At 45.6% G+C, this 65,504-nt stretch overlaps 1 protein-coding gene across 1 annotated transcript; it reads left to right on the top strand.

The window, feature by feature from the left end:
• Nucleotides 1–5,119: 5,119 nt before the first annotated feature.
• Nucleotides 5,120–40,629, top strand: fam78ab (family with sequence similarity 78 member Ab). Its single transcript, XM_068012145.1, has 2 exons — nt 5,120–6,491; nt 35,738–40,629. Exons 1-2 carry the CDS (start codon nt 6,166–6,168, stop codon nt 36,261–36,263), a joined length of 852 nt encoding a protein of 283 aa, XP_067868246.1. The 5' UTR covers nt 5,120–6,165; the 3' UTR covers nt 36,264–40,629.
• The last annotated feature ends 24,875 nt before the right edge of the window (nt 40,630–65,504 follow it).

Raw genomic sequence — 65,504 nt, 5'->3', positions numbered from 1 at the left:
TTATTTACAGGGGGTCCCGGGGGAGAGTGTGTCAATATTTACAGGAGACCGGGGGAGAGAGTGTTAATATTTCCAGGGGGACCCAGGGAGAGTGTTAATATTTACAGGGGGTCCCAGGGAGAGAGTGTGTTATTATTTACAGGGGGTCCCGGGGGAGAGTGTGTCAATATTTACAGGAGTCCCGGGGGAGAGTGTGTTAATATTTACAGGAGACCGGGGGAGAGAGTGTTAATATTTCCAGGGGGACCCAGGGAGAGTGTTAATATTTACAGGGGGTCCCAGGGAGAGAGTGTGTTATTATTTACAGGGGGTCCCGGGGGAGAGTGTGTCAATATTTACAGGAGTCCCGGGGAGAGAGTGTGTCAATATTTACAGGGGGTCCCGGGGAGACAGTGTTAATATTTACAGGGGGACCGGGGAGAGAATGTGTTAATATTTACAGGGGGTCCCGGGGAGAGAGTGTGTCAATATTTCCAGGGGGACCCAGGGAGAGTGTGTTAATATTTACAGGGGGTCCAGGGGAGAGAGTGTGTCAATATTTCCAGGGGGACCCAGGGAGAGTGTGTTAATATTTACAGGCGATCCCGGGGAGAGAGTGTTAATATTTACAAGGGGTCCCGGGGAGGGTGTGTTAATATTTACAGCCGATCCCGGGGAGAGTGTGTTAATATTTACAAGGGGTCCCGGGGAGGGTGTGTTAATATTTACAGCCGATCCCGGGGAGAGAGTGTTAATATTTACAAGGGGTCCCGGGGAGGGTGTGTTAATATTTACAGCCGATCCCGGGGAGAGTGTGTTAATATTTACAAGGGGTCCCGGGGAGGGTGTGTTAATATTTACAGCCGATCCCGGGGAGAGAGTGTTAATATTTACAAGGGGTCCCGGGGAGGGTGTGTTAATATTTACAGCCGATCCCGGGGAGAGTGTGTTAATATTTACAGCCGATCCCGGGGAGAGTGTGTTAATATTTACAGCCGATCCCGGGGAGAGTGTGTTAATATTTACAGGGGGTCCCGGGGAGGGTGTGTTAATATTTACAGGGGGACCCGGGGGAGAGTGTTAATATTTACAGCCGATCCCGGGGAGAGTGTGTTAATATTTACAGGGGGTCCCGGGGAGGGTGTGTTAATATTTACAGGGGGACCCGGGGGAGAGTGTTAATATTTACAGCCGATCCCGGGGAGAGTGTGTTAATATTTACAGGGGGTCCCGGGGAGGGTGTGTTAATATTTACAGGGGGTCCAGGGGAGAGAGTGTGTCAATATTTCCAGGGGTACCCAGGGAGAGTGTGTTAATATTTACAGCCGATCCCGGGGAGAGTGTGTTAATATTTCCAGGGGGACCCGGGGGAGAGTGTGTTAATATTTACAGGAGTCCCGGGGAGTGAGTGTGTTAATATTTACAGAGGGTCCCGGGGAGAGAGTGTTAATATTTACAGGGGGTCCCGGGGGAGAGTGTGCTAATATTTACAGAGGGTCCCGGGGAGAGAGTGTTAATATTTACAGGGGGTCCCGGGGGAGAGTCTGTTAATATTTACAGCCGATCCCGGGGAGAGAGTGTTAATATTTACAGGGGGTCCCGGGGAGAGTGTGTTAATATTTACAGGGGGTCCCGGGGAGAGAGTGTTAATATTTACAGGGGGTCCCGAGGGAGAGTCTGTTAATATTTACAGCCGATCCCGGGGAGAGAGTGTTAATATTTACAAGGGGTCCCGGGGGAGAGTGTGCTAATATTTACAGGGGGTCCCGGGGGAGAGAGTGTTAATATTTACAGGGGGTCCCGGGGGAGAGAGTGTTAATATTTACAGGGGGTCCCAGGGAGAGAGTGTGTTAATATTTACAGGGGGTCCCGGGGGAGAGAGTGTTAATATTTACAGGGGGTCCCAGGGAGAGAGTGTGTTAATATTTACAGGGGGTCCCGGGGGAGAGTGTGTTAATATTTCCAGGGGGACCCGGGGGAGAGTGTGCTAATATTTACAGGGGGTCCCGGGGGAGAGAGTGTTAATATTTACAGGGGGTCCCAGGGAGAGAGTGTGTTAATATTTACAGGGGGTCCCGGGTAAGAGTGTGTTAATATTTACAGGAGTCCCGGGGGAGAGTGTGTCAATATTTACAGGGGGACCCAGGGAGAGTGTTAATATTTACAGGAGTCCCGGGGGAGAGTGTGTTAATATTTACAGGGGGTCCCAGGGAGAGTGTTAATATTTACAGAGGGTCCCGGGGAGAGTGTGTCAATATTTACAGGGGGTCCCGGGTAAGAGTGTGTTAATATTTACAGGAGTCCCGGGGGAGAGTGTGTCAATATTTACAGGGGGTCCCGGGGAGACAGTGTTAATATTTACAGGCGGTCCCAGGGAGAGTGTGTTATTATTTACAGTGAGTCCCGGGGTAGAGTGTGTCAATATTTACAGGAGTCCCGGGGAGAGAGTGTGTTAATATTTATAGGGGGTCCCGGGGGAGAGTGTTATTATTTACAGGAGTCCCGGGGAGAGAGTGTGTTAATATTTATAGGGGGTTCCGGGGGAGAGTGTGTTAATATTTATAGGGGGTCCCGGGTAAGGGTGTGTTAATATTTACAGGAGTCCCGGGGGAGAGTGTGTTAATATTTATAGGGGGTCCCGGGGGAGAGTGTGTGAATATTTACAGGAGTCCCGGGGAGTGAGTGTGTTAATATTTATAGGGGGTCCCGGGGGAGAGTGTGTTAATATTTACAGGAGTCCCGGGGAGTGAGTGTGTTAATATTTACAGGAGTCCCGGGGAGAGAGTGTGTTAATATTTATAGGGGGTCCCGGGGGAGAGTGTGTTAATATTTATAGGGGGTCCCGGGTAAGGGTGTGTTAATATTTACAGGAGTCCCGGGGGAGAGTGTGTTAATATTTATAGGGGGTCCAGGGGGAGAGTGTGTTAATATTTACAGGAGTCCCGGGGAGTGAGTGTGTTAATATTTATAGGGGGTCCCAGGGGAGAGTGTGTTAATATTTACAGGAGTCCCGGGGAGTGAGTGTGTTAATATTTATAGGGGGTCCCGGGGGAGAGTGTGTGAATATTTACAGGAGTACCGGGGAGTGAGTGTATTAATATTTATAGGGGGTCCCAGGGGAGAGTGTGTTAATATTTACAGGAGTCCCGGGGAGTGAGTGTGTTAATATTTATAGGGGGTCCCGGGGGAGAGTGTGTTAATATTTACAGGGGGTCCCGGGGAGAGTGTGTTAATATTTACAGAGGGTCCCGGGGAGAGAGTGTTAATATTTACAGAGGGTCCCGGGGAGAGAGTGTTAATATTTACAGAGGGTCCCGGGGGAGAGAGTGTTAATATTTACAGGAGTCCCGGGGAGTGAGTGTGTTAATATTTATAGGCGGTCCCAGGGGAGAGTGTGTTAATATTTACAGGGGGTCCCGGGGAGAGTGTGTTAATATTTACAGAGGGTCCCGGGGAGAGTGTGTTAATATTTACAGAGGGTCCCGGGGAGAGAGTGTTAATATTTACAGGAGTCCCGGGGAGTGAGTGTGTTAATATTTATAGGGGGTCCCGGGGAGAGTGTGCTAATATTTACAGAGGGTCCCGGGGAGAGTGTGTTAATATTTACAGAGGGTCCCGGGGAGAGAGTGTTAATATTTACAGGAGTCCCGGGGAGTGTGTGTTAATATTTATAGGGGGTCCCGGGGGAGAGTGTGTTAATATTTATAGGGGGTCCCGGGGGAGAGTGTGTTAATATTTACAGAGGGTCCCGGGGAGAGAGTGTTAATATTTACAGGAGTCCCGGGGAGTGAGTGTGTTAATATTTACAGAGGGTCCCGGGGAGAGTGTGTTAATATTTACAGGGGGTCCCGGGGAGAGTGTGTTAATATTTACAGGGGGTCCCGGGGAGAGAGTGTTAATATTTACAGGAGTCCCGGGGAGTGAGTGTGTTAATATTTACAGAGGGTTCGGGGAGAGTGTGTTAATATTTACAGGGGGTCCCGGGGAGAGCGTGTTAATATTTACAGGGGGTCCCGGGGAGAGAGTGTTAATATTTACAGGGGGTCCCGGGGAGAGTGTGTTAATATTTACAGAGGGTCCCGGGGAGAGTGTGTTAATATTTACAGGGGGTCCCGGGGGAGTGTGTGTTAATATTTACAGAGGGACCCAGGGAGAGAGTGTGTTAATATTTACAGGGGGTCCCGGGGAGTGAGTGTGTTAATATTTACAGGGGGTCCCGGGGGAGAGTGTGTTAATATTTACAGGGGGTCCCGGGGGAGAGTGTGTTAATATTTACAGGGGGTCCCGGGGGAGAGTGTGTTAATATTTACAGGGGGTCCCGGGGAGAGAGTGTGTTAATATTTACAGAGGGTCTCGGGGAGAGAGTGTGTTAATATTTACAGGGGGTCCCGGGGAGAGAGTGTGTTAATATTTACAGGGGGTCCCGGGGAGAGAGTGTGTTAATATTTACAGGGGGTCCCGGGGAGAGAGTGTGTTAATATTTACAGAGGGTCTCGGGGAGAGAGTGTGTTAATATTTACAGGGGGTCCCGGAGAGAGAGTGTGTTAATATTTACAGGGGGTCCCGGGGAGAGAGTGTGTTAATATTTACAGGGGGTCCCGGGGAGAGAGTGTTAATATTTACAGGGGGTCCCGGGGAGAGAGTGTGTTAATATTTACAGGGGGTCCCGGGGAGAGTGTGTTAATATTTACAGGGGGTCCCGGGGAGAGAGTGTTAATATTTACAGGGGGTCCCGGGGAGAGTGTGTTAATATTTACAGGGGGTCCCGGGGAGAGAGTGTTAATATTTACAGGGGGTCCCGGGGAGAGTGTGTTAATATTTACAGGGGGTCCCGGGGAGAGAGTGTGTTAATATTTACAGGGGGTCCCGGGGAGAGAGTGTGTTAATATTTACAGGGGGTCCCGGGGAGAGTGTGTTAATATTTACAGGGGGTCCCGGGGAGAGAGTGTTAATATTTACAGGGGGTCCCGGGGAGAGAGTGTTAATATTTACAGGGGGTCCCGGGGAATGCCGCCTTTGCAAGGTTCCTGTCAATGATTTGAAACCTGGCGCCAGACTGGAAGTAAAAAAACAGTTTGAAAAGCACCGGATTGCGGAGAGTGGAAGGATTTGAGACGCAGCAGTTTTGATTCTCAATCCTACAGTGCTGAATCACAAGGAGTGAGCGGGACGTCAGGAGGTGAGAAACACTGAACGAAAGAGAAGGGAGTCGTGGGGAAGAGATTAAAACTACAACTCCCACAATGCGTGAAGATGATAAAGCCCGGAAACTGCCCTGAATGAAAGATAAAAGGGTCTTTGCAGTGAGAGAGATTCAACTTCAAATCACCTTCAAGCGAGACATTCCAAGTGTCGGAGGTCAGTTCATTCCATGTCAGACACGAACAGCTCTGGAGGTGCAAGTGGAGGAAATATCTACATGAATGTTTTTTTTTAAAGAGTCGGGGTGGATTGCAAACTGTCCTCAGCCCGGTGGAGCTCAGGGACTTTATGCTTTTCTGTTTGCAGTGACACAACCGCAACGCTGTGTTGTTATGAGGCGAATAATGTCCAGTATTGTGAGCGACAGTGGGGAGCTGCTGGCTGACCCATGACTGGAGACAGCAGCCCGCAGAGGGGGTGGGAGCAAAGAGACAGAGGAAGACACCAACATCCTCCAGACTGTTCGTGACAGCCCCAAGGCTCAGACACACTCAGAGTTTGTGCAACCTCCTTTCCACTCGCTGGAAGCACCAGCAGGAACAGACAAAGCTGCAATAACCCGTTTCATCCTCAAACCCTCAGCATCTCTCTGGGACATGGCCCAGAGCAGGAAAGCCAGAGCCCAGGCTGCAACCCGACAACTGGGCAGCGACTACAGGGCTTTGAAGCCTTGGTGCCGGGAACAGAAGAATTAATTTGCTCCTCACTTTGGGATTTAACAAGGGGGAGAGAGAGAGTGGGATTCGGTTCGACTCTCCCACCCCCTTCCCCCTTTCAAAATTCAAGGAACTTTACAACAAAAAAACAAGATTTTTCATCTCTATTTCAGCGTGTGTTTTAAAAGCAGAAGCCCCCCCCCCCCCCCCAGGACTGTGGGAAGAGGATTTATTCGAGGAGATTTCCCCCCCAGCCTGCAGTAAGGTGTTGAATGAATGGCTACAGTGAAGTAGTCACTGAGACCCAGTCCTCTCAGTGCTCAGCCCCATGTTTCGCCTGGTCACCTGGGGTTTCTTGTCTCTGTCTCTCTTCGTCCTTCTACACAGTGCTATGGGTTGTATCAACAGCCTGGTCTGCAAGCCCAGGGTCTGCCGTGAATCCATCTGCCTGCAAGAGGTCTTGGCCAGTATTGATGACACCCCCACTATCATTGACGAGACTTCAGACATCGTGCTGCGTTACCGGACCCCTTACTTCCGAGCCTCTGCACGGGTCTGTGTGCCCCCCATTCTCAAGGCGGAAACCTGGGTGGTGGGCTGGATTCAAGCCTGCAACTACATGGAGTTTTACAACACGTACGGCGAACTGGGCATGTGAGTATGCGTGTTATTAGAGGGGAGGAAGCTCAGTCTCTGCCAGAGACTGGCTCAGGGCACCTGGGCATGAGTGGGTGTCAACATGTGTACGGCAGTGTGTGTGTATTTGTGTCAGAGTGTCTGTGTGTGTCAGTCACTTCATTGTGTGTGTATGTGCGTGCAAGAGTGTGTTTGTGTGTATATGGCTGAATGTGTGTCTGTGTGAGAGTGTGTGTGTGTATGGATGTGTGTGTGAGTGAGTGTGTGCATGTGTGTGTTAGATTGTGTGTGTGTGTAAGTCAGTGCATGTGTGTCTGAGTGAGTGTGAGAGTGTGTCTGAATGTGCGTGTGTGTGAGAGAGAGTGTGTGTGTGGGAAAGAGAGAGAGTGTGTGTGTGTGTGAGAAAGAGAGTGTGTGTGTGTGTGAGAGAGTGTGTGTGTGTGAGAGAGTGTGTGTGTGAGAAAGAGAGAGAGAGAGTGAGTGTGTGTGTGTGTGTGTGGGTAAGTCAGTGCATGTGTGTCTGAGTGAGTGTGAGAGTGTGTCTGAATGTGCGTGTGTGTGTGTGAGAGAGAGAGAGTGTGTGTGTGTGAGAAAGAGAGAGTGTGCGTGTGTGAGAGAGAGAGAGAGAGAGAGAGAGTGTGTCTGCGGGTGGGAGAGTAATGAAGGGGGACAATTGGCAGGGAGTTCAGCCAATGTCAGTGACTAGCACAGGAGACCAGGCTGTGCTTTGAAATGCCAGCAGCTGCCACCCTCCACTGTTAACTGGGCATCAAAGGGTAGGATTTAACTTCAATGAAATGCATCTCAATGGCCAGACATAGAGCCGAACCCCGTCACAGTAACTGTGTTTGAACCTGCTGCCTGGACTATTTAACGTACTCTGGGCAGAATGAGGTTGCTGAGTTTGCAGGTATGGCCCTGCTCTCCTCATGCTATTCAATCGCTCCAGTACTTGTGTCAGGGCGTAAAGGATAGTTGGTTGGAATGTGTCTAATTTCATTGCTTCTCAAACATATATCAACCCATCTTTCCATCCACGGACTCATGTTCCTTTTACTCTGAATGATTTATGAGTACATAAGGTATAATTAATGAAAGAATTCAGGCAAAGAGTGACTCTCAAAGTCCATCCCTGCTTAATGATCATGTAGAATGATGCACTGACTGGATTATATTACACCTTCCTATATAGAGCATACCTGGTGTCAGAATATATTTTAAGGTAGATTTTTACTGCATTATATATAGCCTTTTGTTACCTGTATAATCATCATGATAATACACAGGGACAATACAAACCCTGAGTAATGCATCTGAACTTCAGTCACAACTGTATAAACAATGTATTACATACAGTCACAATACAATTCTGGTATTAGGTTTGCTAGATACAGTCACAGTGCTGTTCTTGTATATGTACATAGTCTTACATAATATCTACAGCGGAGAAACAGGACATACGAATTAGGAGCAGGAGTAGGCCACTTGACCCCTCGAGCCTGCTCCATCATTCAATAAGTTCATGGCTGAACTGATCACTCCACAGTGCCGCAGTGGTTAGCACCGCAGCCTCACAGCTCCAGTGACCCGGGTTCAATTCTGGGTACTGCCTGTGTGGAGTTTGCAAGTTCTCCCTGTGTCTGCGTGGGTTTCCTCCGGGTGCTCCGGTTTCCTCCCACATGCCAAAAGACTTGCAGGTTGATAGGTAAATTGGCCATTATAAATTGCCCCTAGTATAGGTAGGTGGTAGGGAAATATAGGGACAGGTGGGGATGTGGTACGAATATGGAATTAGTGTAGGATTAGTGTAAATGGGTGGTTGATGGTCGGCACAGACTCGGTGGGCTGAAGGGCCTGTTTCAGTGCTGTATCTCTAACTAACTAACTAATTTCCACCTACCTCTGATAACCTTGCATATCAAGCATCTATTTACCTCTGCCTTAAAAATATTCAAAGACTCTGCTTTTACCGCATTTTGAGGAAGAGAATTCCAAAGACTCTCGACCCCCTGAGAAAAAAAATTTCTCCTCATCTCTGTCTTAAATGGGCGACCCCTTATTTTTAAACAGTGACCCCCAGTTCTAGATTTTCCCACAAGAGAAAATATCCTTTCCACATCCACCCTGTCAAGACTCCTCAGGATCTTATATGTTTCAATCAAGTTGCCTCTTACACTTCTAAATTCCAGCAGATACAAGCCTAGCCTGTCCAATCTTTCCTCGTAAGACAGCCTGCCCATTCCAGGTATTAGTCCAGTAAATCTTCTCTGTACTGCCTCCAAAGCATTTACATCCTTCCTTAAGTAAGGAGACCAGTACTGTACACACTACTCCAGTTGTGAATTCACCAATGCTCTGTATAGCTGAAGCATAACCTCCCTACTTTTGTATTCAATTCCCCTCGCGATTGAAGATAACATTCTATTAGCTTTCCTAATTACGTGCTGTACCTGCATTCTAACCTTTTGTGATTCATGGACTAGGACACCCAGATCCCTCTGCATCTCAGAGCTCTGCAATCTCTCACCAGTTAGATAATATGCTTTTTTTTTTATTCTTCCTGCCAAAGTGGACAATTTCCCACTTTCCCACATTATACTCCATTTGTCAGATCTTTGCCACTCACTTAACCTATCTATATCCCTTTGTAGCCTCCTTACGTCCCCTTCACAAGTTACTTTCCTACCTATCTTTGTGTCATCAGCAAATTTAGCAACTATACCTTCGGTCCCTTCATTTAAGTCATTTATATAAATTGTAAAAAAATTGAGGCCCCAGCACAGATCCCTGTGACACATCACTCGTTATATCTTGCCATCCAGAAAATGACCCATTTATACCTACTCTCTGTTTCCTGTTAGCTAGCCAATTTTCTATCCATGCCAATATATGTTACCCACTACACCATGAGCTTTTATTTTCTGCAATAACCTTTGATGTGGCACCTTATCAAATGCCTTCTGGAAATCTAAGTGCAATACATTCACCGGTTCCCCTTTATGCACAGCACATGTAACTCCCTCAAAGAACTCCAATAAATTGGTTAAACATGATTTCCCTTTCACAAAACCATGTTGACTCTGTCTGATTACCTTGAATTTTTCTAAATGCCCTGCTACAACATCTTTAATAATAGCTTCTAACATTTTCCCTAAGATAGCTGTTAAGCTAACCGGCCTGTAGTTTCCTGCTTTTTGTCTCCCTCCCTTTTTGAATAAAGGAGTTACAGTCACTATCTTCCAATCTAAAAGAATCTTCCCGGAATCTAGGGAATTTTGGAAGATTAGAAAACTAATGCATTAACTATCTCACTAGCCAGTTCTTTTAACACCCTAGAATGAAGTCCATCAGGACTCAGGGACTTGTCAGCCCGCAGCTCCAACAATTTGTTCAGTATCACTTCCCTGGTGATTGTAATTTTCTTGTTCCTCCCTCCTTTCCATTTCCCGACTTACAGCTAATTCTGGGATGTTACTTGTATCTTCAATAGTGAAGACTGATGCAAAATATCTGTTCAATTCATCTGCCATCTCCTTATTATCCAGTACTAATTCCCCTGACTCACTTTCTACAGGACCAACACTCACTTTGTTAACTCTTTTTAAAATATCTATAGAAACTCTTACTATCTGTCTTTATATTTCTAGCTAGCCTTCTCTCGTACTCTAATTTTACCTTGCTTATCAATCTTTTAGTCCTTCTTTGCTGTTTTTTATATTCTGTTCAATCTTCTGACCTGCCTCCCATCCTTGTGCAATTATAGGCTTTTTCTGTAAGTTTGATACTATCTTTAACTGTTTTAGTTAACCACGGATGACGGGTCCCACCCTTGGAATTTTTCGGCCCAACTGCTCCGTGCTGGTGTTTCTGCTTCACACGAGCCTCCTCCCACCCCCTCTCCGTCTCACCCTATCAGCATATCCTGCTATTTCTTTCTCCCTCATGTGTTTATCCAGCTTCCCCTTAAATGTATCGATATTATTCACCTCAAACACTCCCTGTGGTAGCGAGTTCCACATTCTCATCACCCTCTGGGTAAAGAAGTTTCTCCTGAATTCCCTAGAGAGTTTATTAGTGACTGTCTGATATTGATGGCCCCGAGTGATGGTCTGCCTCGCAACTGGAAACATCTTTTCTCCATCTACCCCATCAAACCCTTTCATAATCTTAATAAACTTTATCAGGTCACCCCTCACTTTTTTCTAGAGAAAAGAGCCCCAGCCTGTTCAGTCTTTTCTGCTAGGTATAACCTCTCAGTTCTGATACCATCCTTGTCAATCCCTTTTCACACCTTCTCCAGTGCCTCTATATCCTTTTTATAATATGGAGACCAGAAATGTGCATCGTAACTCCACGTGTGGACTAACCAAGGTTCTTACAAGTTTAATATAACTTCTCTGCTTTTCAATTCTATCCGTCTAGAAATGAACCTCAGTGCTTTGCTTTTTATGGTCTTATTAACCCACGTCGTTACTCTTAGTGATTTGTGTATCTGTACGCCCCAGATCCCTCTGTTCCTCTTCCCTATTTAGACACTTATTTTACAAGAAGTATGTCGCCTGCTATTCTTACTACTATAATATACCATCTCACAATTATCAATGTTTAAGTTCATTTGCCAGTTACACACCCATTATGCAAGTTTATTGTCTTCCTGAATTTTGTCTTTGTCCTCCTCTGTATTAACTACATCCACCAATGCGATGCTCCCTGCACATTTTGAAATTGCACTTCGATTCCAGAGTCCAAATCGTTTATGTAAATGCTGAACAGCAGTGGTCCTGGCACCGATCGCTGTGAAACACCACTTCCCACCTTTCCCCAGTCTGAGTAACTACCTTTAATCCCTCCTCTCTTTTCTATTTTGTAGCCAGCTTGCTACCCATTCTGCTCCTTGTCTCCTGACTCCACATGTTCTGACCTTAGTTACGAATGTATTATGTGTTACCTTGTCTAAGGCCTTTTGGAAAGCTCAATATATTACATCTACTGCATTACCCTTATCTACCTTTTTTGTTACTTCTTTAAGAGATTCAATAAAATAGTGATCTATACAGTCACAGTACAGTCCTTTTATAACCAAGAGGAGATATGGTCATAATACAGTCCCTGTGTAAGTAGTGTGACTTCATTTAAATCATTAATACCCAGTTCCACTCTCCTGATCATGTACACCTTCTCCCCACATTGTGTATGTGCCTTTCCTGCTGTCATACCATGGCACAGGACGCTAGCTGTGAAGCATAATTTCATATCTCTGCTTAGTTAGAAACTCGACTCAGCAGCAGAGATGTAGCTTGCAGTCTGATCAGATAGCAAGTCCCTGACACAGCACTTCCCCTGCCCTCGCTTTATGATAGAGAGACAGTACAGTCTATACAAGAGGCAGCGAGATCGTGGTGCAGTGAACACGCTGTCTGGCGCAGGCTTCCTGCTGTGTGAGGGACACAGCTCCATCCAATTGAGCCAAACTGCTCTGAAACAAGAGAGCAAAGTAACTCCACCCAACAACAACAAATGTGTAAACCACCCCCAACCTCACTGCAGTAACATTGTAAAGTTGTAACCTAATCAAAAGAGGCAGGAAGCAGGGGGAGGGAAATTAGAGATTTAAAAAACCAGACAGACCTGGAGGTCTCAGTGTCCCAACCCCTTCCCTTCCCCATTGGCTGAACAGCTCCACATTGTAATTCTGTTGTCACCAGGCTGATTCTTCCTGCTGTGGAAATGAGTTCAGTTCTGGAAGTGCATTCTCCTCATTTCGAAATTCCCAGGGACTGAGAGAAACGCACCAGCTTATATTTACCCAGCACCCTTTAAGTCCTTGGATGTCCCAAAGCAGTTCACAGCCAATAAAGTACTTTATAAGTGCAGTATTTTTGTAGGGAGGTGGGCCAGCCTGTTTGCACACTGCGGGGTCCACGCCCATTAATCAGCTTCTAGCAGTGTTGTATAAGAATAAATTTTGACCAGGACACTCCTTGTTTTTCAAATAGTGCTGGCGATCTTGTCCAACCCACTGAACTTGTAGACACGATTTTGGGTTAATGTCTCATTTGAAAGAGCGTGCAGCACTCTCTCAGTGCTGCCCCTCCGACAGTGCGGCGCTCCCTCGGTGCTGCCCCTCCGACAGTGCGGCGCTCCCTCGGTGCTGCCCCTCCGACAGTGCGGCGCTCCCTCGGTGCTGCCCCTCCGACAGTGCGGCGCTCCCTCGGTGCTGCCCCTCCGACAGTGCGGCGCTCCCTCGGTGCTGCCCCTCCGACAGTGCGGCGCTCCCTCGGTGCTGCCTCTCCGACAGTGCAGCGCACTCCCTCGGTGTAAAGAAAGATAGAAATATCTTGCATTTATTTAGCATCTTTCATGATCTCAGGACATCCCAAAGCGTTTTGCAGTTAATGAAGTACTTTTCAAAGTGCAATCACTGTTGTAATGCAAGAAAAATGGCAGCCAATCTGCGCACAGCAAGCTCCCACAAACAGCAATGCGATAATGACCAGTTAATCAGCTTTTTTAGTGATGTTTGTTGAGGAATAAATATTGATTAGGACATCGGGAAGAATTCCCCTACTTTTCTTTGAATTGTACCACATGGGATCTTTTATGTCTACTTGAGAGGGCAGATGGGTCTCTGTTTGGTGGCTCACTTGAAAGATGGCACCTCTGACATTGCAGCACTCCCTCAGTACTGCACTGGGAGTGTCGGCCTAGATGTTGTACTCATATCTCTGGAGAGGGACTTGAACTCACCATCTTCTAGCTTGAGGTGAGAAGGTGCTACCCATTGAGCCACAGTTGACATGAAGCGAAAGCTCTGATCAACCCCAAGTGTAGGCCACTGTCGATCGGGTGTCTGTAAAAGTCTTAAGCAAAGTAAGTGCGGGCTGCTGGACAAATGAACTTTAATTCAGTGAATGAGGGCCTGTGTGGGACGAAATGATGAGAGAGGAAGGAACACGACCATTAGCACTGAACCTGTCCCTGGCTTGAGAGCACGTAACATGGTTTTTGCAAAATGCTAGTTCCATTCAGCAGCAACGACCTCACCATGCGATGAGCACAAAGCATTACGTTTTTGAAAGCAAGCACTTCCTAAATCAATCCTAATACCACAGTTATTCAATCAAATAACTGTAATACGTGATGGGTAATCCTGGCTAATTTATGGATATCAGAATTACAAGGTTGTAAGTCATTACCTCATGTAAAAAGTGAATCCTCACTTTTTAAATTATGAAGTAGTTTTGAAAGAGTAAATAAAAAACTGTTTCCACTGGCAGGAGGGTCGATAACCAGAGGATACAGATCTAAAATAATTGGCAAAAGAAGCAGAGAGGAGACGAGGAAAACATTTTTTAGGCAGTGAGTTTATGATGATCTGAAAGGGTAGTGGAGGCAGATTCAAAACGAGGGGCCATAAATGTCAGACAGTCACCGATAAATCCAATCGGGAATTCAGCAGAAACCTCTTTACCCAGAGAGTGGTGAGAATGTGGAACTCGCTCCCACAGGGAGTGGTTGAGGTCAATAATATCGATACATTTAAGGGGAAACTGGATAAACATGAGAAAGGAACAGAAGGAAATGCTGATAGGGGTAGATGAAGAGGGTGGGAGGAGGCTCGTGTGGAGCATAAACACCAGCATGGATCTGTTGGGCCGAATGGTCTTTTCTGTGCTGTAAATACTATGGAACAGTAACTTTCAAAAGGGAATTGGACAAATACTTGAAATGGAAAAAATTGCAGAGATGTGCGAAATGAGCCGGGCGAGTGGGACCAATTGGATAACTCTAAGAGCCGGCACAGGCATGATGGGCCGAATGGCCTCCTTCTGTGCTGTAAGATTCTACGATAAAGCAGTGATGTGACTGGAGGAGTGAGGTAAATGGAGGGATAGCAAAGGGACCATCGGCTCAGTGTGTGATGCCAGTCAATTCTTACAACATGGTCTGGTATTGCCTGCGTTTCTGTCCAAGACGTTTATGGGAAATATAACATATTCTCTCCAAGGATTATTCTGTTGAATATTTAAACATGGGTGTGGCAGAGCATCAGTGATGTCGCTGTTGGGTAGAGAGGAAGGCAATTCTGAACGTTGAGCCTAATTAGGCTGCATCAGTTTCAGCACTTCCTGGATTAGTTGTTCTGGGGATGTGAGTGTCATCGGGAAGGGTATTATAGATAGCCCATGAGGCAATGATAGGAATGTTATTGATAAAGTGAATAACCAAACTCCTTGTGATGTATTTGGACAAGATACCAAATGAGAAAGGAACAAAATTAAATAGCGTGGGGGACTTGGGTAGAAGGTGGATTGAACAAGAGGCCAGTGTATTGCGAAGCTCAATGTTTGGACCGGTGTTATTTCTTGTTTACTTAAGTGAATTAGACGCAGACACCATTAAATAAGATCATAGGAACAGGAGGCCATTCGGCCCCCTTGAGTTTGCTCTGTCGTTCAATCAGATCATGATCTACATCTCAACTCCTTTCACCCGCCTCTGCTCCATATCGCCTGATACTATTACCCAAGAAAAATCCTTCAACCTCAGTCTTGAAAGCTCCAGTTGACCACCACCACCCCCCCCCCCACACCCCCTTGCAGGGGAGGGGGAAAGAGTTCCCGATTTCCACCACCGTATGTGGGAAAAATGCTTCCCGATTTCACTACAAAATGGCCTAGCTCTAATTTTAATGTTGTCCTTGATTTCCTGCACCATAGAACACAGTTTCTCCGTATCTACTCTATCAAATCATTTTAACATTTTAAATACCTTGATCAGATTACTCCTCAACCTTCTATATGATTCGTAACAGGATTAATGATGGAATACAATATAATGGAATATAATACTGCCAAATCCAAAGCATTGCAGACAAGGATAGAAAAGAAAATGATAAAGAAGGGAACAGAATTATAACAGGAATTTGGGAGTGACAGTAAACTCACACTTAGAATGTCAAGACATGGTGGAAGAACTCAGAGATTGACTGTTAGGATATCATGTGCAATATCAGTCTTGAGGCTTGACAATACACTGGGCAGACGGTACTTGGACTAGGGTTCGCAATTGCCCCCACCACACTCAAAAGGATTTTTAAAAAGAATGTGAATTGCACTAGCGCCTTTCACCTCAGGACGTCTCAAAGCCCTTTACAGCTAATTAAATACTTTTTAAATTGTAGTCAGTCATTGCTGGAGTATAGGACATTGGTTCGCAAACATCTTTGATTACAGGACCCCTTTTCAAATAGATTAATCACCATCTAAATTATACTATAAACTCCTTACGTTTCGCAATGTAAAGTTCATCAGTGTTAAAGGGAACCTGCATGAACTGCCTGATATGTTTGGTGAAGTGAAATCTTTTATCTTCCCTTCAGCTGAAAGGTAAACCTACAGATTCAGCAACATGCCTGTTGAGTATTTCACCGCACAACACTTCCCTGGATGTGGGATTTTAAAAATTTGTTTATGGGATGTGGGTGTTGCTGGCAAGGCCAGCATTTATTGTCCAAGACTAGGCTCAGTGGCTCCTGTCAGTAACACTGGCACCATTTCAAGCATAACCCCTCCACTACCTGCCTCCTCACTGTCCAGCTGCTGAATGCTTAAGGGTCATTTTCTTCCCTCTCTGCTGGAACGTCGCTAACATGCTGCCTCGTGTGTGGCATCTTCGCCAACGGGAAATCGCCAGTAACTGGGAGCCAGGCTTTAGTCTGGATCCAGTCACAGGCCCAGCTGCCATATTCAGTGAACAAAGCTGGCCTTCCAGGATCCTGAACAAAGCGGATGCAGCAACTCTTTCCTGCCCTCCCCCGATGAAACCCTGCCCAGTCTCCCACCCTGCACCATCCCATCAACGAGTCCCGTTCACATTATCCTGCGGACCCCCTGGAAAGTCTCTGCAGAGATCCGTGGACCCCAGTTCAAGAACCACTGATGTAGGAATCGCGGCAGCTAATCTGTGCACAGCAAGCTCCCACAAACAGTAATGTGCTATTGACCATTTATCTGTTTTTATGATGTTGGCTGAGGGATAAATATTGGTCAGGACACTGGGGAGAATTCCCCTGCTGTTCTTTGAAATAACAGCCATAAGATCTTGCACATCCACTGCAGCGGGCAGACAGGGCCTCGATTTAATATTTCAGCTGAAAGTTGGCATGTGATAGTGCAGCACTCCCTCAGTACCGGCATTGGGAGTGTCAGCTTTGATTTTTCTGGCTTAAGCCTTTGGAGTGGGACTCAACCCACAACTTTCAACATCCTGGGGGGGTCACCATTGACCAGAAACTGAACTGGACCAGCCACATAAATGGTGTACCACAAGAGCAGGTCAGAGGCTGGAAGTTCTGTGGCGAGTAACTCACCTCCTGACTTCCCAAAGCCTGTCCACCATCGACAAGGCACAAGTCTGGAGTGTGATGGAATACTCTCCACTTGCCTGGATGGGTGCAGCTCCAACAACACTCAAGAAGCTCGACACCATCCAAGACAAAGCAGCCCGCTTGATCAGCACCCCATCTACCACCTTCAACATTTGTTCCCTCCACCACTGTCTTACAGTGGCAGCAGTGTGTACCATCTACAAGATCCACTGCAGCAACGCACCAAGGCTCCTTCGACAGCACCTTCCAAACCTGCGACCTCTACCAACTAGAAGGACAAGGGCAGCAGACGCATGGGAACACCACCACCGGCACGTTCCCCTCCAAGTCACACACCATCCTAACTTGGAACTATATCGCCGTTCCTTCACTGTCATTGGGTCAAAATCCTGAAACTCCTTTCATAACAGCACTGTGGGTGTACCTACCCCACACCGACTGCAGTGGTTCAAGAAGGCAGTTCACCACCACCCTCTCAAGGGCAATTAGGTTCTTAAGGGCAACATATGCTAGCCTTGCCAGTGATGCCCACATCCCATGAAAGAATAAAAAACTTTCTGAGTCAGAGGTGAGAGTGCTACCCACTGAGCCAAGCCTGACATGATAGAATTATAAAACATTGTAACAAGAGAATTTTGTCCATTGGAGAGGATGTAATGGAGAGCAGGAATTATCCCAAAGCAAACAAAACAAACTATGAGTCATTACGGCACAGAAGGAGGCCATTTGGCCCGTTGAGTCCATGCTGGCTCTCTGTAGAACAATCCAGTCCATCCCATTCCCCCGCTCAATCCCGTCGCCCTGCAAGTTTATTTCCCTGATGTGCCAGTCCAATTTCCTTTTGAAGTCATTGATCGTCTCTGCTTCCACCACTCTCGTAGGCAGCAAGTTCCAGGTCATTACCACTCGCTGTGTAAAAATAGTTCTTCCTCATATTCCCCCCCCCCTGCATCTTTTGCCCAAAACCTTAAATCTGTGTGTCCTAGTCCTTGTACCATCAGCTAATGTGAAGAATTTTATTTTGACTACCTTATCTAAAGCTGTCATAATCTTGTACACCTCTGTCAAATTTCCCCTCAATCTCCATTGCTCAAAGGAAAACAATTCTCCAACCTAACCCAGTGGTTAAAATCCCTCATCCTTGGAACTATTCTGGTAAATCTCCTCTGCACCCTCTCAAGGACCTTCACATCCTCCTAAAGTGTGGTGACCAGAACTGGATGCAAGACTCTAGTTGTTGCCTAACCAGAGCTTTATAAAAGGTTCAGCAAAACTTCCCTGTTGTACTCAATACCTCTATTTATGAAGCTTAAGATCCCACATGCTTTGCTAACTACTCTCTAAATATGTCCTACCACCTTCAAAGATCTATGCACGTGAATCCCCAGGTCCCTCTGTCGCTGTACACTCTCTAGACTGTGCCATTAAGTCTACATTGCCTCTTGCTAACTCTTCTGCCAAAAGGCAGGATATCACCTCATATTTCTCTGTATTAAATTCCATCGGCCACTTGTCTACCCAATCTACGAGCCTATCTATGTCCTGTTGCAGTTGATTGGTATCATCCTTACCGTCTGCCACACCTACAAGTTTGGTATCATCAGCAAATTTTGAAATGTTATTTGTATTCCAATAGCAAAGTCATTCATATATTTCCAAAAAAAAGCAGTGGTCCTCGCACTGACACTTCGGGAACACCACTGTCTACCATCCTCCAGTCTGAAAAAACAACCATTTACCACGACTCGCTGTTTTCTGTCCTGAAGCCAATTTTTTACCCAGCTGACACTGACCCTCCTATTCCATGAGCCTCTTTTGGTAACCAGCCTTTGGAAAGGTTGGATAAACTGTATCTCTGTAGGAAGTGGGTGATGGGATAGCTCAATGAGGAATGTCAATCATTGAATGGTATAAGAAAGGGAAGGCCACGTTATTACAAAGCACAACAGGCTGGGATGATGTCAGTTTAAGTTAGTAAATGTTTTGAAATGATCTAGCATTGGAACATAGTAGGCCATTGAGTCCCTCGAGCCTATCCACCATTCAATTAGACCAAACAAAAATCTATCAAACTCAGTCTTGAAAATTTTAATATTTAACCAACTAAGTGAAATATGAAGGGAGTGCAAAATGAATCGGACCATTTCAGTACTAGAATAATGAGTTAGATGGGCTGAATGCCCCTTTCCCATCTTTTGGTATTTTCCCTGGTGTTTTAATTAGTTCTGATGTTGGTATAGAACCTTACACAGAATTACATAGAATGTATAACATAGAATCGGGCCATTCAGCCCAGCTGGACATGGTCCACAAGGGCCTCCTCCCACCCCTCCATCAATATACCCTTCTGTTTCTTTCTCCCTTATACAATAATGCAGCACTGAAAGGGGCCATTGTCCTGTGCTGGCTCTTTAATAGGGCATTTCAGATAGCCACATTTCCCTACTCTATCCCCGATTTTATGGTGGGACAATTGATGAGCAGTGGAGGACTTTCAAAGCAATTTTTCAAAGTGCTCAGCAAAATTATATTCCAGTGAAAAGGAAGGACTGGAAGAAAAGGGGTAATCTGCCATGGGTGTCGAAGGAAATAAGGGAGGCTATCAAATTGAAAGAGAAGGCATACAAAGTGGCCAAAAGCAGCATGAAACTAGAAGATTGGGAAAACTTTAAAGGTCAACAGAAAGCCACAAAAAGAGCTATAAAGAAAAGTAAGATAGAACATGAGAAAAAACTAGCAAAGAATATAAACACAGATAGCAAAAGTTTCCATAAATATATAAAACGAAAAAGAGTGGCTAAAGTAAACATTGGTCCTTTAGAGGATGAGAAGGGGAATTTAGTTATGGGATATGATGAAATGGCCGAGGCATTGAACAGGTATTTTGTATCGGTCTTCACAGTGGAGGACATTAATAACATGCCAGTAATTGACAAAGAGACGAACGTAGGTGAGGACCTGGAAACAATCATTATTATGGAAGAGGTAGTGTTGGGCAAGCTAATGGAGCTAAGGATTGATAAGTCTCCTGGCCCTGATGGAATGCATCCCAGGGTACTAAAAGAGATGGCGGGAGAAATAGCAGGTGCACTGGCGGTAATTTTCCAAAATTCGCTGGACTCTGGGGTAGTCCCAGCAGATTGGAAAACAGCAGATGTGATTCCACTGTTTAAAAAGGGAGGTAGACAAAAGATGGGGAATTATAGACCGGTTAGCTTAACCTCTGTAGTGGGGAAGATGCTTGAGTCTATTATCAAGGAAGAAATAGCAGGGCATCTCGATAGAAATTGGGCAGACGCAGCATGGGTTCATGAAGGGCAGGTCATGCTTGACAAATCTTTTGGAATTCTATGATGACATTATGAGCAAGGTGGACAATGGGGACCCAGTGGATGTGGTGTACCTAGATTTCCAAAAGGCCTTCGACAAGGTGCTGCACAAGAGGCTGCTGCACAAGATAAGGATGCATGGCGTTAGGGGTAAAGTATTAGCATGGATAGAGGATTGGTTGACTAACAGGAAGCAGAGAGTGGGGATAAATGAGTGCTATTCTGGTTGGCAATCAGTCACTAGTGGTGTGCCTCAGGGATCGGTGTTGGGACTGCAATTATTTACAATGTATATAGATGATTTGGAGTTGGGGACCACGTGTAGGGTGTCAAAGTTTGCAGATGACACTAAGATGAGTGGCAGAGCAAAGTGTGCAGATGACTGTGAAACTTTGCAGAGGAACATAGATACATTGAGTGAGTGGGCAAAGGTCTGGCAGATGGAATACAATGTTAATAAATGTGAAGTCATTCATTTCGGTAGGAGTAACAGTAAAAAGGATTATTACTTGAATGGTAAAAAGTTGCAGCATGCTGCTATGCAGAGGGACCTGGGTATCCTTGTGCATGAATTGCAGAAGGTTGGTCTGCAGGTACAGCAAGTAATTAGGAAGGCAAATGGAATTTTGTCCTTCATTGCTAAAGGGATTGAGTTTAAAAGCAGAGAGGTTATGTTGCAGCTGTATAAGGTACTGGTGAGGCCGCACCTGGAGTACTGTGTGCAGTTTTGGTCTCCTTACTTGAGAAAGGATATACTGGCACTGGAGAGGGTGCGGAGGTGGTTCACTAGGTTGATTCCAGAGTTGAGGGGGTTGGTTTATGAGGAGAGACTGAGTAGATTGGGATTATATTCATTGGAATTCAGAAGAATGAGGGGGGATCTTATAGAAACATATAAAATTATGAAGGGATTAGATAAGATACAAGTAGAGAGGATGTTTCTACTGGCAGGTGAAGCTAGGACAAGAGGGCATAGCCTCAAGATTAGAGGGAGCAGATTTAGGACTGAATTAAGAACTTCTTCACCCAGAGGGTTGTTAATCTATGGAATTCCTTGCCCAGTGAAGTAGTTGAAGCTTCTTCAGTAAACGTTTTTAAAGCTAAGGTAGATATCTTTTTGAACAATAAAGGAATTAAGGGATACGGTGAGAGCGCGGGTAAGTGGATCTGAGTCCACGAAAAGATCAGCCATGATCTTATTGAATGGCGGAGCAGGCTCGAACGGCCGGACGGCCTACTCCTGCCTCCTGCTCCTAGTTCCTATGATCTTATGATCAAAGCCCTGTAAATTCTACTCCTTCAAGTATTTATCCAATTCCCTTTTGAAAGTTACTGTTGAGTATGCTTTCATTGTGTTTATCCAGCTTCCCCTTAAATGTATCTATGCTATTCGCTTCAACTACTCATTCAAAAGGAGTCTGGATATGCACCTCAAGTGCTGTATTCTGCAGGGCTACGGACCAAATGCTGGAAGGTGGGATTAGAATGGGTGGATTGTTTTACGGCCGGCACAGACACGATGGGCCAAGAGGCCTCTTTCTGTGCTATAAACTTTCTATGATTCTACTCCCTGTGGTAACAAGTTCCACATTCTCACCACTCTCTGGGTAAAGAAGTTTCTCCTGAATTCACTATTGGATTTATTAATCTTGCCTCGTGCTAGTTACTGGCTGATCTTGGATTGCATCAGGTCCTCAGTGGCCTGCAAAGTTACGATAGCCGTCCTGAGAGCTCCTGCCTCTATGTTCACTGTGGAAGGTGAAATATATTTTAAATTAAGAGCACGTGCATCTTAATAGCAAATTGGCAGGAAAACCCCCAAACTCCTTTTAATCAAATTTTCTCAAGTATCTGAGGTTAGGGAATGAATACTGACTGCAAAGCAAATGCCTCTTAATCTCCTCGGAAGTAAAATAACACTGCACTTTTGGCCTGTGTTTTGTACAATAATTTCCCGGGAGATGCATCCTGTATTGAAATGCTCACAGATCAGCATTACTAAAACAAGAAGTTAAACTACAGGAGATAGAACAGTCTTGAAATTTCTGTGCAGCTGAGTGAATCAAACTGAAACTGCACCGTGTCTGGTGCAGAATGTAAAATAATGGAAAGATCCAGGGTGGGGGAGGACGATGGTGGTGTAGTGGCAATGTCACTGAACTAATAATCTAGAGGCTCAGACTAATGGCCTCGGGACACAGGTTCAAATCCCACTGCGGCAGCTGGTAGATTTACATTTAATTAATGAATTCAATGAATAAAAGGTTTCTGGAATTGAAAGCTAGTTTCAGTAATCAGTAGTCTCATCAATTGTCGTAAAAACCCATCTGGTTCACAAATGTCCTTTAGGGAAAGAAATCTGCCGTCCTTACCCGGTCTGGCCTACATGTGACTCCAGACCCACAGCAATGTGGTTGGCTCTTAACTGCCCTCTGAAATGGCCGAGCAAGCCACTCAGTTGTCAAGGGCAATTAGGGATGGGCAACAAATGCTGGCCTGGCCTGCGACGCCCACATCCTATGTAAGAGTGAAAAAAAGCAAGTTAACAGTCCTCAGCTTTCCCGACTTATCCAATATCTAGCTGAATCCCACAGACCAGGAAGGTGGCAGGTTTGATCCCTGCCGAACTGGAGGGACCGGAGTGCGGGACTGGAGAGTTACCATAGCAACAGGAGTAGGCCATTCAGCCTCTTGGGCCTGCTCCGTGCCTCAACTCCATTTACCCGCCTTTGCTCTGTATCTCTTCATGCCTTTACCAAACAAAAATCTTATTGATCTCGGGCCTGAAAGTTGCAGTTGACCCAGAGCCTTTTGTGGGAAGGGTGGGTAAGAGATTTCCACCACCCTTTGTGTGAAGAAGTGTTGCCTGATTTCCCTCCTAAACGGCCTAGCTCTAACTTTAAGATTATGTCCCCCTCATCTGGAGTCCCCCAACAGAGGAAATAGTTTCTCTGTATCTACCCTATCAAATTCTTTCAACATTTTAAACATCTCTAAAGTTGGGGAAGGAGAGATAATAAACATCAGAAAATAAGATAGATGCACTGGAAAGAGTAAATTCTCTCCATATAAGGTGCTGGTTACTGACATTTATGCCACATGTGAATAGTTAGCCATGGGATATGTTACTTGTGTGACAAGGGGACAGGTGTAGTCAGGGTCGATTCACAAAGATATAGCACCGACAGCAATGCTCACACTGCTGAACCTCCCTTGGTGATGCTCACAGACCTCAGGCCTACTCAGACTCCATTCTAGCCCCAGTTACACTCAGCCCCAGCTCCCCAACGCTTTGCAGCTCCAGGCCCCAGAGCACCAGGGTGGGGCTCCACCTGAGCCCAGAGCATAGTTGGAGACTTGAGGTGGGCTTGCTCAATCTGGAGCAGAGCCATGAGTGGTTCCACAGTGCTGTGTTATTGGGGGCACCCTCACCCAACTCTCTTCCCTGTGAGAATCGCAAAGAATTCGTCATCCTTTCAAAAGAAGCCTGCCCACCTCTGGTGGGAAGTGAAGCGCTTGGGCAGCCGAAGGAGAGAGAGACATTCAATTTCCACCTGATCATCGATTATCAAACTCGTTCCATTTTAAACTATATTTCCTCTGATCGGAATTATCAAAATGATGGATGGTAGAAAATGTGGATGGCACCAGACTGTGATTAATCTCAGAATCCAGGGTTTGTAAACCTCTCGGGCGTTGCTCCCTAGAGAGAGTATGGCGTCATCTGAGCCTCAAAACCAAAATTAAAGCCTTAAAACTCAATCTTGTGTAAAGATAGATGTGTGTAGAACACGTGAATGGGAAGGGATGAAACTCTTGGACTTCCATTGGTGTGTTTTTAATGCTAACGTTACAGCACAAAGCATTCTGGACTAGGATACAAAAATATAATTTCCACTCTCCCATCCACCCATCCTCAATGCTAAACAAACAGACCGTGACCTGGAGACTCTGCTGTTTGTATCCTAACTCACACTGTCCCGTTCACCCATCACTCCTTGACCTACACTGGCTCCCGGTCCAACAATGTCTGGAACTCATCCGAGTGATCAAAACCCTCCCCATCTCCTCCAGTTTACATCCCTCCGAGGTCTCGATGCTCCTCTAATTTAATCACACCACCATTGCCGGCCGTGAATACTGTTGTTGAGGCCTTAAGCTCTGGAATACAGAATTTCCTCCCGAAACCTCTCTCTCCTCCTTTAAGACCCTTCTTAAACTCTATCTCTTTGACCTAGCTTTCATTCACATGACTTTGTGTGTCTCATTGTCTGATTTATGCTCCAGTGAAGTGCTTCGGGATGTTTTACTACATTAAAGGTGCTATATAAATGCAAGTTGGCCAGCCGTGGCTCTTACCTATGAATCACAAGGCTCGGGGTTCTAGTCCCATTCTGTGGCAAGGCTGATGCACTGAGGGAGTGCTGTACTGTCAGAGCTGTTGTCCTTCAGCTCCATCTACCTGTTCAGGTGGATGTAAAAGATCCCATGACACTATTTTGAAGAGGAGCAGGGGAGTTCTGCCCAGTGTCCTGGTCAATATTTATCCCTCAATCAACATCACTAAAAAAAAGATCTGGTCATTATCACATTGTTGTTTGTGGGATCTTGCTGTGCATAAATTGGCTGCCGCATTTCCTGCATTACAACAGTGAGTACACGTCAAAAGAACTTCATTGGCTGTAAAGCGCTTTGAGACAGCCGGTGATCGTGAAAGGCGCTCTATAAATGCAAGTCTTTCTGTATTTTGGGCAGAGACTGAGTATAATGCCTGAAGCATAAATCACTCACCGTTCCCCTGGTTACCAGGTAGTTAGCAGGTGAGCAAGCAATGACCACATCACCACCAATGGAATGTTATCACATCATCACCCGGGTAACCGTGCTTCCTGTGATGTCACACAACAGTCTCCTTATGACAATGTCACACAACCGTTGCTATAGTAAATTTGCATCAGTGAAAGTGGAATGAATCGACGCACATGGAAACGTTCACTGAATCACAGAAATTTACGGCACAGGAGGAGGCCATTTGGCCCATTGGGTTTGGGCTGGCCAAAAAAATGCAGCCACCCAGCCTAATCCCACTTTCCAGCTCTCGGTCTGTAGCCTTTTAGGTTACAACACATCAAGTGCGCATCCAAGTACTTTTTAAATATGATGAGAGTTTCTGTCTCCGCTGCATCAGTATTACTCTGGCTAAAGAAAAGACTTGCATTTATTTAGCACTTTTTACGTGCGTAAGGACATCCCAAAGCACTTTACAGCCAAGGAAGTAATGTTTTGAAGTGTAGTCACTGTTGTAACGTAGGAAACGCAGCAGCTAATTTGCACACAGCAAGATCCCACAGACAGCACTGACATGATGGCCGAATAATCTGTTTTTAGTGACGTTGGTTGAGGGATATTGTCCCTAGGACACACATTGTTAAACATATTGGTTCCAGCCAATATGGGAACGCTAAGCAGTCCCATGTAATTGAGAGCTGGGTGTAGCCCTCTCCCTATCCTATAATTTGACTAGTTGGGAAAAAATCCTTTCTTTATATGAGGTTACGAGGAGAATTTGTTTTTAAACTTAGTTGTTACAATTTGGACTGCACTGACTGAAAGGGTGGTGGAAGCAGTAGTAACTTTCAAAAGAGAATTGGATAAGTTCCTGAAAAGTTTGACAAATTTTGCAAGGCTACGGGGAAAAGAGCAGTGATGAGCATGGGACTCGAACTGGTTAACTCTTTCAAAGAGCCAGCACAGGCACAATAGGCTGAATGGCCTCCTTTTGTGGTGTATGATTCAACGCAAATGTTTCCATGTGGTCTAAAAGATGGGAATCATGGAATGCTGATTGTATACCACTTAACAGGAATGACTGCAACTCATCCACGTGACGATTAACAGGTCTCCTTGTGTTGGGCGAGGAACAGAATCGGATTTTTCCAGTTGAACACACAGGAATCGACTGAATCCCTGCCTTTGTTGGTCTTTTTCGAAAGCAGCAAATTGATGCTGGAATGGAAATACTCAAAAGCAGGAACGTTCCATACAAACAGGAAGGCTCTTTTATGTTCAGCACGTGAAAGAATAAACTTGTATTTATCACACCTTTCATATGACTAAACAGACCTGAGCCCATAATCCATGCCGACACACCCAGTGCAGTAACGAGGGAGTGCTGCACTGTTGGAGGTGCCGTCTTCTACATGGAACTTTAAACCATGCGATGTCCCAAAGCAGTTTACAGCCAAAGAAGAGCTTTCTGATGTGTAGTCTTAGTTTAGTTTAGAGAAACAGCACTGAAACAGGCCCTTCGGCCCACCGAGTCTGTGCCGACCATCAACCACCCAATTATACTAATCCTACACTAATTCCATATTCCTACCACATCCCCACCTGTCCCTATATTTCCCTACCACCTACCTATACTAGGGGCAATTGCTAATGGCCAATTTACCCATCAACCTGCAAGTCTTTGGCATGTGGGAGGAAACCGGAGCACCCGGAGGAAACTCACGCAGACACAGAGAGAACTTGCAAACTCCACACAGGCAGTACCCAGAATTGAACCCGGGTCGCTGGAGCTGTGAGGCTGCGGTGCTAACCACTGCGCCACTGTGCATTGTTGTAATCTAAGAAACACAGCAGCCAATTTGCACACAGCAAAGGTCCCACAAACAGCAATGAGATAATGCTCGGATAATCTGTTTTAGTCATGCAGGTTGAGGGAAAAATATTGGCCAGGACACCGGGGAGAACTCCCCTGCTCTTCTTCGAAATAGTGCCTCGGGATCTTTTACATCCACCGGAGAGGGCAGACGGTGCCTCTGAGGGGAAATGTCAGGCCAGATTTTGTGCCCTAGTCTCTAGAGTGGGGCTTGAGTTTCTGCCTCAGAGGTGAGAATGGGACCAACTGAGCCACAGATTTCCATAACCTGGATATCAGTGATCCTGGTGTGAGATGTAAAACATCTACAAGCCCCTGTCGACTTCACTCCATTGGCGATCTGGCCAATATAAATGGTCTTCCACTTCACTGCTACAGCTGCCCCTACCTGCTCATGCAGACGCTTTGGAATGCACCAATAAAGTAAACCAAATCCAGATTCAATTCGATCTTTGGCAGCCATTCCAAAAAGTATAAAATACCATCGATGCAGCTTAATGTGAGATAGCCAATCCACTTAAAGTTCAGTCTCCTTTCTGGAAGCCCCGTTGAAATTGGAGTGATACTAAAGAACTAAAAATAGCTCGGGCAGATCGAAAGCTGCTGTGTCTCAAGTTCAGTTCTTAATACATTAAAAGACCGCCTGACCTTTGCTTACTTCTGACCAATGCTGCATAAATATTGATAAATCCTGCATCAAATCAAGTGCTATGACTGATCAAAGTTACACGATACAAGGCAGAGAAAATATCCATAACATCAGGTGTTTCTTTGTGTAGAAATCCTTCGAGAAAAACTGATACACCCCCACCCCCCCCCAAAACCAGAAATACTGACACACTGACACCCCCCCCATTCCCCCCTCATCCCCACCCAACCCATAAATACTGACACACTCCCCGGGGACCCCCTGTAAATACTGACACACTCCCGGGGACCCCCTGTAAATACTGACACACTCCCCGGGGACCCCCTGTAAATACTGACACACTCCCGGGGACCCCCTGTAAATACTGACACACACCCCAGAGACTCCCTGTAAATACCTACACACTCCCAGGGACCCCCTGTAAATACTGACACACTCCCGGAGACCACCTGTAAATACTGACACACTCCCGGAGAGCCCCTGAAAATACAGACACACTCCCGGAGACCCCCTGTAAATACTGACACACTCCCGGAGAGCCCCTGAAAATACAGACACACTCCCGGAGACCCCCTGAAAATGCAGACACACTCCCGGAGAGCTCCTGAAAATACAGACACACTCCCGGAGAGCCCTTGAAAATACAGAGACACTCCCGGAGAGCTCCTGAAAATACAGACACACTCCCGGAGAGCTCCTGAAAATACAGAGACACTCCCGGAGAGCTCCTGAAAATACAGAGACACTCCCGGAGAGCTCCTGAAAATACAGAGACACTCCCGGAGAGCCCCTGAAAATACAGACACACTCCCGGAGACCCCCTGAAAATACAGACACACTCCCGGAGAGCTCCTGAAAATACAGACACGCTCCCGGAGAGCCCTTGAAAATACAGAGACACTCCCGGAGAGCTCCTGAAAATACAGACACACTCCCGGAGAGCTCCTGAAAATACAGAGACACTCCCGGAGAGCTCCTGAAAATACAGAGACACTCCCGGAGAGCTCCTGAAAATACAGAGACACTCCCGGAGAGCTCCTGAAAATACAGAGACACTCCCGGAGAGCCCCTGTAAATACTGACACACTCCCCGGGGACCCCCTGTAAATACTGACACTCCCGGGGACCCCCTGTAAATACTAACACACTCCCGGGGACCCCCTGTAAATACTGACACACTCCCCCGGGGACCCCCTGTAAATACTGACACACTCCCGGGGACCCCCTGTAAATACTGACACACTCCCCCGGGGACCCCCTGTAAATACTGACACACTCCCCCGGGGACCCCCTGTAAATACTGACACTCCCGGGGACCCCCTGTAAATACTAACACACTCCCGGGGACCCCCTGTAAATACTGACACACTCCCCCGGGGACCCCCTGTAAATACTGACACACTCCCGGGGACCCCCTGTAAATACTGACACACTCCCCCGGGGACCCCCTGTAAATACTGACACACTCCCCCGGGGACCCCCTGTATATACTGATACACTCCCCAGGGAACCCTATGTAAATATTGACACACTCACAGGAACCTGTAGAAGGGACTGAGTGCTCAAAGTGGACAGAATACTATGGCAGATACTAAAGCACATACACACACATAGATTTTGGTTTAGTTTGGCCTTGTACTGTATCTGAATATTTGTTGCATTATTCCAGGGATTTTCTACCTTCTCATACCTTCAAAGACATGGAATTGTACCAGTTATGGGTTTATAATCTGAGCTTCCCAGATTTTAGGGGGTCCAAAATGATTTTAAAAATTCTCAGGGTTAGGGTTAGGCCAGAATTTATTGCTCATCCCTTGATGTCCTTGAGAAGTTGGTGGAACTTTCTTCTTGAACCTCTGCAGTCTGTGTGGTGAAGGTGCCCACAGCATACTGTTTGGTGGGAATCCCAGGATTTCGACACAGTTATTGCAGTGTATCTTGTAGATGGTACACACTGTAGCCACGGTGCGCCAGTGGTGAAGGGTGTGAATGTTTAAGGCGATGGATGGGGTGCTGATCAAGTGGGCTTCTTTATCCCGGATGGTGTCGAGCTTCTTGAGTCTTGTTGGAGCTGCACCCATTCAGGCAAGTGGAGAGTATTCCATCACACTCCTGACGTGTGCCTTGTAGATGGCAGACAGGCTTTGGGGAGTCAGGAGGTGAGTTACCCAGCAGAGAATCCCACCTTCTGAACTCCGATTTACAATTGCTCCTGTAAAGCATCTTGGGATGTTTTATTACATTGAAGGCACTATATACATATAAGTTGTTGTTAACCTTCTCTTGTAGCCACAGTATTGACATAGCGGGTCCAGTTGAGTTTCTGATCCCAAGGGATTTCAGTTTTCCTAGAGATCCTTGGCTCCACGCTCGGTCAGCTGCTGCCTTGATGTCGAGGGCTGTCACTCTCATCTTACCTCTGGAATTCAACTCGTATCTGTGTTTGCATCAAGGCAGTAATGAGGATCACTGGAAGTCCTCTGGCAGCTTTAGACATCTGCACAACTGCCACCTTACTTCATACTAACTTGTTTTACATTTTTCTCAATGTTATTTTCAGTTTCAGCTGTGGGTCAGTGGGTAGCGCTCATCTGAGTCAGAGGCCTGTGGATTCAAGTCCCATACCAGAGACTTAAGCACAAAAATCTAGGCTGACACTCTAATACAGTACCGAGGGAGTGCTGCACTGACAGAGGTGCCATCTTTCGGATGAGACTCTAAACCGAGGCCCCGTTTGCTCTCTCACATGGATGCAAAAGAAGCTGAGAATTCTGTGGGGAGTAACCCACCTCCTGACTCCCCAGAGCCTGTCCTCCATCTACAAGGCACAAGTCCCATCACACTATTTCAAAGAGTTCTCCCCAGTGTCCTGGCCAATATTTATCCCTCAATCAACATCACTAAAACAGATGATCTGGTCATTATCACATTGCTGTTTGTGGCGGTTTGCTGGGTGAAAACTGGCTGCAGCATTTCCTACAGTACAACAGTAACTACAATTCAAAAGTACTTCATTGATTGTAAAGCGCTTTGGGATGTCCTGTGCTATTATGAAAGGCGGCGCAGTGGTTAGCACCACAGCCTCACAGCTCCAGCGACCCAGGTTCGATTCTGGGTACTGCCTGTGTGGAGTTTGCAAGTTCCCCCTGTGACTGCGTGGGTTTCCGCCGGGTGCTCCGGTTTCCTCCCACAGCCAAAGACTTGCAGGTTGATAGGTAAATTGGCCATTGTAAATTGCCCCTAGTATAGGTAGGTGGTAGGGGAATTGAGGGAAGGTGGGGATGTGGTAGGAATATGGGATTAATATAGGATTAGTATAAATGGGTGGTTGATGGTCGGCACAGACTCGGTGGGCCGAAGGGCCTGTTTCAGTGCTGTATCTCTAAATAAATAAATAAAATGCAAGTCTTTCTTTATATTTTCAGGTAACTAGCATTGACCTTCAGAAGATAGGTTTGGCTGAGAGGGGGCGGAGTTGGCAGTGTGGGAAGGTCCTGAAATATATAATATGCATGGAGCTGTCCTGCTTCAAAAGAATTAGAAAGCAGAGATCAGTTATGTGTAGATTTGATGCAGGATGAGCAAGGTACATACAATATATTGTGCATCGCACATCAATGACTGGAGTGATGTTAAGCAGCACCTACAGCAATGTGGGTTCAATCAGATGCAGCATGTTTTACCGAGATAATCATTATCGCCTTTCAAGTGTGAGGCAACATTACTGGAACACTGGCTAATGCTGTCCACCTATATTATCATACTGTTGAAATTCCTGTCACATCTGTGAGTGAAAGGATCTACTTAATGGCCAGGCCAGTTCAGCAACACCAAAAATTAAGGACTTAATCAATTTCTTCAAAGGTCTCACAATAAAATCTTCCAGTAGTCCCGACTTCTGATGGTTAAAGGGTTAAAGTGCCTTTTTTTCCCCCGTCAAATGAGCAGATTGGAGAATACCAGCTTTGATATGAAGTCTTCTGTCCCTATTTCAACGCCACTTTGTATCTTCTAATGCGGGTTTGATGTAGTGAACACTTACACAGCCAGTGGGCTAAAATTACAACATAAAATGGACAGCACAGGAACAGGCCATTCAGCCCAGCTGGTCCATGCTTCACATGAGTCTCTGTCCACCTTACTGGAGATCCTTCAATTCCTTTCTCCCTCGTGTGCTTATCTAGCTTCTTCTCAAATGCATCTACGAACATACGAATTAGGAGCAGAAGTAGGCCATTCAGCCCTTCAAGCCTGCTCCGCCATTCAATAAGATCATGGCTGATCTGTTTGTGTCTCAAATTCCACACTCCCATCTATTCCCGATAACCTTTGATTCCCTTCCCTAACAAGAATCGATCAACCTCCACCTTAAAAATATTCAATGACCCCGCCTCCACCACCTTCTGAGGCAGAGAATTCCAAAGTTGCACAACCCTCTGAGAGAAAAGATTTCTCCTCATTTCTGTCCGGAAGGGGCGATTCCTAATTTTAAAACAGTGCCCTCTTGTTCCGGACTCACCCACAAGAGGAAACATCTTTTCCACATCCACCTTGTCAAGACTGTTCAGGATCTTATAAACTTCAATCAAATCTTCCCTCACTCTTCTAAACTCCACTGAAAACAAGCCCACTCTGTCCAACTTTTCCTCATAAGATACCCCGCTCATTCCAGGTATCAATCTAGTAAACCTCCTCTTAACTGCATCCAACGCATTTACATCCTTCCTTAAATAAGGAGACCAAAACTGCACACAGTATTCGAGATGTGGTCTCATCAATACCCTGTATAACTGAAGCATAACATCCTTACTTTTACTTTCAATTCCTCTCGTAATAAAGGATATTTTATTCTCTTCAATGACTCCACACGTTCACCACTCTCTGTGGATCAAATGGATATATTAGTCTAAAACAAAGGCAAAATACTGCAGATGCTGGAAATCTGAAATAAAAACAGTGAAATGTTAGAAATGCTTAGTCAAGGAAAGAAGTTTCCCCTGAGTTCCCTGTAGGATGAATTAGTGACTGTCTTTTATTTATGTCTCCTAGTTTTGGGAGCATTTAGGGAGCAAATCCAATCAATTTCAATAATGCTATGTTTTACAACAATGTGTCATCTGGGCTACAAACCACATTTGTACCAGGCTTAAGGCTTAAGGATCTTTTATACAGTTCAAGCATCAATAAATGAGGTAACAGAGTGTTGGGTGGTTCATGCTGTTGATAAATTATAATCCACTCAACAACATCCCATTTCATTCAACATGAGGAGAGCTTTCCCTCTCATTGCCTAGCTTCTCGAATTGCAACCCATTTCTGAACATGACCCGGCACAAACCACTCTTGATCCTGACGGTCAGATAGGATGAGAGACTAATATACCTGATGAAAGGTCAACGACCTGAAGCGTCAACTCCGTTTGTCTCCACAGACGTAGGCTGACTGAGCATTTCTAACATTTCACTGTTTTTATTTCAGATTTCCAGCATCAGCAGCATTCTATCTTTGTTTTAGACTAATAAATCTATTTGACCATATGGGGGTTGGATCAGATCTTGGCAGCTGGGGTAGGGGGTCCATGATTGGGCTAGTCCTATACTGAGAATGGGTCTGATGGGCCGAAAGACTTTCCTCATTCCATGCTTTGTGTTCTTCTGAATCTCTCCATGACCTCAGGAGGAAAGTTGGTCTACAGCGGGTGGTTTCTTTTTCTCTATTCTGTCCCGACATCAGTATTTCAATTTTTAAAAACTTTAAAAAAAAAGTATCCTTGCACTCTGAACTTTTACACTTTCTAAATATATTTAAATGCCAAGAAACACACAATTGTCCTTTCTCCCAGTGTCATGGATCGAATAACCCCCATTCCCAAACTCCCTGGCATCCACATCCTTATAATTTGGTGCTTGATTGGCTGAGAACTCACTCTATGCATCATGTTGTTTAGCGAATTGAGCGCTGAGACTTTAAAGGTTGGCCTCACCTTATCATTGTAGCTTCCGATCAAAGTCACCAGCCCTTCTCCCAAACCAGCTGTCATGAGATGTCAGCTGCCGCTCAGTGGGTAGTGTTCTCATCTGAATCAAAGTCATGGGTGATGATCCCCAATGCAGTACTGAGGGAGTACTGCACTGCCGGAGGTGCCATCTTCCAGATGAGACATTAAACTGAGGTCTTCCCTTTCAGGTGGAATGTTAAGGATCTCGTGGCCACTATTTCGAAGAGCAGCAGAGGAGTTCTCCCCAGTATCCTGGGCCAATATTTATCCCTCAACCAACATCACTAAAAAAATTATCTGGTGATTTATCTCACTGCTTCTTGTTGGAGCTTGCTGTGCACAAATTGGTTGTTGTGTTTCCTACATTTCAAAAGAACTTCATTGGTTCTAAATTGCTTTGGGACTTTGAAGTTATGAAATGCGCTGTAAAAGTGCAAGTTTATTCCTTCTTCCTTTCATTAGCAATGCCCAAGGAGATACTTGGCCTCATATATAAAGTCCATCAAACACTTAAAAGCACAGCTTGTACACTAGATGTCTACAGTAAGTAAATATTAAGATTTATTGTAACCTCTCTGCTTTTCACTAATCACCTTTCAATTTTAAATTTCCCTGCTCAGTAATAAAAACAGACACTTCATCTAATATAGTGCAGAAAATACATTAGTGCATCAAATCAAGTTGAATTTCTTACTGGTTATTACTTTACTTTCTGGTAAGGGTGCTCCCAACTCCCTCAGCAGTCAACAGAAAATGGACCAACAGAAAGGGAATGTTCATTGCAGCCAAAAACCCAGCGGGCACTGTCAAGAGGATCAGTTCAACCCGGGCGTATTTGGACGCGGACATTACAGATGTGATCGAGCACCTGGACACAGCTGTTCAGGAACCACTGGCACTGGATCTCTGCTGGAGTCTGGAGGCAATGACAGTTTGTCAGGGCCATAAAGACCTCTTGGGTTGACAGTGAGATTTGCTAAATAGCCAATCATCGACTGAGAAACATGACACCAGAGAGGGGCATATCCCAACCTCCATAGAAAATACCACAAAGAAATCTCCTTTTACAATTTTTTCAAATTTGAATCTTTGCCTGTCCAGAGGTTTCCTTACATGACCATCCCTTAGTGAAAGTAGTTACATTTATATTGCATTTTTCACAACTTCAGGACGTCCAAAAGTGCTTTACAGCCAGTGAAGTACATTTAAAGTGCAGTCACTGTTGTAATATAGGAAACAGCAGCCAATTTGCACACAGCAAGCTCCCACAGACAGTAATAGTGATGTTGGTTTGGGAATAGATATTATCCCAGGACACCGGGGAGAACGCTATTGTCTTTGTTTGAAAAAGTGCCGTGGAATATTTTATGCCCAGCTGAGAGCGCCTCTTTATCCTTTCTATAACACGGAGACCAGAACTACACACGTTATACTCAGGGTCACCAGAAAAACCCTAAACAACTGTGACCGTGGCTTTCTACCCCTCTTCATCCTCCTTGATCATTTTGCCACCTTCAACACCATCTCTAGTCCTTTGGAGAACAGGCACCCTTTGTTCTTTGCTCCTGTTCTGCACTTCCCCCCTAAGGCTCTTCTTTATATACCCCAATACAGCACAGGAGGCCATTTGACCCATTGAGTCTGCACTGGCTCTTTTGAAGAGCTGTCCAGTTCATCCCACTCCCCCACTCTTTCCCTATATCTCTGCAGTTCTTTTCTCCTTCAATATTTACCCGATTCCCTTTTGAAAACCACTGCTAAATAGGTTTCCACCGCCCTTTCAGGCAGTACATTCTAAATCCTAAACAATCATTGTGTAAAACAGTTTTTCTTCTCGCCTCTGCTTCTTTTGCCAAGCACCTTAAGTCTGTGCCCTCTGGTCACTGACCTTTCAACCATTGGAAAGTTTCTCTATTATTTACTCTCTACAAACCCCTCATGATTTAAAAAACCTCTATTAAATCTCCTCTTAGCCTTCTCTGCTCCAAGGAGAACACCCCAGCTTCTCCAGTCTCTCCATGTAACTGCAATCCCTCATCCCTACTACCATTCTAGTAAATCGAGGGCATGAGGAAGTGTCTTAGACAAGGCAGAGGTGGGTAGATTCCCGTTTAAACATGCTTTACTATAACAAAGCAAGTGGGCAAGGAGCTGATGGAAGATTAGTATTTATCAATAGAGAAGTAAATATTTTGTATGTGACATAACTTTAATTCTGTTGCTTTTACAACGAAAAGGTCCAGTTGGGAACTGCCCGATCTCAGAGAAGGGAACATTCCGGCGATAAGTGACTCTGATGGGGTGAATTACCCCTGGTATGGCAACACCACTGAAACCCATACCATAGTGGGGCCCACCAAAAGGGAGGTCCGCTTTACTGTCAGCATGAATGACAACTTCTATCCCAGCGTCACCTGGGCTGTTCCTGTCGGCAAGTCTAACGTAGCCCAACTAACCAGTATTAAGAGAGACCAAAGTTTCACCACCTGGCTTGTGGCCTTCAATCAAGAGACAGACGAGATCATTGTCTTGCAAACAATCAAATGGAGGATGAAACTTCACATCGCCGTAGATCCGAGCCAAGCACTGGGAAAGCGGGCTGTGCTGATGGAGCCCATCCATCAAGAGCATCCTCTGATCCTCAACAAGAATGAGCCCATTGTGGCCAACGCACTGAAGAAACCCAACGCAAATGATGCTCAGGTGCTGATGTGGCGGCCAACAATCGGGAAGCCCGAGGTGGTCATCCCGCCAAAGATCTGACGACCGCAGCAATCGTTGGCGATGTGTCGACGCTCGTGAAACACAACATGGGACTAGATTCCCAAACCAACACACGTGCACTAATCATGCAAGAAATACAACAGCTCTACCTTGAACCGAAATCATGGGGTCGGTGGTGGGGCAGGGGGGGGGCATCACTGTGCCGAAACATGATTTGTTTGCTGAGCTAAAGGCCATTGCACTGTGGGATCATCTCATCTTAAAGACTTTTGGTTTGCCTTCTGCTCCCTCTGTTGAAGCTTGGAAAAGTCAAAGAAACTTTATTGAATGTTGGTGAAACTAGAATGCACTTGCACATGAGCAACTGTTGTGAATTTTTGTTTTTGTAAAGAAAAAACTCTTAGCCATGCTGCCTTAAGTTAGCGAAAGCATCTCATTGCAAACGTTTGCCTTAAAAAAAAGGGTCAAAGTATTTCATCATGAATATAGACTGAATGCTGCCTCATTACAAGCTGCAATATATGACTGTAAACCAGCCTGTTCCCAATCTCTGGAATATTGTTTCTTTCATACATAAACCCGAATAGTTTTCATTATTATAAGCAGGGAGGTCCCAAAAATGTGTTCTGATGGGGAACCTAATTAACTCGGCCCAAAGTCCACTCACTGTTACTTAGATGTATTTTCTATTTTCATGAGGATTAATGGCTGCTGCAACTTTAATGGTCTGCGTTACAGCTGGTACCCTGAGGTAATGTGTTCAGTGACATGGATCTACAGGGTTAAGGATCTCCTCCAAGACCAGTGTCTTTGGACAAGACTTGGAAGACTACGCTTGTCCACACTAGACAGGATGAACAATGTCAATTCTCCTGCATGTTTATTACAGGGATGTGTGTGTGTATCTGTGCCTGTATGTGTGTCCATGTATTTTTACTCTTCCCTCTCCACACCCCATTCGAATCATAGAATTCCACAGAATTCATAGTACAGGAGCAGGCCATTTGGCCCAACTGATCCATGCTGTTGTTTATGCTCCACACAAGCCTCCTATCACCAGGCTTCATCTCACCCTCTTAATTATTCCTTCTATTCCTTTCTCCCTCATGCTTATCTAACTTCCCCTTAAATGCATCTGTATTATTCGCCTCAACTACTTCATGCGGTAGCAAGATCCACATTCGAACCACTCTCTGCGTAAAGAAGATTTTCCTGAATTCCCGATTGGATTTATTAGTGACTACCTTATATTTGTGGCCACTAGTGGAAACGTCTTCTCTATGACTATCTACCCTATTGAACCACTTCAACGTGTTAAAGACCTCTCTCAGGTCAGCCCTCACATACTGCACTGAGAAGAGGGTCTTCAGCGAGGAATTTATAGCCAACATGTGCCGTGGATGATGTGACAGGTGCAAAAAAAGGTTTCGAGGCATCAAGTTACAATAAGTCAGTCATGGGTAAGACACCCAGGGCATTTTGTTTTGAAATGGTGGAATCCCCTGAACATAGGAACTGTGTCTGTGACAGATTCTGTTTGTAATGACTCAATGCATCAAGTTGTACACCCCTGTGCCCCTCCCCTCTTGGTACACGCCATGAATGAGAACAGTGTTAAGGGTAATCAAGCCTGCAATGATATTTATTATGTGGCCATAAAGTTTTTGCAAATGATTGAGCTTGGGGACGTTGCCATTACTGTAATACCCGCAGCATTCACACCTGACACTTGAATCGAGATTGGGTCTGTTTTCATCTGAAGCTGTGAAAGCTGCAAAAACTAAGAAAAATGTTCTTTGGAAAGGATAATAAAGAAAAGGTGAAAGAAATAAAAGTCTCTGGATTCTCACTAATCGTCATCAATGTTCCCGCGCTACATAATTAAGGCGAGTTTGAGCAGGAGATGGAGCAATTACCCGAGCAGAGCAACAGAGACAGTTTTCCACAAGACTAACTTGCATTTACAAAACACCTTTTAACATAGTATTCAAACAGAAACTGACACTGAGCCACATAAGATATGAGGACAGGTGACCAAACGCTTGGTGAAAGTGGTAAGTTTTAAGGAACACCTTAAAGGAGGGAGAGGCAAAGTGTCGGAGAGGTTTAGGGAGATAATTCCAGAGCTTAGGGCACAGGTAGCTGAGACACAGCAGCCAATGGTTGAGTGACTAAAATCAGGGATGCTCAAGAGGCCAGAATTGGAGTGCAGAGATTTCAGAGGGTTGTAGGACTGGAGGCAGTTAGAGAGAAAGGGAGGGGTGATGCCACGGAGACATCTGAAAACCAGGATGTGAGTTTTAAAATTGGTAGGCCAGTGAGCACAGGAGTGATGAGTGAATGGGATTTGGTGCAAATTAAGATACGAGCTACAGAGCTTTGGATGGGCAAGTTTAGGGAAGATGCAATGTGGATGACTGGCCGGGACACCGTTGGAATAGTCGAGCCTAGAGGTAACAAATGTATGGATGAGGGTTTCGGCAGCAGATAAGCTAAGGCAGAGGCAGAGATGGGAATTGTTACGGAGGTGGGAGTAGGTAGTCTTTATGATGGAGAGGATTTGGAGGTAAGTACAGATTACTGCTGCTGCTGCTTGTACCAACTCCTACCAGGAGAACTGCTGTCATACATCACACTCGTCTATCTTGTGCCATCCACACATGTCCACTGTAGCTCGTCTACAACAGCTCGGTGACGTCCATCATCCAACTACAGCTAGGTCGGCCCCTCTTTCTGCTGCCCTCCACTTTGCCCTCGAGAAGAGATCTCTGTAACTTTTCAGCTCTGATCAAATGGCCGAAATACTGACACTTTCTTTTCTGGATCTCACTTTATAGAGTTCTTTTTGCTCTTGCAATTTCAAACATCTCTTCATTTCTTTTATGGTCTGTGTAAGGCATTTTAAGCATATGTCTTAGCACCCACATTTCAAAGGCCTCTATTTTCTTCCATAGATCTTTCCTTATTGTCCAGCTTTCTGAAGCACACAGGAAAGCGGATAGAATGTAGCATCTTAAGAGCTTTTTTCCATTGTGTAAAAGATTGAGCTTTCTTGTGGTTAACATATCCTTCACCTTCATAAAATTACTTCTGGCTATCTCTATCCTTCTGATTTCAGCATTGCATCTACCATCTTCTGTTATCATTTGTCCTAAATAGACAAACTTACCGATTTGTTCCAGTGTGACACCATCCACTTCAACTAGAAGATTAAATACAGATTAAGTGCAGTGGAATCAAATCATTAAAGTTGGTCTTGCCCCATTAGAGTTTTTACATCCAGAGCATGCACTCCTTTCAAGACTAAGCAAGAAACTAACGTCAATTTTCAAACTCTGGCTAATTTTTACCCATCCACATAAATTGTCAGTCAAACTGCCCCTCTCGCCATCCCCAAACTAATGATGTAATTAATGTTTCTGAGCTGCTGTGGCTCAGTGGGAAGCACGGTCACCTTTGACTCAGAAAGTTGTGGGTTCAAGTCCCATTCCAGAGACTTGAGATTGTAAACTAGCTGAAATTTGACAGCAGTACTGAGGGAGTGCTGCACAGCTAGAGGTGCCAATCTATGAAGGTGGTGTTAACCCAAGACCTTGCCTGGTGGATCTCGACAATCCCATGGCACTGTGTGAAGAGCACGGAAGTTCTCCATGCTGTTCTAGCCAACGTTACTTCATCAGCCAGTACCACCAATCTGATTAGCTCGTCTTTTACTTCTCTGCTGCTCATGGGATCTTGCTGTGTGCAAAGAGGTTTCTGCATCACCTCTCACTCCTTTTTTAAGACTCTCCTTAAAATCCACCCCTTTTGGACATCTGGCCGAACATCTGCTCCTTTGGCTCACTGTCAAGTTGTGTCTGATTATGTTTGTATTGTCATGCTAGGCCCCCACCTGCCAAGAATGAGGCACATTAATTTTGTCATGAACATTGATTTTAAACTGTTACTGGAGTGAAGAAAGGACTTGTTAAACAGACCAGCCATGGCTGGAAAATACATTTGCATATTAACAGATAGTGATTGGAAGGACAAAGGAACATTCCCGAACTAAGAGTTCTGAAGAAGGGTCACTGATCTGAAACATTAACTCTGCTTCTCTCTCCACAGATGCTGCCAGACCTGCTGAGTATTTCCAGCATTTCTTGTTTTTATTTCAAATTTCCAGCATCTGCAGTATTTTGCTTTTATTTAAGATTAATACTGGGCCCCAACGAAAAGCAAGATCTACCTACAATCAAGGACTCTACAGTGAGCTCGAAGAACCGTAACAAGAACTCTTCAGATATTGCCTCAAACTTTTCACTTTATTGTCTTTCTTCTGCTCTATTCTGTCTCTGTTTACATGCGTGTATTGCGTATACATGCTAGCGTGGGGCGTGGCATGTATCTGTAGGCATTAACCAAATTAGACTTTAAGTTTAATAAATTTCAACTTTTTTTTCTTTAAATTTAAGAAAACCTGTTTGTGCTAGTTTCTTTGCCTTATAATTGAAAAACGGTGAACAAGGATTCACTAAGGGGGAGCTAAAACATGGTGTGTTTAAATTAAACCCTGTTACAGTTAGACCAGGTGAAGGCTGAAAGGGACCCCTAGACTTCCTTCTCACCTGGTCGGAAGAGAAATTTGGGTGCTACTGTCCGGGACTTTACCCACAGACAAACGAGAAAAATTGGAAGTGGGAAGCCAAATTGTTCCCAATCCAAAAAGAGCAAGATTTCAATACAGGTTTTCTTGTGGTTGTGTGTGACTGAATACTATCATGTCTGCAACTGAAGCTAGTAGCTTTCCAAGCCAGGGTGAAATAACTTGGGATAAGTTAAAAGCACTGTCTATGGAGGAGTTGAGGAAAAGGGCTGAGCAGCGTGGGATCACTGTACGTGGCAAGGCTAGGAAGTCTGAACTCCAATGACTAGTGGCCAACAATTTTTCCCTTGAATCCGAAGAAGCAGAAACAGGGTTAGAAGTATTGTTAGCGAAGATACAATTGGAACAGAGAAAACTTGAATTAGAGGAAAAAGAAGGAGAGAGAGAGGAAAAAGAGAGAGCCTTCCAGAAGGCATGCGAAGAAAATGAAAGGTAGGAGAGGGAAAGAGAAAGAATATGCCAGAAGAAATGTGAAGGAGGAGAGCTGAAACAGCTTGAGTTAACTAGAGGGTGACAGAGTAACCCCAGTGAAAGCATGGCCAATATGGAGGAGCATAATTCAGGGTTGGGTACAGAATTGTTAAAACTAGCTCAACTAACTCCAAGATTCAATGAGAAGGATGTAGAAGATTTTTGTGTCCTTTGAGAAACTGGCAAGGCAGCTAAAATGGCCAGCTGAGACCTGGCCTCTTTTACTACAAAGCAAGCTAACTGGAAAAGCCCATGAGGTTTACTCCCTGTTGCCAGTTGAGAGTTCATCAAATTATGAACGGACAGAAAATGCTATCCTCGGGGCATATGAATTAGTAGCCGAAGCCCATTGCCAAAAGTTTAGAACCCTCAAGAAGCAAGCTAATCAAACCTGTCTGGAGTTTGAAAGAAGTAAGCAGCTGGCTTTTGACCAGTGGCTGAGGGTTCTTAAAGTACAGCTCAGCTATGAGAATTTCAGAGAAGTAATTCTGTTAGAGGAGTTGAAACACTCTCTCCCACTCTCCATAAAGACCCATGTAGAGCAGCAGCATGTCCAGAGAGCCCGGCAAGCAGCCGTTCTGGCCAATGAGTTTGCTTTAATTTATAAGTCGGTTTCCCAGGGGAGAACCTTTTCTAATCACCCCCATAAATACGAAAAGGGCAAAGGGTGGGAAGGTGATAGGAGCCCAAGCAGTCCTGGGAGAGAAAGAAAAGCAGGGGACATACGGGATCCTCCTCTAGCCAAAAAGGAAGGTGCTATGAGCAGGAGTGAGACCCAGAGACCTCTGTGCTTCCATTGTAATAAGGCAGGGCATTTAAAAGCAGACTGCTGGAAACTAAAGGGAAAACCTGTAAGGTTAATCAGGGCAAACCCGCTCAGTGAAGACGGGACCCTGATGGAAAGCACAGCAGAACAAGCTGTGGCTTTAACTGCAATAAGAGGGAGACCCAGGAAGCTTACTGCTGCAAGTGCAGGAAAATTTAATAGGATTCCTGAGGGTTATCAGGGTTTTGTGTCTGAAGAGAAAGTAACCCCATATCCCTCAAATGGGGCAACCAGGGACACACGGGCCACTAGATCCCTTTTACTGGGAAAAGGCCTAACCTTCCCCCCAGAAAGTGCAGTGAACACCAGAATGGTGGTGAATGGTATTGGAGGGCAGTGTATGCCTGTTACTGTACACCGGGTGCACCTGGAATGTGACCTAGTTTTGGGACCGGTGACCATAGGGATTGTCCCTAGTTTGCCTGTGGGCAGGTTGACTTGCTCCTAGGTAATGATCTGGCAAGGGGTGAAGGTGGTAGCCCCCCACCCCCCCAGTCGTGAAAGAAAGACTGCAGGAGGTCAGAGAGACAGGGCAGTGGTAGGAGATGGACCCCTGCAGTTTCCCTGAATGTGTAATGAATCAGGCCATGATCAAACCAGCTTCCCCAGAGCACTGCAGGTAGATAACCAAGAGGTCTGCCGGTCTGAGACTTTCTTTGGAAAGTTAGATGACCCAGGGAATGATCTAAATAAATCTTCCCTAGCTGAGGCTCAGCAAGCTGACCCAGTATTGCGAGAGTTAGCACAGGCTGCCCAGTCTGAAAGTGAAGCAGAGGGAGTCCCTGATTGCTACTATTTAAAGAATGAGGTCCTGTTGAGGAAATTGAGTTCCCCTCACAGACCTGAGAGGAAGGAGTGGGCAGTAGTTCACCAGTTAGTGGTGCCGCAGAGGTACCGGCCTGTGCTAACTCTCTCAATACTGGGTCAGCTCGCTGAGTCTCAGCTAGGGAAGATTTATTTAATTCATTCCCTGGATCTTCTAACTTTCCAAAGAAAGTCTCAGTTTGAACTCAGAGTGTCTGTTTGCTCCTGGACTGAAGCTCTCTCTCCTGTCTGCCTGCTCCCATCTCTTTCTCACAAGCCTCTGAATCCACTAAAGACACATGAACCTCAAGAGAGAAAAGTCTCCTACAGCGAACAAGGTTTAAGAAGAATACTGGGCCCCAATGAAAAGCAAGATCTGCCGACAATCAAGGAATCTACAGTGACCTCGAAGAACCGTAACAAAAACTCTTCAGATATTGCCTCAAACTTATCATTTTTTTTCTTCTGCTCTTTTCTGTCTCTATTTGCATGTGTGTATCACACATGCACGCTAGCGTGGGCGTGTCGTGTATCCGTAGGCATTAACTGAGTTAGAGTTTAAGTTTAATAAATTTCAACTTTTCTTCTTTAAACCTGAGAAAGCCTGTTTGTGCTGGTTTCTTTGCCTTATAATTGGAAAGTGGTGAACAAGGGATCCCTCTCAGCCTTCACCAAGGGGGAGCTAAAAACACAGTGTGTTTAAAAGTAAACCCTGTTACGGTGAAGACCAAGTGAAGGCTGAGAGGGAACCCTGGATACCTTTCCCACCTGGTCATAATACTATGAAGTGTCTTGGGACATTTTACTATGTTAAAGGTGCTAGATAAATGCATGTTGTTGTAGTTATGTGGTATTACATAGCATCTACAGCACAGAAACATGCCATTCGGCCCAACAGGTTCATGCCAATGTTTATGCTCAAGAGTCTCCTCCCATCTTTCTTTCTATAGCATCCACTCTCATAGCAACAGCGAATATACGTCACAGTAATTGGTTCTGAAGTGTTTTGGTTTGTTTGCAATGTAATAAGGCTGTATAAATGCAGCACTTTCTTCCAAGAGATTCCGACACAGCCATTTGCATTCACCATTTACTGCTGTCTTCCTGTGAGTGTAGGAAATTTCCTACATCGCCAGTCCTACAGAGAATCATAGAAACACAGAACAGGAGGAAGCCATTCGATCCATTGAATCCGTGCTGGCTCTTTTATCCATTAGTTAGTCCCACTCCCTGACTCCTTCCCCATAACCCAGCAATTTTTTTCTCCTTCAAGTATTTATCCAATTACCTTTCAAAGTCTGTTTCCATCATGTTGCCCATCTTTTACCAATTACCTTAAATCTGTGCCTTCTCGTTAGTGACCCTTCAGCCATTCATCTGCCACGTGCCTGCCCATTCCACCTGCCTTTCTATAGCCTCCTGAAGTCTATGATTACTTCCAGTTCCGTGTCATCTACAAATTTCAAAATTGTGCCCTGTACCCCCAAGTCCAAGTCATTAACATGCATCAAAAATAGCAGTGGTCCTAGTACTGAACCTTGGGAAACACCACTGTATACTTCCCTCCAGTCTGAAAAACCACAATTCTCTGATTTTTATCTCTTAACCAATTTTGTATCCAAGCCTGTTTTATTCCATAGGCTTTGATTTGCTCACAAGTCTCTTATGTGTCACTTTATCAAACACCTTTTGGAAGTCCCGATACACCACATCAACCGCATTACCCCCATCCACCCTCTCTGTTGTCTCAACAAAAACGTCAATCAAGTTCGTCAAACATGATTTGCTCTCAGCAAATCAGTGTTGACATTCCTTTATTAGTGCATGCTTGTCCAAGTGGCTGTTCATTTCCTCCCAGATTATTATTTCTAAAAGCTTCCCCAACACAGATGCCCTGTAATTGCCAACTGTATCCTCCTCCCTTTTTCGAAACAAGGGTGAAATATTTGCAATCCTCCAGTGTTATGGCACCTCCCCTGTATCGAAGGTGGACTTGAGTATTGTGGCCAGCACCCCTTCAATTTCTACACTTGCGTCCCTCAGCTGTTGCTTGTAAGACTTTAGCAATTATTGTTAATTTCAGTCAATTTATTTCACCTTTCCTCAAAGGCTATGCTGAATGAGAGACAGCAGCGTTTAGTCACAAGCAAATACTTTATCCTCCATGAGTAATATTAGCTTCTGTACCACAGTAATTCCAAAAACAATGTACTTGAGACGACCTTGCAAACATAGCAGGATTTTCTATATCCGAAATCACTTTATAATATGCACTGTAGAAAAGCATTTTTTGCAGATGCCACTAGCTGACACAGTTGATGAAAGTGGAAGACTGTTAAAGAGAACAAACAGCACGTATTCATTGAAGGCCATGCTTTAATTAGCACTGAAGTCATTGAGCAAAAAAGTAAAGTGATGTAGCAATCATTGCCAATCTGCTGTTATGGGAGCTGCTAATTCATTTTGTCATCACAATTACAGCCAGATTGTAGCCAGTCAAGTTTCACTCTCGCCTTTGAGCCAGAAGGTTGTGGGTTCAGGTCCCACTCCAAAGACTTCAGCACATAATCAAAGCTGACACTCCCCCTGAGGGAGTGCTGCACCGTCTTTTAGGATGGGACGTTAAACTGAGGCCCTGTCTGCCCTCTCAGGTGGACATAAAAGATCTCATGGCCGCTATTTCGTAAAGCAGGGGGGTTCTCCACAGTGTCCTGCGGCCAGTATTTATCACCAAATCAACAGCCCTAAAAAAGATTATCTAGTCATTTGTCTCCTTGCTGTTTGTGGGATCTTGCTGTGTACAAGCTAGCTGCCACGTTTCCTACATTACAGTGACAACACTTCAAAAGTACTGAATTGACTGTGAGGTGCTTTGAGATGTCCTGAGGCCGTGAAAGTGCTTGTAGAAACGCGAGTCCTTGACTCGTTGTCATTTTTCCCCAAGAGGATTCCAACAATTTGCTTCTCCTGTTCCACCTGCAATTTTTTATGAGATGGAATCCAAGGGTTGCCTTTTGAATGGAGAATGTGACCACCCCCCCCCCCCTCCCCCCACCAGCATTTATCAAGGGGGGGGAATTCTTCCTTCTTGATCTAACCAGTGACAAACATTCCCAAAATCAGTAACATGGAAAGAAGACATTCATTCTGCTCTGCCCCAATGATGTACCCTTAACCCCAACTTCAGAAAAGCCGCTCCAGCTCCACTATGAATTTGCATTTCCCACAACAGATTATGGTTTCGCTGATGGCCCCTGTCAATTCGACAACAACTTGCATTTATATAGCACCTTTAATAGGGGAAAACACCTCAAGGCACAACTGGACAAAAAGGGAAACACGAGGAGGGGTAAGCAAACGTTTGGTCAGAGAAGTAGGATTTAAGGAAGGTCTTAAAGGAGAGGCAGAGGAGTTGGGGGAAGCACGGCTACCTATACTGGGGCAAAGAGGGAGGGTGATACATGAGGCCAGAGGAATGGACCATTCTGCAGGGATGGGGGGATGGCGTGGAGGAGGTTGTAGGGCTGGAGGAGGTGACAGACACAGGGAGGAGTGAGGCCACAAAGGGATTTAAACACAAAGATTTAATGCTATATGGAGGGAGGTTGGCAGCAGTTCGTACTGACTAGGACTAGGTTGGGACTGACCAATTCATTTCATGCAAGATCTCTGGAGCTGTTAGGGGAGGTTTTAGTCCCCCAGGTTCCCCTGCTGAAAACACAATATGCTAAGCGCTGATTCACTTCACAGAGACAGAAAAAAGATTTCAAATCCCAACCAGACACTCGGAGGTCATCGCACATTAAAGGTTCAGTTTTGCAGCTGGAAGAATTGCCCTGTTGTTGCTTGCAGGACCCCATTTCAGAGAAGCTGCAGTGTGTACTATCGACAAGATGCACCACAGCAACGCACCAAGGCTTTTTCTTAACAGCACCTTCCAACCCAGGCAATGACCATCTCCAACAAAAGAAAACCTAACCATCTCCTTTTAATATTCAATTACATTACCATCGCTGAATCCCCCACTATCAACATCCTGGGGGGTTACCATTGACCAGAAACTTAACTGGACCAACCACATACTGTGGCTACAAGAACAGGTCAGAGCCTGGGAATTCTGCAGTGAGCTACTCACCTCCTGACTTCCCAAGGCCTGTCCACCATCTACAAGGCACAAGTCAGGAGTGTGATGGAATACTCTCCACTTGCCTGGATGGGTGCAGCTCCATCAATACTCAAGAAGCTCAACACCATCGAGGACAGAGCAGCCCGCTTGATTAGCATCCCATCCACCACCTTAAACAGTCACTCCCTCCACCATCTGCGCACAGTGGCAGCAGTGTGTACCATCTACAAGATGCACTGCAGCAACTCACCAACGCTCCGTCGACAGCACCTTCCAAACCTGTGACCTCTACCACCTGGAAGGACAAGGGCAAGAAGTACACGGGAACACCACCAGCTGCAAGTTCCGCTCCAAGCCACACACCACCCTGAGTGGGACCGATGATATCAGCATTCATCCATTGTCGCTGGGTAAAACAACAACAAATTGCATTGATACAGCACCTTTATCATAGGAAGATGTTCCAAGCTGCTTCACAAGAGCATCAAACAATCCTGGAAGTCCCTACCCAACAGCACAATGGAACATCTTCACCACACGGACTGTAATGGTGGCTCACCTCCACCACCTTGTGAAGGGATGGACAATAAAATGAAGGCTTTCCCAGGACGCCAATATCCCAAGAATGAATAAAAAAAATAAAGAATATGAGATTCCAACCCAACTGCAGGTGCTCACCCTCCATCACAGCTGAATAGAGTTTGTAAGTTTATCTGAGAGACTCCTCAGATGGAGTTACGAGCTTCACCTGGAAGTATCTGGGGAAGCACAGAACTGAAAGGGAGGAAATGAGAAGGAAATATTAACGTGTGGTCGCTGGGCCAGTTGGTTAATAAATGTCACTGGTGCAATATTGCAGCCTCTTTGTTGGAATGCTGTGTAGGCTTGCCAGGATGGTCCCGGAGTCTCCAGGGAATTGGTAATTAATCCCCAGGACACCAGCAAAATCCCAGGGGGAAAAATCACAATGGCATTAAAAAGTGTTTTGTAATTTTATTGTTGGTCAGTTATAAAAATATTGGAGATTGAGGGAGGAGGCTGTTTGACAGTCAAGAATTATCCAATCAAGTAACAAAGAGTCTGTTCACTTTCCAATTGGCTGTGGGAAGATGGGGCGTTGCGAGGACGGACATGTTGGACGATCAATGGTGGGACAGCGGGGGCATGGTTGGAGTTATGACATGAAATCTCCAGGAATAGTTCCAACTGGAGTTGGCAGCCCTGGTGCTAGGAAGACCTTTATTGGGAGGTGAGGGAAAATATTTGAGGTAAAAGTACTTGAGGGGAGAGGGTAGGGATAAATATAACTGGGATTTAAGGCACTGCCAGTTGTTGTGCTATCTCTGTGCTGTAATGCCTGCTAGGCCTCACTGACAGACTTCTCTTAAAAAGCGCAAAGTGCAAGCCAGCTAGTCATACTCTATTTTTATTTATTAGGTTTTAATTGTTATCGAATTAGTTTAAATATCTGATACATTCTCTAACTGTCATCAAGTAGTGAAATATGTAAACATCAGTGACAGCAACGATATCTACTTTGCTCTTGACAATGTACGATAAGAGGTGTAAAATCACTGGAAATCCCCCCTCTGCACACCAAAGGGTGAACGTGCATGCTGCCAAACTGATCAGACACTGAAAAAGTGGGGAGCGTGTGTTTGTGAAAAGTTCCACAAGTGACACCTTCCTTCATGGCACGAGAGTGCGGGCTGGTCATTGACCTCAACAGCACTGGCTTTCCAGCCCTGGGACAACAGAGATCACCTTAGCTGCCAGAGGTACATAGAACATAGAACAGTACAGCACAGTACAGGCCCTTCGGCCCACGATGTTGTGCCGAACCTTTAACCTACTCTCAGATCAAACTAACTACCTACCCTTCATTCTACTATCATCCATGTACCTATCCAAGAGTCGCTTAAATGCCCCTAATGTATCTGCTTCTACCACCACCGCTGGCAGTGCATTCCACGCACCCATCACTCTCTGTGTAAAGAACCTACCTCTGACATCTCCCCGAAACCTTCCTCCAATCACCTTAAAATTATGCCCCCTGGTGATAGCCCTTTCCACCCTGGGAAAAAGTCTCTGGCTATCCACTCTATCTATGCCTCTCATCATCTTGTACCCCTCTATCAAGTCACCTCTCATCCTTCTTCGCTCCAATGAGAAAAGCCCTAGCTCCCTCAATCTTTCTTCGCAAGACATGCCCTCCAGTCCAGGCAGCATCCTGGTAAATCTCCTCTGCACCCTCTCGAAAGCTTCCACATCCTTCCTATAATGAGGCGACCAGAACTGAACACAATATTCCAAGTGTGGTCGAACCAGGGCTTTATAGAGCTGCAGCATAACCTCGCGGCTCTTAAACTCAATCCCCCTGTTAATGAAAGCCAACACACCATACGCCTTCTTAACAACCCTATCAACTTGGGTGGCAATTTGGAGGGATCTATGAATGGGCGGCACAGTGGCGCAGTGGTTAGCACCGCAGCCTCACAGCTCCAGGGACCCGGGTTCGATTCCGGGTACTGCCTGTGTGGAGTTTGCAAGTTCTCCCTGTGTCTGCGTGGGTTTCCTCCGGGTGCTCCGGTTTCCTCCCACAAGCCAAAAGACTTGCAGGTTGATAGGTAAATTGGCCATTATAAATTGTCACTAGTATAGGTAGGTGGTAGGGAAATATAGGGACAGGTGGGGATGTTTGGTAGGAATATGGGGTTAGTGTAGGATTAGTATAAATGGGTGGTTGATGTTCGGCACAGACTCGGTGGGCCGAAGGGCCTGTTTCAGTGCTGTATCTCTAATCTAATCTAAAAACATGGACCCCAAGATCCCTCTGTTCCTCCACGCTACCAAGAATCCTGTCTTTAAGCCTGTATTCTGCAATCAAATTCGACCTTCCAAAATGAATCACTTCACACTTTTCCAGGTTGAACTCCATCTGCCACTTCTCAGCCCAGCTCTGCATCCTGTCAATGTCCCGTTGCAACCGACAACAGCCTTCCACACTATCCACAACTCCAGCAACTTTCGTGTCATCGGCAAACTTGCTAACCCAGCCTTCCACTTCCTCATCCAAGTCATTTATAAAAATCACAAAGAGCAGAGGTCCCAGAACAGATCCCTGCGGAACACCGCTGGTTACCGAGCTCCAGGCTGAATACTTTCCATCTACTACCACCCTGTCTTCTATGGGCCAGCCAATTTTGTATCCAGAAAGCCAACTTCCCCTGTATGCCATGCCTCCTCACTTTCTGAATGAGCCTACCATGGGAACCTTATCAAACGCCTTGCTAAAATCCATATACACCACATCATGGGCGGCACAGTGGCGCAGTGATTAGCACCGCAGCCTCACAGCTCCAGGGACCCAGGTTCGATTCTGGGTACTGCCTGTGCGGAGTTTGCAAGTTCTCCCTGTGTCTGCGTGGGTTTTCGCTGGGTGCTCCGGTTTCCTCCCACATCCAAAGACTTGCAGGTTATAGGTAAATTGCCCCTAGTGTAGGGAGGTGATAGGGAATATGGGATTACTGTAGGGTTAGAATAAATGGGTGGTTGTTGGTCGGCACAGACTCGGTAGGCCGAAGGGCCTGTTTCAGTGCTGTATCTCTAAATAAAAAAAAATATAAATAACCCACTGCTCTTCCTTCATCAATGTGTTTTGTCACATCTTCAAAGAATTCAATAAGGCTTGTGAGGCATGACCTGCCCCTCACAAAGCCATGCTGACTGTCTCTAATCAAACCATGCTTTTCCAAATAATCATAAATCCTGTCTCTCAGAATCCTCTCCAATAATTTGCCCACTACCGACGTAAGACTGACGGGTCTATAATTCCCAGGGTTATCCCTATTCCCTTTCTTGATCAAGGGAACAACATTTGCCACCCTCCAATCATCCGGTACTACTCCAGTGGACAGTGAGGACGCAAAGATCATCGCCAAAGGCGCAGCAATCTCTTCCCTCGCTTCCCGTAATATCCTTGGGCATATCCCGTCTGGCCCCGGGGACTTATCTGTCCTCATATTATTCAAAATTTCCAGCACATCCTCCCTCTTAACATCAACCTGTTCGAGCATATCAGCCTGTTCCACGCTGTCCTCACAAACGACCAGGTCCCTCTCACTAGTGAATACTGAAGCAAAGTATTCATTTAGGACCTCCCCTACCTCCTCCGACTCCAGGCACAAGTTCCCTCCACTATCCCTGATCGGCCCTACCCTCACTCTGGCCATCCTCTTGTTCCTCACATAAGTGTAGAACGCCTTGGGATTTTCCTTAATCCTACTCGCCAAGACTTTTTCATGTCCCCTTCCAGGTCTCCTAAGTCCATTCTTCAGTTCCTTCCTGGCTATCTTGTAACCCTCTAAAGCCCTGTCTGATCCTTGCTTCCTCAACCTTAAGTAAGCTTCCTTCTTCCTCTTGACTAGCTGTTCCACATCTCTTGTCATCCAAGGTTCCTTCACCCTACCATCCCTTCCCTGCCTCATCGGGACAAACCTATCCAGCAGTCGCAGCAAGTGCTCCCTAAACAACCTCCACATTTCTGTCGTGCATTTCCCTGAGAACATCTGTTCCCAGTTTATGCTCCCCAGTTCCTGCCAAATAGCATTGTAATTCCCCCTCCCCCAATTAAATATTTTCCCATCCCGTCTGCTCCTGTCCCTCTCCATGACTATAGTAAAGGTCAGGGAGTTGTGATCACTATCACCGAAATGCTCTCCCACAGAGAGATCTGCCACCTGGCCTGGTTCGTTGCCAAGCACCAAGTCCAACATAGTCTCCCCTCTAGTTGGCCTATCTACATATTGAGTCAGGAAACCTTCCTGGACACACCTGACAAAAACTGCTCCATCCAAACTATTTGCACTAAGGAGGTTCCAATCAATATTAGGGAAGTTGAAGTCACCCATGACAACAACCCTGTTACTTCTGCACCTTTCCAAAATCTGCCTCCCAATCTGTTCCTCCGTGTCTCTGTTGCTATTGGGGGGTCTATAGAAAACTCCCAACAACGTGGCTGCTCCTTTCCTGTTTCTGACTTCCACCCATAATGACTCAGTGGACAAACCCTCCTCGATGACCTCCCTTTCTGCAGCTGTGATACTATCCCTGATTAACAATGCCACTCCCCCACCTCTTTTACCTCCCTCCCTATTCCTTTTGAAACATCTAAACCCCGGAACATCCAACATCCATTCCTGCCCCTGTGATATCCACGTCTCCATAATGGCCACAACATCGTAGCTCCAAGTACTGATCCATGCTCTAAGTTCATCACCCTTATTTCTGACACTTCTTGCGTTAAAATAGACACACTTCAACCCATCAAACTGGCTGCAACTTTGTTGTGTCAATTGTCTGACCTTCCTCACAGACTTTCTGCACTCGGTATCTGCCTGTTCAACAGCTACCCCATCCACTGATCTGTAGCTCCGGTTCCCATCCCTCTGTCAAACTAGTTTAAACCCTCCCGAAGAGCTCTAGCAAACCTCCCGCCCAGGATATTGGTGCCCCTCCAGTTCAGATGCAACCCGTCCTTCTTGTCTAGGTCCCACCTTCCCCAGAAGGTATCCCAATGATCCACATATCTGAAGCCCTCCCTCCTACACCAGTTTTGTCGCCACGTGTTCAGCTGCACTCGCTCCCTGTTTCTAACCTCACTAGCACGTGGCACCGGTAACAATCCTGAGATTACTACTCTGCTCGTCCTGCCTTTCAGCTTCCAACCTAACTCCCTATATTCACTTTTCAGGTCCTCATCCCTTTTCCTAGCTATGTCATTGGTACCGATATGTACCACGACCTCTGGCTGCTCCCCCTCCCCCTTAAGAATCCTGTGGACTCGATCCGAGACATCCCTGACCCTGGCACCCGGGAGGCAACATACCATCCAGGAGTCTCGTTCGCGACCACAGAATCTCCTGTCTGTTCCTCTAACCATTGAATCTCCTATCACTATCGCTCTCCTATTCTCCCCCCTTCCCTTCTGAGCCACTGAGCCAGGCTCAGCGCCAGAGACCTGGCCACTGTGGCTTTCCTCTGGTAGGTCGTTCCCCCCCCCCAACCGTATCCAAAACGGTATACGTATTATTGAGGGGAACGGCCACAGGGGATCCCTGCACTGTGCGCCTATTCCATTTCCCTCCCCTGACGGTCACCCAGCTACCTTTATCCTGTAACTTAGGTGTCACTACTTCCCTATAACTGCTCGCTATCACCCCCTCAGCATCCTGAATGATCCGAAGTTCATCCAGCTCCAGTTCCCTAATGCGGTCTGCGAGGAGCTGGAGTTGGGTGCACTTCTCACAGGTGAAGTCAGCAGGGACACAAGTGGTGACCCTCACCTCCCACATCCTGCAAGAGGAGCATGCAACTGCCCTAGCTTCCATCCCCTCTGCTCTAAATTGACAACAGAGATTTAAAAAAAAAGGAAAACCTTACCTTACCAAACCCTCCACACAAGAGTCCTTGTTTTCGGTTAGAGGAGGAGGATGGGTGGGAGACACTACACGTGTAGTGTAGGTACATCGGCTCTGTCACAGAGACATCACGCTATATAGGAGGAATTGTAAAACTTGGGTAAAAGTATCATATGTAATCTATTTCTGAATCTATTTCCCCCTCCCCAAAGTGGAGCAGAGGAAATCGGGGAGGCACAGGAGGCCAGAATTGGAGGAATGCAGAGATCTCGGAGGGTTGGATGAGGTTAGTGTTAGGGAAGGACCAGGCTATGGTTGCATTTAACAGCAAGTTTGAGAATTTTAAAAGTGAGGTGTTACTGGTGCGGGAGACAATGTAGGTTGCCCAGCATAAGCGGGCGCGGGCAATGATCAATTTAAAATCTTCACTGAGAGTGAGTAAGTTTGGGAGAAATATCTTGACAGAGTTGCTGCAGCAGGAAACAGTGATTGAGACCATTACATCTTTTAGGGGAAAACTAGATAAATGTTGGAAGCAGAGAAAAAATAGACTTCGGGGACCGCAGTTGGGGGGAGAGTGACAGTGGGATTAGTTTTGGATTGCTCTTGCAAAGAGCTGGCACAGACACAATGGGCCAAATGGCCTCCTTCGGTGCTATAAACTTCTATGGTTTTAATGTCAAAAAAGTAGATCCAGGAATTCACAAAATTGCATCAATGCCCTCAGTAATTAACTGCGCGCAGCTCAAAATGAACCTGATCTCTGACTTAATTCTATTCACCGACTTAAACACTGACATGAACTGAATCTCACTTTAAACAGAAATCTTCACTGCCATTCTTGCTCTGCTGACCTGGCAAGTCAATATCATGTGAAGATTGTCACCAAGTAACACATGGCAGTGTCACCATGGCAGCCCTTGCATGGGGCTTGGTATCTGTGTGCAACAGATTCCCTGGACAAGGCTGTGTTCCCAAGGACAAGCTGTCAGCTTGGGAGACGTCTCCCTTCTAAAATTAGCCTGGGGCTGGAATGTGAGCTGAGACTAACACTGAAGTGGAGGTTAATTTTAGTTCCTCCAAATTCTGGGAGAGGGACCTGAGCAGTGACACCTCGAGGAGTGTGTAACAGCTGAAAGAGGGGAGAAAACCTCTCGCTGTAACAGTATTTCAAACCCACACTCGGTGAGAGGCAGAAGCTTTGTTGCGTGTGTGTATATACATAGGATAAGGGGTCAGTCATTTAGGACTGAGATGAGGAGAAATTTCTTTGCTAAGAGGGTTGTAGATCTTTGGAATTTTCTACCCCGGAGAGCTGTGGATGCTCAGTTGTTGAGTATATTCAGACAGAGATCGATTGCTTTTTAGACACTAAGGCAATCGAGAGATATGGGGAGAGGGCAGGAAAGTAAAGTCGAGGTAGATCAGCCACGATTTTACTGAATGGTGCAACAGGCTCGAGGAGCCATAAGGCCTACTCCAGCTCCTATTTCTAACAGGCTTCCAGAAAAAGCATTCCTCCAGACACTGGTGGGGCATCATAGGTCACACACTCACACTGGTATATCTCTCTCAGGCAAGTAATTCACATCTCAGGGTTGGGGACTGTGTGTAACGTTACTGAACCAACAAGCACCATTACATGGGGATCAGCTAGGTGTCATCACATGACCTCCTGCCTCCAAACACCATGCCCCCACACTCTCGCCATTGGTCACCCAACATGTCCATCCTCTTGGTGCCCCTCCTTCCTGCACCAATCGGACAGCGAACAGGCTCTCCATTACCCAATTGATTGACAGTCAAAAATCATCCAAACATCATTTTTCCCCATCTCAGATATTTATATAACTAATAACCAAAGTGCTCAGAGATTTTTTATTTAGAACAATATTTTTAACATCCCTGATTTTTTCTGTAGGTTTGCTTGCAGTAGGGTCCTGGAGGTTGGTCTTGAATCCTTGAACACCAGGACAATCCTAGTGGATAAATGGAGTTGAGGTACAAATCAGTTGCGATCTCACTGAATGGCGGAATACGTTTGAGGGACTGAATGGTCTTCTCCTGCTCCTATATGTACAGCTGGTTCAAGAATTGTCTTCACCCAAATGGCCTCCCTTCCTTTGTAGGTCTAGACAGTGAGGTGGGGGGTGGCGGGGGGAGGGGGGGGAGAGACTGAGCATCATGGCTGGGGTCTATCCTATCTTCACCTGACACCCACAGGTAGATTTGTGGGCTAATGGATGGCAACTAGAAGTGGGGTCCTCTGGCTTCTGTTTTTTTTCATTTTCTCCTCCCAAACGCAAGTGAGACCGAAGCCAAAACTCCGTGTAATTAGGAGGCGAGTTCAGAAGTGTCTCTTGTAGAATCCATGACCACAGCAGCAAAACCCACCTCAAACTAGGAAACTCGAGTGTAGTGCTATGTATTAAGGATGCCAGCCTTGGGTTCGAGACGGCATGCTCCACATTACAATAGACATAACACAGGACAGCCCAGCAGGGAGAACCGGACCCACTGGATGGTGCGGTCTGATACCGGAGCAGCAAAGCCAGAGGTTCAAGTACAAATCTCACTAAAGTAAGTTCAACCTAATAAAGCTGTTAATGGGCCAGTTAGAAACCCCAATGAGTTTACTAAAATACCCTACAGGTAAGGGATCCTCTTACCCTTACCTAATCAGGCCTCCATGTGCCTCCAGTCCCACACTATCTGGCTGACTCATAATGCCTTTTTAACTTGTCTAGAAAGCCGTTCAGTTGCATCAACAATTGCTGTTAAGGAAAAGGAAGGCAGGCATCATGGTGACAAATGAAGCCTTGCCAGTTTCACAATAAATCAATCTGTAATATCCCTGAACTCGATGGGTCAAAACCTTTTCAACATTGCAAACAATCCCCTTCAGCTGTTGTGAAGGGTATTCACCATCCTCCCACGATAATCACACACTTTCTAATCTGTATACCTGGACGATTTAAAAAAAAACTGTATCTGATGAAAGGCATTGATGTATTGTTTTGAATGGGCTGATATTATGGTATGTACAGATCAATCCCAGCCCCCGACCAGCTTGGGGAATACTCAGCACTTGAGTTTCGCTCGTTGAGGGTGAGATAATACTCCAGTATAGTTGGTACTGTGTGATGCGAGTGACTCAGAGGTCTGGAAGTGCTAATTCAATATTAATAAAAGATCAAATATTTATGCTTCTAATTTTTGCAGAGTCTGATGCAAATGTACCCACCGAGCAAGGTTTCTCAAACTCCAACTATCCCTCTAGTTGTTTGGAGAATACTGGAGATAAAAAAAATCCTGCGACATCGGGGAAAGATACAAAAGGCTGCACTTATTGCATCGTTTAAGAGAACATTTGGATAAACACTTGAAGTAGAGGAAGATACAGGGCTGTGGGGAGAGAGTGTGGCAGTGGGATTAGTTTTGGATTGCTGAGGCACAAAACACAATGGGCCGAATGGTGGCCTTCTGTACTGCAAGCTTCTACTGACGTGCTCAGTAATACAATTGTGGGGGTCAAGAAATAGGGGGTCATAAACAAAGGTGTGGCATATATACAAGATTAAATGCACAAGATTTACAACAGAGGGAGGAGAAACTCCTTCATGTAGCAACACCCTTGTCAATCCACCAGGTGAGGTAAGGGTAGCTGAGGCATGAGAGATTCCTCTGCAACAAAGACTTGGATTGGAACTTGGAGGTGGTGGCGTTCCCATTCTCCTGCTGCCCTTGTCCTTCGAGGTGAAGGTGGCAGGTCTGGGAGGTGTTGAAGAAGTACACACTACAGCCACAGTATGGTGCTGCTGGAGGGACTGGATGTTGAAGGAGGTGGATGGGGTGCCAGTCAAGTGGGCTGCTTTCTCCTGGATGGTGTTGAGCCTCTTTTGAGCATTGTAGTAGTCGCACTCATCCAGACAAGTGGAGAGTATTCCATCACAACCTGCTCTGGTAGCCACAACATTCGTGTAGCTAGTCCAGTTGAGTTTCTGGTCACTGGTAACCCCAGAATCATTTCAGCAACAGGGGTGGGAACTGGCTAGCCGTACAGGAGCTTAGATGGGACGAATGGCCTCCCTCACCTAGACTGATCTTTTGTCACACGTACTGTCCAGTTTCTGTTTTCATTGCTGCATTTGCATTTATTGGTTATATTGTTTTGCTTATTTAACTTTTTTTTTTGAAAAAGGCACTGGATTCATTGTGGAAATTTGACCTAAAATAGAAGCATTAGGGTAACAGACAAAAACTGGCATTCTGCAATTTGACCACAACCTTATTCAGGTCAGCTGGACACAGCTCCTCCGTCCAAGACTTTCGGGTGTCGAGGGTCTGGCTGTGTGTTGAGTCACAACAGGTGCTACAAAAACACATTCAGGGAATCCTGACAACTCTCAAACTGTTCAGATAACACAGTAGGGCAGCACAGTGGTTAGCACTGCAGCTTCAAAGCTCCAGCGACCCGGGTTCAGTTCTGGATACTGCCTGTGCAGAGTTGCAAGTTCTCCCTGTGGCTGCGTGGGTTTCCACCCACAGCCAAAGACTTGCAGGTTGATAGATAAATTGGCCATTGTAAATTGCCCCTAGTGTAGGTAGGTGGTAGGAGAATTGTGGGACGTGGTAGGGAATATGGGATTAATGTAGGATTAGTATAAATGGGTGGTTAGCACAGACTCGGTGGGCCGAAGGGCCTGTTTCAGTGCTGTATCTCTCTATGACAGTCGCATCCAAAATGACAATAAAAGCTAATGGAACTAATTGAGAAGCACTAACTCCAAATGTGTTTCTCTCATGGCTGATTTGTTGCCTCATTTTTCTACCGCGGCTCCCGCTGACACACGTCCAATTGGAACATTTCCACTCATGCCACAATGTGAAGGTGTTGGCTCCTGGTAGTACAGTGAGCAGCACTGGTGTGTCTGCTCCATGGCCAGCCTCCCCTCCAACACCCACTGCAATCAGAGCCAAATCTTTCTGTCTCTCGTAACTGTAAAGTAGCACGGTGCTGCACTAAATCTGTCTTAATAAGGAGGAGGCCATTCAACCCCTCAAGCCTGTTCTGCCATAGTCAGATCATGGTTGATCTGCACCTCAACGCCAATTAGTCACCTTTGCTTCATATTCCTCCTACTCTGACCCAACAAAAATCTCAGTCTTGAACATTCTAACTGACCCACCCAGCATCCAGATTTTTGGGGAAGAGAGCTTCAGATCTCCACTATCCACTGTGTGAAGATGTGCTTCCTGATTTTGCTTCTGAACGACCTAGCTCTAAATTTTAAATTATGTCCCCTTGTCCTGGACTGCTCCACCACAGGAAATAGTTTCGTTGCATCAACCCCATCAAATCCTTTTAAACATTTTGAACACTTCAATCAGTTCACCTCTCAATCTTCTCAATTCAAGGGTATACAAGCCAAGCTAATGCAACCTGTCCTCATATTTTAACCAAGAGCCAACTCCTTGAATTGGGACAATGTCTGTGTTGTGATTAGAGTTGAGCCAAAAAAGCTAAACACAATAAATGCTCTTCAATAAAGAGCGGGGTACCAAAATATCCCAGAGTGGATCTGGGTAAATAAAGGGAAAATAGCCAACTACACTGGCTGCAGCAACTTGTTTCAGTTGCTCGCAATTTGACCTTTTGGTCAGAAGGTCATGGTTCAAGCACCACAGCAGACGTTTGAGTTCACAATCGAGGCCAGCACTAGATTAATGAGGAAATATGACATTGTAGAGTGAGATGTTAAACCAAGGCCCCGTATTGCCCTCTTAGGTAGATGTAAAAGATGCTGTGGCTGCTATTCCACGAGGTTCAGTGGACACTTCCTGGTGTCCTGCCTGAACTTTGATCCTCAACCAGCATTATCACAACAGATTAATTGGGCTTCAACCCCACAGCTGTTCTTGGGATCTTGCTGTGCCAAATCTGGTTGCACTTTCGAATGTAATTCATTGCCTCGGAAGTACTTTGGGACATCCCGAGGACATTTTAAAGGATAAAAGCAAAATACTGCAGATGCTGGAAATCTGAAACAAAAACAAAGTGCGGCAAATACTCAGCAGGTCTGGCAGCATCTGTGGAGAGAGAAGCAGAGTTAACGTTTCAGGTTTGTGACCTCTCATTGGAATTGGCCAGTTCTGATGAAAGGTCACAGACCTGAAATGTTAACTCTGCTTCTCTCTCCACATACATGTTAAAGACACTGTAAAAATGCAAGATCTTCCTTTTGGAGGCCCGGTCCTTAGCATGAAACAGAAGGGCTCCATGTGTTCAGCACCTTCGTGCCATTAAGAATTGCCCCAATGTAGGAGCAGCTGCCTAACACAGGAGGCTGCCAAATGCTTTTGAGTTCCTCAAGAATGCAGCAGAAATCCAGTCTCAACCAGGGTCCTACCAGCCTGTTTTAGGTCAGTGTTAAAGGCGCTATAGCACACACTTGGAGAGCAGGGAGTCATCCCAGTGACCCGGCCAATATTCCACCCTCAATCAACGAAAAACAAAGTCAATGGTCAGTCACCTCATTGCTCTGTGGGATCTTTCTGTGCACAAACTGCTGCTATATTTGGCTACACTTCAAAGTAATTTGTTGTGCATGAACCACTTTGAGACCTGACAAATGCAAGTGTTTCTTTTTGGTATTGCTGATGGCTCTCTGGAAATCTCTCTAAACTCAACCAACTTCCTACTTTCCCCTTCCACCAACTTTCATAAAACACAACATAATAGTCATAGAAGCAAAACTAAAGGCCCTGGAATTATGGGGACAGTGGCGGCATGGATACAAAATTGGTTAAAGGGACAGAAAGCAGGGAGGTGGGTGTTTTCAGACTGGAGGAAAGTGTACAGTGGTGTCCCCCAGGGGGTCAGAGATGGGACCACTGCTCTTTCTGATATATATTAAAGGTCTGGACTTGGATATACAGGCCATAATTTCAAAATTTGCAGATGACACAAAAACTCAAATGTAGTAAACATTGAGGAAGATAGTAATAGACTTCAGGAGTGTGTCGACAGACTGGTGAAATGGGCAGACACTCAACAGATGTAACTTTCACAGGGAAGCGTGAAGTGCTTCATTTTGGTAGGAAGAATGAGGCGGCAATATGAATTAAATGGTACAATTTTAAAGGGGGGGGGGGTGTGTGCAGGAGCAGAGGGACCTGGGGGTGTACATACGCAAATCTTTGAAGGTGGCAAGACAAGTTGAATAAACTATTAAAAAAGCATATGGGATTTTTGGCCTTATTAAAAGAGGAACAGAGTACAAAAGGAAAGAAGTTATACTAAACATTTATAAAACACTGGTTTGGCCAGAGTGTTCAATTTTGGGCACTACACTTTAGGAAGGACTATAGCAGAGATGGTTAGGGGAGATTTAATAGAGGTGTTCCAAATTCATGAATGGTTTTGACAAAGTAAATAAGATGCTGTTTTCAGTACCAGAAGGGTCAGAACCAGATGACAGAGATTGAAGACCATTCACAAAAGAACCTGAGGTGACATGAAGAAACTTATATTTTTACGCAGTGAGTTATGATTTGGAACGCGCTGCCTGAAAGGGCGGTGTAAGCAGATTTAACAGTAACTTTCAAAAGGGAATTGGATAAATACTTGAAAAGGAAAATATTTACTGGGTTATGGAGAAAGAGAGGGAGAAATGCGACTAATTGGATTGTTCCAAAGAGCTGGAACAGGCTTGATCGGCTGAATGGCTTCCTTCTGTATTGTACCATTTTATGATTTTAAAACCCATCTCTCAGATCAAGTCTTCACTTCTAACTTTATGATTTGCTCCATTTCTCACCTCTAAAGTACCACTGGGATGTATTTTTATACTAAAGGCAGGAAACAAATGCAAGTTGTTCACTCACTGATACATTCCTATGAGTGCTAATTTTAGACAGGCATTGCCCAGCTTATTTCAACTGGCTTAATATCTAATCAACAGTACTTGTGGGAACACAATGTGAGTGCAATAAGTATTCATGCTTGAATTTGCCAATTAGACATCCAACACATCCACATACAACAATTACAATTCCATTTTTTTGGGAATATCAAAGCACCTTTTCACACAAACTAATTCAGGTCACAAATTTTAGAGGCCTCCTCAGAAGTCAGTCCCTTTCTCCGTCAGGCACATCCCAGGATGCACTCGGCTGTTATCCCACGTCACTCCCTGCACCGCACAGCAACACCCGTCATGTCCCTGCATTCCCTGTTTTCAAAAGGCTCAGTTCAGCCTCTTCCCTTGACCGTGTGTGTCTTCACCAACCCCAACTCCCCCTTCTCTCCTGAGTTAGAATAGTGGGTTCAAGCCCGCACTCCAGGCACAAAATCTGGAATAAGGGAGTGCTGCTTTGTGGGGGAGGCTGTCTTTTGGTTGAGATGTCAAACCGAGGTCTCGTCTCCCCTCTTAGGTAGATGTAAATGATCCCCAAACTCTCAGCCAATATTTATCCTTCAACCAAGCTTACAGAATTGTAGAATCAAACAGCAAAGGAGGACGTTATTCGGCTCATTGTGGTCTTTGAAAGAGCTATCCAACATCGAGAAAACTGATTATCTGATCACATTGCGTTTGTGGCATCTTTCTGTGTGAAAATTCGCTGCCACTTTTCCTACAATATCACAGTAACTACATTTCTAAAGCATTTCATTGGTTTACAAGTGCTTTGGAAAGTCCGGAGGTTGGAAAAGACAGCATATCAATGTAAGTTTTTTTTTCTCACTTCAGTTTTCTGTATAGTAAACAGATGTTATTCTGCACACAGGAAATACTACATAAGATTGGCTTATATTTGGGAGGTAAATGTGTTAGACCAGCATTTATTCAAGTAACGGAATGCAAATTTTTAATGACATCTAATTTGAAGCAGTTAGACACACTCTGCGAGAATGTGACATGCACATGTAGCATTGTGATAGCTGTTGAATGTTACATTTCCTTACACTAAGGCGAAGCTTGTACAGGCGTCAAGCTAAAAGAGGCAGTTACATTCTCAACCGACTTTGGACCACATCTAAAACCCTTCTGCCACAGTTTCTATCTTAGAACAGTCGTACTTCCTGATTCCATGCCCACAAGATCCTGTTGCATCAGCCAGTTTCACATGAACTAAGCCACTTTGATCAGGGCCTGTGCAAGTCACAAGATTGGGTTTTGCAAGAATGGCCTTCCTTTTTGCTGTTTCTGTTGGGCTCCTCAAGCAACAACCTGAATTTATATAGCGCCTTGAACATAGTAAAATGTCCCACAGGGACGTTAACACATAAGGAAATATTCGGGCAGGTGGCCAAAATCTTGGTGAAAAAAAGAACTTGCATTTATATAGTGCCTTCCATGAGCTCAGGTGGGTTTTAAGGAGTGTCTTAAAGGAGAAGCCATTAAGAGGCAGAGAGATTTAGAGAGAGGGAATTCCAGAGACTAGGACCGCAGCAGCTGAAGGCAAGGCTGCCAATGGTGGAGTGAAGGGAATTGATGACACACATGGGGCCAGAATTGAAGGAACGCAGAGACCTTGGAAGGGTTGTAGGGCTGGAGGTGGTTACAGAGATCGGGAGGGGCGAGGTCATGGGGGAAACTAAACACAAGGATCTGAATTTTAAATTCAAGGCATTGCCAGACTGGGAGCCAATGTAGGTCGGCGAGCACAGCGGGATGATGGTGAACAGGACTCGGTGTGAGTTAGGATGCAGGCAGCAGAGTTTGGATGAGTTGAGGTTTACAGAGAATGGGAGGGCTGACCAGGGGATCAGAGAGGGAGGTGGCATCTTTTCAGAGTAATGGGGAGCTTTGAATGCTAGCCCTGTAATTGCACAGGGGTCAACAAAGGGACTGGATACAAGTCATTGTTTCGCGTGTTTTCTGGTGAATTCTGGATGCAATAAATCTGGAGCAAGGTGATTGGGAGCAAAAAGGGAAAAGAAAAACCTTGAATTCACCCAAGAACCTGCGCTAGCTGCAGAAATCAAACTGCAATAAATCTGAGAGGCAGTAGCTCTCACAGATCAGGAAATACAAAAGGCTGCTGTGGTGCAGAGTGTAAATTAAACCCTGTGCAGTTTCAGTAACACTATTCTTAACAGTACACTACTGCATGAGAAATCGCCTTTGAATTTAGCTTTGGCCATCTGTGGCTGATAAATATGTAATTATCTGCAATTTAAAATTACACACAGTGGAAAAACCACTGAAGTTGGGCTCTGGTTTCCTCTGACTCAGCTCAAAGTTTCAACCTTTAAAGACTGAAGGCAGCTTCTATTGATTAGAATAATTTTCGTATTAAAAATGAACTCCCTTCCCTCAAGATGCCAATTTATTGCGGAATGGCTCATACTGGTGTGTAGAGGGTTGCTGGAGCATGGAATTCAGTGCCTGCAGGGAGAAGCTGCGGCAGAGGCCACTGGATGCTTGGATAGTGGATTGAAATATACAGCACAGGAGACCATTCAGCCCATCATCTCTGTGCCAGCCCTTTGAAAGAGCTAGCCAATTAGGCCCACTCCCCTGCTGTTTCACCACAGCCCTGCCAAGTTTTTTTCCTTTTAAACATATATCCAATTTCCCTTTGAAAGAATTTGCTTCCACCATCCTTTTAGGCAGGGCATCCCAACATCTCGCTGTGTTAAAAAAAATTCATCTCCCCATTTGTTTTTTTTTTTGCCAACTACTTATCTGTATCCTCAGGTTACTGGCCCTCTTGCCAGTGGAAATAGCTTCCCCTTATTTACTCTATCAAAACGCCTTGTAATTTTGAACACCTTCATTAAATTCCCTTTAATCTTTCTCTGCTCCAAGGAGAACAATCCCAACTGCACCATGTAACCGAAGTCTTGCATCACTGCTACCATTCTGGTTGCAGCACAAAGCACTGCATCTTTGAACAGATATTAGAAGCAGAGGAAGCTGCCGGGCACTGGGGCAACAGCACGACTGTGGGATTGGTTTTAGATTCCTTCAGTTACACACGACAGGTCGAACACTGTCTCCTGCGCCGTAAAAATTTACAGCTCCAAAAGTACTGCCAAAACCATCCAGCGTCTGGTTCATGTGTGAATCCGTACAATGGGCGTTGGCAGGTTGTTCAAACAGGGAAAGCATCAGGGCTGAGCTTGATCCTGCTCATGTACTGTCCAGCAGGGCTGCAGGTGGGAACAGAGACTCCTGCTTGAATACTGCCCTGGTCTCCGCCATCAGTTAATTCAACATACTCCAATACCTCTCCTCTGTAAATATAGTTTACAAAGAGACCCTTACCTTTCAGCTTTGTTTATTTTACGATCGTTCTTTTCCTGCAGACCCAGGTTTGCTGGCGATTCTCCTGACAACAGATAATATAGTGTTTGAGGAAGGCAAAAACCTGCCTGCAGCCCAGCTCACTGTGGTGTAGTGCTCTGGGGCACTGCCGCAGGGCACCACTGCAACATAGAAAATAGGAGCAGGAATAGGCCATTCAGCCCTTCGAGCCTGCTCTGCCATTCATTATGATCATGGCCGATCATCCAACTCAGTAACCTGTTCCTGCTTTCCCCCCCATACCCTTTGATCCCTTTAGACCCAAGAGCTATATCTAACTCCTTCTTGAAAAAAATACAATGTTTTGGCCTCAACTGCTTTCTGTGGTAGCGAATTCCACAGGCTCACCACTCTCTGGGTGAAGAAATTTCTCCTCATCTCAGTCCTGAATGGTTTACCCCGTATCCTTAGACTATGACCCCTGGTTCTGGACTCCCCCACCATCAGGAACGTCCTTCCTGCATCTACCCTGTCAAGTCCTATTAGAATTTTATAGGTTTCTATGAGATCCCCCCCTCACTCTCCTGAACTCTAGCGAATATATGGGCGGCACAGTGGTTAGCACCACAGCCTCACAGCTCTAGCGACCCGGGTTCAGTTCTGGGCACTGCCTGTGCGGAGTTTGCAAGTTCTCCCTGTGACCGCGTGGGTTTCCGCCGGGTGCTCCGGTTTCC

Source organism: Heterodontus francisci, chromosome 32 (assembly GCF_036365525.1).
Source record: "Heterodontus francisci isolate sHetFra1 chromosome 32, sHetFra1.hap1, whole genome shotgun sequence".
NCBI classification, from domain to species: Eukaryota; Metazoa; Chordata; class Chondrichthyes; order Heterodontiformes; family Heterodontidae; genus Heterodontus; species Heterodontus francisci.
Note: the sequence above shows the minus strand (reverse complement) of the source record. Positions and strands in the feature narration are given on the sequence as shown.

Excerpts from the sequence above, each read along its gene's own strand:
- fam78ab (XM_068012145.1), top strand. The coding sequence starts at position 6,166 with ATGTTTCGCCTGGTCACCTGGGGTTTCTTGTCTCTGTCTCTCTTCGTC. Across the intron at positions 6,492-35,737 it reads ACGTACGGCGAACTGGGCAT|GTCCAGTTGGGAACTGCCCG; the intron begins GTGAGTATGCGT and ends TACAACGAAAAG.